The sequence below is a fragment of the Lactuca sativa genome, chromosome 7, assembly GCF_002870075.4.
Source record: "Lactuca sativa cultivar Salinas chromosome 7, Lsat_Salinas_v11, whole genome shotgun sequence".
Classification (NCBI taxonomy): Eukaryota; Viridiplantae; Streptophyta; class Magnoliopsida; order Asterales; family Asteraceae; genus Lactuca; species Lactuca sativa.
In genome coordinates, this window is record NC_056629.2 from 174,693,173 (window position 1) to 174,765,261 (window position 72,089).

General features: G+C 37.3%; 1 protein-coding gene across 1 annotated transcript; it reads right to left on the reverse strand.

Moving 5' to 3' along the window:
- Positions 1-4,521: 4,521 nt before the first annotated feature.
- LOC111902863 (exopolygalacturonase) lies at positions 4,522-54,109 on the reverse strand. Its single transcript, XM_052765339.1, has 4 exons — positions 53,842-54,109; positions 5,741-6,055; positions 5,137-5,646; positions 4,522-5,037 (listed from the first exon to the last, which is right to left on the reverse strand). The coding sequence occupies exons 1-4, from the start codon at positions 53,974-53,976 to the stop codon at positions 4,786-4,788; spliced, it is 1,212 nt and encodes a 403-aa protein (XP_052621299.1). The 5' UTR covers positions 53,977-54,109; the 3' UTR covers positions 4,522-4,785.
- Between the last annotated feature and the right edge of the window lie 17,980 nt (positions 54,110-72,089).

Consider the following 72,089-nt stretch of genomic DNA (forward strand, 5'->3'; position numbering starts at 1 on the left):
GTCCTCGAAGCGTAAATCCATCTTGATGTTGTGAATCCAATCATTCTAATTGGATCCATCAAAAGTGATTTTTGAGCACATGCTCAAGAGCGAGAAGTGGTTGGAGTTGTTGTTGGAGGAACCAAAAGCTTTGTTGGAAGTTGACATGTACAAAAGAAGAAAGACAAGTTTTGATTAGATAATAAAATCCTTAATATGACACCCAAATGAAATATTAAGGCTAGGAACCAACTAAATAATTCACAATTCAGAAGAAGGATGCCGTAATCTAATTGCAAATTATTTAAGGATAGGTAAATGACGATTTACTAATTTCACCACGAAAAATGAAATTTAAACAAATTAGGTTTTAAATGAAATTCCTAGATCTTTTGAGATTCATTGAACTATTTAATGACATGTTTAATCTCGATTATGCCTTTTCCATTTGTTATTGGGATACCGAGGATCACAAAATAGGTGTGAATAACCATGCAAATTAGCTTGGTACTCTTGATGTCATTTATTCCCTAAATAATGTGTCGGTTAACCACATACCCTCTATCAATCAATGATAATGTACTAGACACTCATTTCCACCTTTTATTAGTCCATATTAGTATGCCGGTTAAGCAGACACGCTCCACTAACGACTTTTATAAAGTGTAATGCGCAATTTCATGGATTAGCATCAAATTCACATTTTCCTAAAGTAACTGAGATTGGGAATTTGATAAAAACGTTAAGTTACTTTATTTATTCAGTTATACTTATTAATGATAATTTAGTGTCCTATCAAACTAGTTTGGCTAACGACCCTCCACCAACCAAGGAAGCGGTGGGTGAGAGTGGACACACATTCAGCTATCATTTTATACGTAGATTCCTTATACCCTCTTATAGATTGGCTTCGTGAATGAGGCATATTAGGGGTTCGAATGACTTGTTTTATACATGTAGTATATATTTAAACTTTTAATATTACATATAGTATAAGAGTGTATTTTAAACATTTCAAAAATACTAGTGTTTTTAAATTCATTTAAAATTTCAAAATTAAATACAATTTTAATTTAAATTTTAAAAATTTAAAAACTTTGATTTAAAATTATCCTTTAATTAAACCTTTAGTTAAATTATTAAATCAACTAAGGGTTATCCATTAAATTAAACAAATTAATTTAACCTAATCTCTTACCTCCTAGATTTCAAAAATGAGGAGAGATAATTAAAAGATTCTATGATTATCTAGTTAACAATTTAAAGATAATTACCAAGTATAACTACCCTATCCAAAAACCATAGATTTCGAATTCCATGACATGGAGTGGAAGGCAAGGCTTTTAACCTTGCCTAATTTTCGAAAACCCAATGGTTAGGAACTCGAGATCTCGAAAATATGGAGGCCAAAGGAAAGGGTTTAAAAAACCCTTAGCAATTTCGGGAAAAAGGGTTATGAAACCCTAATTTGTGATAAATCCAAGGCCTAGGGTTTAATTGCCATAAACCCTAATTTTTTCAAGTTCGATCAATTGTATCGAATATAATTGAAAACAAAAACAATAGGATTTGATACCATTGATGGGTTTTATACATAACAAACAATCATATGTGTGCATGCAACCCTAATTGTTGGATCTATGTTTTCTCTATTAGACATACAAGCATTGAACATAAAAAACTAGAAACCCTTAGAGGAATGTATGATTATTGAAATTAACATAAAACTAGGGTTTAGATACACACCTTTATTGTTATGTAGTAATAACAATGATTTCCTTGAAGATCTTGACTTTGAGAAGAAGTGCCATAAATATAACACCTCTAATGGCTCACAAACACACCAAAGCAAGATGATGATTATGAGAGAGAGGAGAGAGGAGATAGTTGCTGAAAATTTTGGCTCTTCTAGGGTTTCTTAGGATGGCCGAAATCTAAAGGGGTGATGCTCCTTTTATAGTCAAGGTTGCTTAGTCCCAAAGCTAGGGTTTTAAGGTAGAAACCCTAATTTCCAACTTAGGGCCTAAGCAGCCCATGGATCTCCCTTCCTTAGGCAATGGACGAAAATCCGTAAAGCCTGCCTAAGATTTTCAGCCAACCCTTCTTAGGTTGATCCAAGAGCCCAAACCACAACTATTAATTAATTGCAAAACAGCCCCTGAACTTTTAATTAATCCCTTTAATCCCAAAATTAATTCCAAATTAATTTCTGATTAAATATTAATTAAACAACATGATTTCTAATTAATATATTTGTTTCATAACATATTAATAAATGATTTTATATACGGCTTTATTATTCTAAATATTAAATTCAACATCTTCCTCAATAAATCATACTGTCTAGCTGTTAGTGTGAAGGCAACCCAAAAGGACTATGCTACTATCAATTCAGGAACATACCAATTATAGTTATGGGCTTAGACACCTAATCCAACACTTTCATATGGTAACTCATTATATTTCGCAACAGTCATCCAGTGAACCCAATCCTTCCACCTATTGTTATCCTCGTGGAATTCTCTTGCTAGCACCGAATTGCCAAAACCTAAAGCTATGTTCATGCCACCTAAGTCTTTGATATCCTCGTTCATTAGCGTAGTAGATGGAAGCGAAAATGATGTGTAAGCTCAACAAGTTTTCAAACTGTTCAAAAAAACCTCAATTATGTTTTGTATGTTCAAGAAAAGCCAACGAACTTAACCTTTTGTCTAACAAAGCCCAACTAACTTACACTTTTGTTCAACTCTCATTATGGTCAACTGACTAATGAAAGTCATCGAATGATATGGCTTATGAAGTGGAATTAAATATCAGAAAAATGAATTGTAAGGCCTACGAAGTTTTGAAAATGTTCAAAAGAACTTCAATTATGTTTTGTTTGTTCAAAACCGTAGAATTGGGGTCTTTTGAATGGTTGTGAAACTCCGTTGGTCTTACAAGTCATTTCCTAATATTTAATTCCAAGTCATATGCCATGTCATTCGTTGACTTTCATTAGCCGTATGATCTTAAAGTTGAACAAAAGTATAAGTTACTTGGGATTTTTTAGACAAAATGTTATGTTCATTAGGTTTTCTTGAACAAAGAAAATATAATTGAGTTTTTTTGAACGGTTTGGAAACATCGTTGGACTTATAAGTCTTTTCCATGGTCGGAAGGTTCCTAATATGGTCAACGCTCTAGGGTTCACCAGTCAAGGTTCTTTTAAAAATTCAGTCCTTCATATATGTTCTGGGATTTAGGGGTATAGTGAGGATGTCGGATGTCGGGGTCCCTCTAAGTTCACCCAATACTTGAGCGAAAGAATGTTGATCTCTCTTTCCTTCACTAACATGGTTAGTCGATCTTTTGTTTGAGTTTGGGGGCGGTGGGGGCGGTATGATCCTTTGTTGATGAACAGATTGGTTTATGGTTCGATTTGGTTTCCTTTTGTGTAATGTCAGGTTGATATGCAGTGCGACATCTCTGGTACCCTGCACTCTATCTTCCAAAGATTTTTCATCTTCTACTCCCCCGTATCTCTTACGAAGGCAAAGTTGATCTTCCTGGAGTCTTTGTTCCATCCAAAATATACATCTGCTTCCTGTCCAAAATTTTGAAAAGATTTTCCATAGTTCAGACTTATTGGTTCCTCCTAGAAATCTAGCCACATATAAAGTAGTTAGCCCGTTGTTCCCTTGGTGGGTCACCTTTGTTTTCTTCCGTTGGACTTCAGTCCAATCCCTAGAGTTTGGGAGCATTTTTCTCTCTCTATTCTTTAGTCCTTTAGCCTTTTTAGCTGTCCATTTTTCTTGTAGTGATTTTAAGTGGATTCTTTCAAGTTTAATTCTACTTGAATTGATTGGCTCAAAAACGCCCCAATTGACTCATTAAGGATTTTTTTTCGATGTTGGTAAGTTGTTTATATCCTTTGTTTTGTTGTGTTTCTAGCACCCCTTCTATTCCATTGAATATAGAAGTACTTAGTTTTTTTAATGAATTAAGGAACTAAAACTTCATATCTGGATTGAATGGCTCTTTAATCTCTTACTTGGGTTGAGCCCTTAATGTTCGGGGTACTCCTATATTATTCAACAATATTTGGAGATCTAGAAAAGTAGAACTCGTTTCAAGATTTGAAGTTTCTCAACTATCACTTCCATTGGTCTTTTCTCTACAACAAATTGTAAATAAATAGTCAATACAAAAAACGTTTTATTGTTAATCAAAGAAAACAAAGAACTCTAAAACATTTATCATATAGCAATTATTCGCATTAGCAAAAGTCGAATTAAAACGTAAAAATGAATGGTATAACTAAGAACGTGAACCAAATGACAATTAGCATTATAAAACCAAAATTGAAACACAAATTATGATAAATATATATCCGAAAAAGCTAAACCAATTAAGATTTGATTTAATCTATTAAACCCAAATCCAAATCAAACCAGAAACCAATTAAGTTGAATCAAATTAAATAAACCAAATCTTATTTGGTTCCGACCTTTTATTCGGTTTCACTTTTTTCTTTCTACACCCTAGCATATACTCTAAAACAAGAAACATCAATTAAAATCCTCTATAAATAAAAGTAACTTTTATGGATGAAGTTTTCAAGAATTTGCAAATCCCATTTAACAATCATTTAATAACCAATGAATAGCTAGTAATATAGAATACGAAAAATCCAGCAGATGTAATGTTACATCTATGTAGAAATGTCGTCGGAATTGTGTGAAAAAATTTCATTTACTTATTTCCACAGAGAATTCCACAACCATTACCCGCCCATATATATGCTTTGCCGGTCGATGGAGAAAATCATATTATTTTTAACCCTGGACAAGCCGAAGGGACAACTTTACCGACTACTTTGGGTTTAATGTTAGCACACTCAGAGGTGGCAGGTCCTCCTTTAGGTCCTTTTAATGTCAAATTAATATCAGCCACATTTACGTCCTTGCATGGTACACCTGCGCTGCAAACAAACTTCAATGCCACTTTAGTTGCTGATGTTCCCCTAATATTCCTATAGCTCACATTCGATATCTGCACCTTTGATGGAGTTCCATTCTAGTACTCGTAAACAAAAAAAAAAACTATATTAAATTTTCTACTTTGTACTAATTCATTTAAGTTCAAACACTAAATTATCTAATTTATGCATGATACCTTGCAGTTATTCATAGGGCAAAATTGTTGATCGATGAATATGGGAAATGACACATTGTCCATGATGATATCTTCATAATGCAAGTCACTAACACTTCCTGGGAAAGATGTAGGCCAAGTCTTTATCCTGAGTCCATTTTCTGTGCCTTTCATGGTGACATTCTTGATCCAGATTCCTTGTACAGGTTCTTCCTTTTCGCGTCTTCCCAAACTCCCAATACCTATGCCATCTCCAGGTCCACACATAATATTGTTAATATGGATGTTCTTGGATCCTTGACCAATAGAAATGCAATCGTCGTTCGTTCTCATTACTGAGTTTGTGATGTTGACACCACTTAAGCGCCCGATTTGAATTCCATCTGTGTTGACACTGTTTGCTGGTGATAAAATGGTGATATTATCAAGTCTTGTATTGTCACATGAAGTTATATACATGTGAAAGAATTTGCTATCGGTAGATGTTATGTGTTGCAACATTGAATTTGTGACATTATTGAATTGAAGATTCTGAGAAAAGGGAGAGGAGAATATTGGTTAAAGATGGCATATGATAATATTGAAATGATTAACCAAGTTTTTAGTTAGAAAAGAAAACACATACGACTGGAAGTGGGCAAGGTCCTGGCCCCCCGTCGGGGCATAAATTTTGCTTCCAAGTTTGTTCGCCTTGGCCGTTGTACGTACCACCGATCATAGTCAACTTATTAACATTCCTTATGGAGATCCAATACGCGGTTGTGAACTTTTTAAGCTCGGGTGGGGCCTTGATGATGGCTCCGGTGGCTTTGATCTCAATTGGACCCTTGCATGGGCCAATGAGATCAATAGGAGGAAATACCATATAGGTCCCTGGTGGAATCAACATCGAGCTTGGTGGTGCCATTCCACAGGCTTCTTTCCAAGCACTCATTATCGCCTACAATATAAACAAACAATTTAAGGTCAACTTGTCACAATCTTTGGTAAAGTTATATTAAGCACATAGTGTAGATGAATCATTTCTTCACCTTATTGGAACTATCTTATCTATTTAAAAGTGATATAACAAAGTCATTATAACATAAATCACTAGTTAACTATGGGTTTAATTTTATATTCCCAATAAAGTATAATTGATGAGATCAACCGCGGATTTAGGATTTATAATGGTTGGGTGCACAAAAATATATTTAATAAGAAAAATGGGTCGGGTCAAATGGTTCACGACATATTAGCCATATTTAATCACTTGTTATCAAATTGCAAGTTTTAGATAAAGGTACAAAAATCGTTTTATTTGAGTTGGGGCAATGGCCAAATAAAACCAAAGTTAGGGATGATTATCGAAATTTCCAAAAACGGACTAAAGTTGCAACTATGAGTAGAATATAAAGACCATATTTGTAATTTACTCTATTCTTTATTGTTTTGTTTGCTGTCCATTTCGCACGCTTCAATTTTTTTTTTTTTTTTTTTTTTTCCAAATAATCAAGTAGACATAGCCTAAATTGTTTGGGCCTAACCAATTAATTTTTTTTTTAATATATTTAGTTTCATATGTATCACATGCAAAAAATATCCCAACCCTTGGGGGCACCTGCCACCCCTCACCATTACCTGCATCCGCCCCAGAAGAGATACGCGAGTTGTTTGAACTCATGATAAATATTTTTTTTTTCTTTATGACATCTCATCTGCAAAGAATTTGTTTTTGTGAAGAACCCAATTTATATTTCTTGCTAGTGTTATCATGTATCATGATGGAGATTTCATTCCTAATGTGGCTACTTGAGATATCATTAGGGATAGGATAGCAAAAGTCTTAGACAAAACTAATGTGGAGCTCAACACCTTGTGGGTAGAATGCCCTTCCACCTCAACATGTTGTGAAAATTAATCATTCTTGGCATTGCATTGTCAAAAAGAGAAACCCATTTTCCATTTATATGTGGTTGTATTAAATCCTACTTTTTCACTCTCTTCTTCATATCTTCTATTAGACTTATGTAAATTTTGTGTTTACTGTATAATCATATATTATTTGAGGGGTTGTAAATGTAATTCTTTTCCCTATATATAGAGTTACTTGTGTCATTGTTGGCATTGAGTTTTACATTCACTCATGGTATCATAGAGCCATTAAATCCCATCCCTTTCCCTCCCATAACCTCCTTTTTTTCCTCTTCTCCTTCCCTTAACCCCCACCCATCGGATTTCGTCCATTTTTTCACCACCCCTCCATGGCAGCCGACTCCTCCTCTTTTTCAATGAACACAATCCTCCATCTAATCACCATTCGGTTGTCCTCCTCAAATTATCTTTTATGGCGAAATCAAATGATTCCTCTCTTGAACTATCAACAACTTTACGACCATGTTGATGGCTCCAATCCGTGCCTATCGTCGTCTATTCTGGTAGACAATAAGCCCACTGTTAACCCCGCCTTTGCTCAGTGGGTCTCATCCAATCAAAAGGCTCTCATTCTCCTTCAAGCTTCGCTCACTGAAGAGGCTTTTTCTGAGATCGTGGGACTCTCCACCGCTCATGAGATTTGGAATGCTCTGGAGGCTGGCTACGGTAACTTCTCATTGGAGCGTGCTCAAAACCTTCGTGACCACCTTCGCCATCTTACCAAAGGCAGCGACTCCTTCTCTGACTTTCTTCGCAAATTTAAGTTGTTGTGTGATTAAATTGCTGCTATCGGCCAAGTTGTCGATGATTCTGATAAGACCTATTGGTTCTTGTGTGGCCTCGGTGCGTGATTTGAAACCATTTCCATAGCCGTTCGGACCTTCGGTGCCTCCTACTAGTTGCGTGATCTTCTGGCCAAGGCCGAAGGTCATGAATTTTTCTTGAAGGCTATACATGGCGAAGCTTCTTCACCCCCTACTGTTGCGTTTTCTGCTAGAGCAGCTTCTGCTGGGTTGGCATCTGGACGTGGTCGCAACGGTCGTGTGGCCCATGGTGGTGGTCGAGGTCGTGGTCACCGGTCACCTCACTGTCAACTTTGTAGGCAAAATGGTCATTTTGCTAACCATTGTCCCCAACTTGCCTCTTTTGACTCGTCGGGGTCTTCCAATGAAGTCCATCTCGCCAAGGCTTTCTTAGCCAAGTGCAATATTTCCACCGGCGGCACGAATTGGTTTGTTGATTCTGGGGCCTCCGATCACATGGTTTCCTCGACTGGTTCGGTCACTAATTCCGAGCCCTATGGTGGTGATGCTTCCATTAAATTTGGCAATGGTAACACTCTTAAAATTTCTTCCATTGGTTCATCAAAAATTGCTCCGAATATTCACTTACATGATGTGTTGGTGGTTCCATGCCTCACCAACAACTTATTATCTATTAGCAAACTGACTCGGGACAATCTTGTGGATGTTCTTTTTTACAAATCTGTATTTTTTATTCAGGATCGAACAACGAGGAAAGCTCTAGCACAAGGAAAATGTGATCGCGGCCTTTACGTGTCGGACACCACTCCTAAAACTTATGCGTTTGTTGTCTGGGCCAAGCCGCGTGCTTCATTTGAACTTTGGCATTGCTGTTTGGGACATGTGTCATTTGACACAATTTTTATGTTAAATAAACTTGGACTATTAATGGTTTCTAGTGTTTTGCCGAAACCAGTTTTGTGTGCTTCTTGTGAACTTGCTAAGTCTCGAAGGTTGTCGTTTTCTATTAATAATAAGCGTGCTTTACATGTATTGGATTTGGTGCACTATGATCTTTGGGGATCCTCGCCAGTTGCCTCGGTTGATGGATTTCGATATTATGTGTCATTTGTGGATGACTACTCTCGTTTCACTTAGCTTTATCCTATGCAGGCTAAATCAGACTTTTTTGACGTTTTTTTTATCCTTTATTAAATTTATGGAAAACCAGTTTTCCACCAAACTTAAGGTTCTCCAAAGTGATGGTGGATCGGAGTTTCTGAATAATTGGGTCAAAAGTTTGCTAAATTCGCATGGCATATTTCATCGGGTGTCGTGTCCCTACACCCCGCAACAAAATGGTTGGGCCGAGCGTAAGCACCGTCACATCATTGAAACTGGGCTTGCTATGATGTTTCATGGTCATGTTCCCGCTAAATTTTGAGTCCATGATTTTAGCTATGCGGTTTATATTATTAATCGCTTATCTTCAAAGGTTCTTGCCTCCAAATTGCCGTTCGAGTTACTACTAGAGCAAGTTCCGTCATATGATAATTTTCGCCCATTTGGGTGCTGGTTCTATCCTTATCTACTTGATTATTCGGCACATAAGCTATCTTCGCGAGCATTCTGTGTGTTTCTTGGTTATCACTTAGAATACAAGGGCTATCTTTGTCTTGACCCATGCACAACTCGTGTTTACATTACACGTCATGCTCGTTTTGTCGAGATGTGTTTTCCCTTTGACGGTGCCACTTCGCAGGTCTCGTTGGATGATTTGCCTTTACATTCATTTTTTGAAGATACCTCTCAATCTATGCCTGTCTCCAGGGCCTGTTCAAAACCTCCTGCCTTATCTCGTTGTCAGTCGCATCCCTTCTCCTGTGGTGTATGTGCTGAACCCAGCTCTTGCCCCGCTCCGGTGACCACTCCTGCAACTGACACTCCGACTGCTGCACCTGCTGACCCTATACCCTTTGATTCTGACGCCTCATCCGATCCCGTTGGCTCGGCCGCTGGATCGGATAGTGATGATGATCCACCCACATCACCGAGCCATGCACCTAGTGTTTCGATCCCTACGCCCCTTAATCCATCTCCCGCCGGTCACCCCATGATTACTAGGGCAAAAGCAAGGATTTTTAAGCCCCGTCATCAGGCTGATTTGGCGCATACGTCGAACCATGGGTTGTACTCTGCATTGTTTGCCTCGAATGATCCATCTACTCGTCATGATGCTCTTCGATATCCTAAGTGGGTGGCCGCCATGCGCTCTGAAATGCATGCTCTCTCTCATAATGCTACTTGGTCTTTGGTTCCATGTCCCCTCAACACTAATGTTGTTGGGTGTCATTGGCGTTTTCCCACCAAGTACCTTGCTGATGGCTCTATTGATCGGCACAAAGCTCGACTTGTTGCTCAGGGATTCAGTCAAGTTCCTGGGCTGGATTGTTCTAATACATTTAGCCCGGTGGTGAAAGCGTCCATCATTCGCATCGTCATGACTCTTGCGGTTAGTAACAAATGGAAGCTACATCAGTTAGATGTCAATAATGCCTTCTTACATGGAAATCTTACGGACATTGTGTATATGAAGCAACCGCCTGGTTTTATTGATCCTCGCTACCCCGATCACATTTGCAAACTCCATAAGGCCATCTATGGTCACAAATAGGCCCCTCGGGCGTGGTTTCATTGGCTAAATTCTTTTTTTGTGGCTAATGGATTTGTTTGTAGTCGCGTTGATCCCTCATTGTTTATTTTCAAACGAGGTGCCTGCGTCTTGTACCTGCTTGTTTTTGTTGATGATCTCATCCTTACTAGCTTGGATTCGTCAGTCATTCATTCGTTTATTCACAAGCTCTACGCAGAATTCAAGATCAAGGATCTAGGGCAACTCAACTACTTCCTCAGTCTTGAGGCCAAGCATCTCCCCTCTGGGCTTTTTCATAGTCAATCGAAATATGCTCACTCCATTGTTGATCGTGTTGGACTTCTTGATTCTAAGCCGGTCTCAACGCCCCTTGCGGCCAACACCTCGTTTTTTGCTTTTGGGGCGCTTTATGGGGATCCCACTCATTATCGATCTCTTGTTGGGGCGCTTCAGTATTTGACCATCACTCAACCGAATATCTCCTATGCAGTTAATCAAGTCAGTCAGTTCTTGCAAGCTTCAGCGGTTCATCACTACCAGGCCATCAAACGTCTTATTCGATAACTCAAAGGCACTCTTTCCTTTGTACTCACGTTTTCCAGGCCCCAACTCACGAACCTGGTGGGGTATTCTGATGTTCTCCATTGTCATGACACCACTCCATTTCTTTTCCTTACAATGGTAAATACAAATATAGATTATGTGTAGCTTAGGTGATCATGACAAGCATGGAACCACTCCTTGTGGCCTTATGGACCACAAGACAATAAATAAAAGACTCTAAACATTTATATTATCTATATATATAAAATGTCAAATAACTTATAAATGTAATCAATAAGGATTTATGTAAATGGTTAATAAATATTATTAAACCCTTTTATCATATTGGTTTAAGATAAGGTCTATTTCACATAATGTGCACGCACCCCAAATAAGAAAAATGTATCGCTACTCCTATGAATACCTCTAAAAATTTTAAAAATAATAGACTTCTTTTCCATTTTGTATCTCCATCGCCATTTGTCTAGCAACAATAGATTCGAGGTGTGCAACCTACCAATTCCAAGGCCGGCTGGATTAATGGGTGACAAAATGTTTTTCGAAGCCAACCAAAAGATTTTTGTGGGATTGAGTGATGTACGCTAATGAAAATTTATTTCAATATCTTCAAAATACTTGATGTCCATTAAAGTAACACACCAACATAATAATAAGGTTCAAAGTGTCGTTGAGTTTTTCCATAAAAATTGGAGAACAGGGGCTCTAAAAGTAGGGATGAGCATAGGCGGATACCCGCTTCATTTGGCGAGAACCGGAACCGAAACCGATGGTTCCTAGAAAATTAGAACTGGAACCGGAACCGTTCTAAGCAGTTCTTAACTTTTTGGAACCAATTTTGAAACCGGCGGTTTCGGTTCCAAGAGTGGGTAACCCGGTTAGATCAATTTTATTAACGTTTGTCAATAAAATTGCAATTAAGTTTGATCCAAATGGAATCAATTCGGACCAAAGACGGAAAAAATCAACCCAATAAATTCTAAACCAGTCTAAATAACATACACATATTCACACCAAATACTAATACACACACACACACACACACACACACATATATATATATATATATATATATATATATATATATATATATATATATATATATCGATTCCGACGGGTACCCAGCGGGTAGCGGTTCCTAAAAAATGAGAATCAGAACCGGAACCACAACCGCTTAAGGCGGTTCCTGTTCCAGAACCAGCAGTTCCGAGGCGGTTCTGGTTCTGAAAACGGGTACCCAGTTTCGATGCTCATCCCTATCTAAAAGGCCTAAATACTTAAAGCAAAACTTAATACCTAAGATAAATTTAAGAAATTTAAGAATCATTTCCTTGATGCTAATCGATTCAAGATAGAAAGAAACAAACACACTAATAAGGATCCAAGGGGGGTCGATCTTTGTTCTAGAAATCAAAATAAAAAATTCCAATTTGCTTTAAGGGGGATTCAAGATACAAAAACATAAATACAAGAAACTGAATTAGGTTTGTCTTTTGCTTGATGATGCCGATGTCTTGTGGAGTTCAATCAAAAGAATCAAATTAACCATGATCCCGCTCTTATCCGGTGAGAAATTCAGAAATTGCAAGTGACTATTGGAATTTTCAACTAGAAATTTTCATGATCCGTAACTTTGTAGATGGACAACATCCTTACAGGTGAAAGAATAAAATGTTGAAAGTATGTTTTCCCTCTTCTCTCTCCTCAAATTGCATTCCCCCTTAGCATATTTTGTTCATAATTTATCCGAAAATGTAACAACCATTGATCATAAATCTATAATCAGCCATAGATTGTTGGTCCTCTATGTGATTGTCGACCTTGATAATCAAATTTTGTTTAAGACAGAAGAGGAGAAGAAAGATAAATGAGAAGAAGAAGGCCTTGTAGAAGCTCATCCCCAATTTAAATAAGGTCACTGTCCATGTCACTGCTAGAGAACCAGAGAGCCGGTAGCTTGAACCTTGGAAACCAATCTGACAACATGATGACAAACCAACAATCAACAATGAACCTGATGCTTAGACTTCCAGTTCAATGTGTTGGAAAAAACCAACAACCTTCAATACTTGACTTTTCCTGATCGATAAATCACAAATCTTCGTTTGGAACAAGATGGAAGCGAAGAACTAAAGATGATCGACAAATCACAAATCTTAGTTTGGAACAAGATGGAAACAAAGAACTAAGGAGGTAGTTGTTGGAAATAGGTGTCTAATGTCATAACAAAATTGGATAACTTCGAGAACAATAACAAAGTCCTTTTTATGTTACCCTCAAGAGCTAAGATAGCTAGAAATAAAGTTGAGAGAGTAAGATAACTAGTTTATTAATTTCTCATAGCTTTAAAAATTAATTAGAAACTTGTTAAAATTAATTTAGAATTAATTTGGAATTAATTTGAATTAATTAGAATTAATCAAGAATTGATTAAAGGTGCAGCGACTTAATGTTAATTGTTCAATAGTTGAGCAAGAGGAATATTATGGAACCCTTTATGGGGATGGACGGTTTTGGGAGCTCTAGAAGAGTTCTAGAATCGATCCTAATGGTTTAAAAAGATAAGGATTTGAATATGGATAAACAATAATTATTTAATTGGTTCAAATAAGCTTTAGCTACAAGTTACCTCAACTATAAATATACCCTTTGGCTTTCATAATTATCATTGCTAATTCCCCACACCCTTAGATAATCCAATTTTTTGAAGTAGTCTCTCCGCTTTCCATGATTTGTAGAGTTTTAGTCTTTTTGGCGTGAGTCCTTAGGGACATTCGATTTTGGGTGCTAGTCCTTCCAAGTGATTGAAAAAGAGTTCGAGATCTTTAATGAATCACAAGTACATATGATTATACCTAAAAGGTTAGTAAACCTATCTCTCTTGTTAGTTTAATTCTATAGTTTCGAAAGTAGGTTGCAATGATAGTAAAATATAGATCTATGGTACATGTATATTTACGATTATATTTAAATGCTTATCTAGCCTAAATCTAGTGTAAAATCATAGAAAACCCTTCAGTGGTATCAAAGCGATTAGATTTTAATTATACACTATTTGAAAAAAAATCTGAGAAAAACACAAGAAGGTTGTTGGTCACAGGGCGCGGTGTGCTTTCTGCTAATTAGTAGATTTCAAAACTTTTGCCATAATTTCGAATTTTATGGTTTATCTTTAGTTTTAAATATTATTTTAATCTGTTAAAATTGGATAATTAAACTAAAAAGAGAAATATGCCTAAGTAATTTGAAATTATAGATAATGATTTTAAATTAATTAATTAAAATTTAATTAAAGATAATTTGTTTAAATCATATTATTTTAAATTGTTTAAAATATACCTTTCATCTAATTATAAAAATTTATAAAAAATATGTAAATACCAAAGACATTTTTATATGTAATACAATTACTATATGTAAATAATAATACAACATGTGTCCTCGCATGTTTAATTAAATATCGTTAGTCAAATCAAGAGTAGGCCTCGTTTATGAGACCATGCTATACGTGAGATATATAAGGAAACGATCTATAAAATGACCGTTGAATGAGTATCCTCTTCACTCGCCACTTCTTTGTATGGTTTATAGCCGTTAGTTGAAAGGGTTTGATAGGACGACGTCTCGTTAAAAGTATAGCATATAAAGTCCTAAAAACAAAGTTCACTTTCTTAGTTATATTAGAAAATGTGAAAAGCTTCTAACCCATGAATAACACACATTATTGCTTATTGTCTACTTATTGAGCGTGTGTGGTTAATCGACACATAAATGTTAGACATAAAAAGAAGTGATGTGGTACTTATGGTTATGGATTGTTGGCGAAGTGTATATGGTTAATCAACAAGTCAATTTTGAGAGCCATGACATAATCAAGGATGACACGGTTTTGCATGGTTGGTTCACCATCTTATTGAGAGACCACGTTATTACTGACACAAATAGAGGATGTGAAAATATGATATTAATATTTCATTGAGTAGTTTTAATGAATCTCAAAAGATCTAGACATTTAATCATGATTCAAATTGGTAAAGAGCATTACCTGCCTAAATAACTTAACGGTGTGTTTATGACATCTGTTACACATCGCAAAGCCAAATATGGATCCTAGCCTTTGTAAATAATAATTTGGATTAAAATTTTATTTAAAGGATCAATAATACAAACAAGAATGGAATTAAAATTGGATGTTGTCTATATGGTAATCAGGATGATCAAATTCGTATTTTGGGAATAATTCTCATTTATGAATAGAAAGATCATGTCTTTCTTAAAGCTCTTCCTAAGGTTTCTCTGCCCATTACATTCCAAAACTATTAAGAATAGTTATTAAATAAACATATTGAAGTGAAATGGAATTTCATTTAGTTAGGAGTTCTCTATGGTTATCAACTAAGCTAACCATGTACATATAACCAGTTCACTCTGTTTTTGATATGAAAAACTTAGAAATACCTATTAAGGAGTTGAATGGATGTGGAGACCCTTTGTGACTGACATAGCTAATCATAGAAACACGCACTTTAAATAATCTCATATTTCCTATTATAAGTAGAAGTTTCAAGAAGAAGAAAGTCGTCGTACGTAAAAGGTGATTAATGTTGAAATACCTAATTTGTCCCCAACACACCAAGGAAAATAGGATGGCTTATTTTGAGACTTGTTCTGATAAACTATCATTTCCGAAATAAAAAAAAGGATTTTAAAAGCATTCTAGCCTAATATGTCCGATGGATAAGATTGAAACATAGAAATGATAATTTGATCATAGATTACAAGCCCATGCTACTATCCTTAGGATCAAACGACAACTCGTGAACATTTAGTTTATTTTCAAATATGATAATTCGTAATATTATTGGAACATTACTTCTAATACTTAAGTATTTTTAACCAGTGTTCTAAAAGGCGCGCAATGGCGCACGCCAAGGCGTGACTCCATCGTACGAAAAGCCCCATGGCATTCCTGTTTGGCATGGTGCATTATGCATGTTATGGCATGAGTTTTTTGGGTTGAGGCACATTTTTTTTGCTCTTTCTTATGCCTTTTCTGATCAGACACACAAGTATTGTGTTTTTTTTTTTTTTACTTTTTGTTATTAGTTATTAATATAACACTTCTAAAAAGTGGCAATATTTGACATAAAGCCATATTTATATGGTAAAATAATTATAAATAATACAGAATACCCATCTGATATCATGCTTCGAAAAAAAATGGCTCAACATGGCTCATAAGCCTTGAGGCTTGGCCTTATCGACACGCTACACCTCACGCCTTTTAGAACCTTAATTTTAACTACAGATATTGTGCTGACATTCATATGAAAGTGTAGTGACTGTAAAGGAGTAAAGATGATTAAAACTAGGAGAAGTAAAATATATCATGAATATCGGGCACCTGCAACTATTCATTGGATCAAAAGACATCACTCATAAATGTTTCATATATGGTCTTATGGTTTAAAACTGTTTATACAAATTTTATGAGATCATTCTGACTCGTTTAAATGTAGAACATTTAATATGCTCTGTATTTAAAAGAAAAGTCATGAAATATATGAAACTGATATGTAAGGAGCAATTCAAAACATTGATTCAAATATTTGAACATGATGTAATATTGTGGAATCATTTTCTTGAATAAGAATTACATTGTCAAAGATCTAGTTAGATAGGACTTTGGTATTCGTTTGCCCATAAGTCTTACGATAAATGAAAGTCTTATTTATCAAGAAAAATGATAAAAGATCTATGTGATAGTGTGAATATCTTTTGGAATTAGTTTTAACTAACAACCCATTTAGACTATCAAAAAGATGTACTTACTCGAATACATCCAAAAGTTTGGATAAAATGCATTTGTCGAATTGTTGTCTTGAAAATGTAAACATAAAATGCATTAACAAGTATCATGTTGGATGGATATCATTAGATTATTAATCTTATGATAAATGCAGATCTTGTTTGTCTAGATAGATGAAATTTGCGTCATTGGGTGATGAATGTCTATGTTGGAATTAGTTTGGACTAATTGGCCATTTGGATAAACTACAATACATAGTAAAATTGACTTCGTGTGAAAATGTTTCTCTGAATAAACATTAAGATTGGAACCTTCTAGGTATTCATAGTTTTTTATAAAACAAGGTTGTCAATTAACTGGACAAAAGGATAAGATACTCAGATCCAATAAGATTTGTGAGCATCTTAGTTAAAAACCATATCGATAATCTAAAGAATTATGAAAAGTTTTCCATAAGTTGTCTCTACCCAAAATAATGTCACGGTGAGTGTTGTTGGAGAAGAGAAATAAAACATCGTTTGAGTTGTTGCTTGATGGGTCGTATTGTGCTTAACAGAATAGTTCATGGATTGTACCATGAATAGTGTTTCAAAAGTCCTTGGTATTATACCAACCAAGTAGGTTTTGAAACACTCTCTTAGATGTGGAGTAAGGGTTCATCCCTCACTAAGTACATTTAGAGTTCTATGATTATGAGGTTCATGCTCTTCATGAAGTGCTCGACAATCTAATACTTGGATTAAAGATGTGTTATGTCATTGGACATCCCAACAAGCACTTTGGATAATTTTTAACACAAATTCTAATAATAAAATGTTTATTACTCGAAGAGTACTCTTCCAAGAGAGGGAGATGATATCCAAAAGAGTTAGTGGGAGTCACATTGATCTTGATAAGATTCGAGAGGTAACTAACAAAGAACCTAAAGTTGGTCCTGACATTCAATTCGATATTGTAGAGGTATTCTGGAAATGACATACTTCCAACTCTTCCTAATAGACTTTATAGAGAACATCATATACCTAATCATAAAGATTGAGATAATATGAGTTTACTTGAAGACAATAATCAGAGCATGCCAGTTATCGAAAGCTATAGCATACCCTATAATGCTACAAAATTGGAGAAGAACATGGATAGCAAGATTTAACCAATGAAAATTTGAAAAGTTTATTGACTAAACAATTCACATTAAAATTGTAAGTGTTAGTGAATCTTCAAGAAAAATGACAAACATGGAAGAGAATAACACATAGTCAAACCAAGATAGGTTGTGAAGAATGTGTAAGCTTATGCTGGTCATTACTTCAATGACAAAATTCAAGGATTTTGAATTCCAAGAAAGAAATATGGATCATAAGGTATGATGAAGAAAGTTGGAGTTAGTGGGATTCTTGTTTTAATGAGAAAATTTAAGGAGTTTGAATTTTAAGATATGAAAATAAGTCATATACATTTATGTTAATGATACTGGGAGCAATTAGGATTCTTTTTTCCATTGAGAAAGTTCCAAGAGTTTGAATTTTAGGAAAGCGATGATAATCTAAGCTAGTGGGTAAAACAAGGATCTTTGTTTCAATTAAAAAATTCAAAGAGTTTTGAATTTTGGAGAAACAAAGATGAGCCATGTGTATGCCAATGTTAGTGGGAGAAAAAGTAGACATACTGAATATACTGATCTATGGAAATAGATCTAGGTAATTCATTAGGATAAGCTAAAGTCCATGAAGTCTAAAAGTAATTCAAAATAGTGCAAAATGTGTCGCAAGACATTGAGCTAATGTCCTAGTTCTAGTATTAAGCTAGACAAAATTATTTGTGTCCTACATGATTTTGTTTATTTAATGGATCATGTGAGACATGACATATACAAGATCTGATTATTCGAAAGCCTCTCGAGCATGACATGTCAGATAAGATCAATTTATTGAAAATAAATGAATCAAAATCAAGTTCATTCCTTAGTGTCCTAAAAGAAAAAAAGGATATGTTGATGGTATGGAAGAGATCATTGTAAAAGTTACATTGAGTTCAATATTAATAAAGATGATTAAGTTTATAGTCAGAATTCATATCTTTTACTGAATGGTTATTTTCTTTGAGAATAATAAGTAATATAGCATAATAGATTTAACAATAAACTTAGAGTATATTGTAATTAGTTAAATTGAAAAGGAAGATATGTGACTGAAAGAGATTCATTAGCGGCACCTTTGTTGAAGTTCAATCAATGATGATCCTTATGAAAAATTCTTGCTATTCAAAGGGTGAATTTACCTCGAGTGTGGATCCCAATGTCATGCAAGCACACAAAGTGTATACTCGGTAAGTACTATCGTGTTTGATAGTTGTTCAAATGTGAAAACATCATAGTCAATAGAGTCATACCGATAGATATCTTGTTGATCCATTCGCTAAGGTAACAAGTCTGACAGTAAAACTTTTCCACGAGGCATTTTATTTGCAAATGATTTGATTTATACCCACTTTGAATAGTTTATTTTAAATTTGGTAACCTAAGTAGTATAAAGTCTTAATTTGATATGACAGTTATTAAGTAGTGGTCTTAATATATGATGGGGATAAGTCATTTCAATTAGTTTAGCATTGTGCTCTCCATTTTCATGTTTAGAACCCACTTCTGGAATATTAATTTATTCAAAACTCCATATAAGCTCATAGTTTGGGAATGGGTATAGGAATTAAGACTGTTATGGGGTTGGTGGATTGTCCATTGATATTAGACATATAATGGGTATAGGAATTAAGACTGTTATGGGTTTGGTGGATTGTCCATTGATATTAGACATATAATGGAGATTGTGTTTACACTCATAAGTATTTGAAATGGTGATTTTAAGTACTAGAACAACCCACGCTCATATTCAATCACTAGTAATTTTAAGATGATAATATATTTTATTCTTAAAATGGAAATACATTGAGTTCTTTTCATACAAGTTGGTTATGCATTGGTCTTGCTCTAACACTATCCGTAACTAGTGGTCATAACGAGTAAGTCCATGTATGATTTGACAAGTACACAAAAACTACGTAGTCAAAGTTTATCTTTTCCTTCTACCTTAACATGAGAATTGATATCCATGGGCCCCTTGATGATTTTGCATTGATATCTAATGTGCCTAGCCAGGTCTGGACTAAATTGATGAGTACAATTAGTAGTCTGATTTGATCATAATAAATCAAAAATTAAGAACAATAATATTGTATTGTTAGTTTGATTCATAATCCATGAATCAGTTCACAATGATATAATGTAGGAAAAGAGGAATCATTGATCCCTTATCTAAGGGTTGATACTTGATAAGATCTGAGTTCAATAGTTGCTATGGAAGGCACGCTTTGTTGGTTATTGGAAGATTATTTTACCAATATTAGTTAATTAATTGTCTAAGCAGGAGACTGTTGGAAATAGGTGTCGACTTTCATAACCAACTTGGTATAACTTTGGGAATAATAACATAGTCCTTTTTGGGTTGTTCTCAAGAGTTAAAATAGCTAGAAATAAATTTGAGAGAGTAAGATAAATAGTTTATTAATTTATCATAACTTGATAAATTAATTAGAGACTTGTTAAAATTTATTTGAAATTAACTGGAATTAATTAGATTAATCAAAATTTGATTAAAGCTGCAGGGACTTAATGTTAATTCTTCAATACTTGAGCAAGAGGCACATTTGTGAACCCCTTAAAGGGATGGACGGTTTTGGGAGCTATAAGGGTTCTAGAACCCGTCTTAATAGCAGATAAGGATAAGGATTTTAATCTGAATTAAATTTGATTATTTAACTTATTTAAATCAACATTATTTGCAAGTTACCTCAGCTATAAATAGACCCTTTGGCCTTAATTCCTAATTCTCCATACACTTAGCTAGAGAAATCAGATTTCTCAAAGTGCTCTCTCTTCTCTCCTTGATTTATAAAGCTTTATACTTTTGGGTGTGATCCATTAGAGGTAATATACTTTGGGTGCTAGTGCTTCCAAATGATAGCAAAAAGTTAGAGATATTCAAGGAATCACAAGTATATACAATTATACATGAAAGGCTAGTATACATACGAAAGTATGTTTCCATCATAGTAGATCTAGATTCATGTACCCTTAGGATTATATTTAATGCTTCCATTACCTAACTCTAGTTTAAAGATGCGTAGAAAACCCTTCAGTTTCCTATGTTAATGAACAAAAATGGAATATGGGAGAATTTGGGTTTTAATTTGGGGGTGAGGTGGGGTGTTTGGGGTTTAATAACCTATTTATTTTTTTATAAAACTTAAATGAATTAAAAAGGATAAAAGAAATTAAAAGGGTAAAAACGTCATTTTATATGGCTTAAGGGCCAACCATATAATTTTTAGAGACCACAAGGACGATGTGGTTCAAAATAATTAATAGGGATTAAATTTGTAACCTTTCTAAATCACGAGGACCAGCTATGTAAAATTTTCTATTCAAAAGGTAGGTATCATGAATAAAGGACAAATAGATTAATGTTCTCTATATGACCATAAGGCATATTTAAACAACTAAAAATGACATACGAAATGATTTAACTCCTTGTACTCTTATTTAAAGAAAGTGAAATAAGTCGATATCTTTAGGGAAAAAGGAAGAGAAAGGGAAGGGTTAACTATAGTTACTTGAAAGTTTCATAATCAAATTCACACAAGTCATGAACAGTGAAAAAGGATGTCACTAGAATGGTAAAAAAACATACATAATGTAAATGAATTCCAGGTAGTTCTTAAGTGAATTACATTAGTGTGAATTATCTTTGTTTATCACCACAAAGGAAGATTCATGATGAAATCATAGATTAACCAGTATGATTTAAACAACAAATTTAGCCTATTCAACAAGCTTCTCAACATTTTTTCATCCATTTATAGAAGACAATACTAAACAAACCATTGGAAGAGGCATCTACTTCTAATGAGAATATGATTGAGAAACACTTATAAGGTAGTTATTATGAGGCATATAACTGGCCTTAATGGAAGTAGGAGATCTGTCTCTTACTAAGTCGACATATTTTTAGTCAATTTCTTTCCTGCAAATTTGACCCTTCATCACATTTTTAGTCAAGCTCTACCTATCCTAATTAGGATTACTCACTTTCCACTTATAATTTCCAACTAGAAAGTCAAGTCCATCAACCCTAAAAAATCAGGCTTAAGAGCTTTAACCAGTGGGATGAGTCTACACTTATTATGAGTTAGGTAGTTGCTATTAGTCATCTAAATATTCTCATATCACACAGTTGGTTGAATATAAGATAAATTCTCAATCAAATACAAACATATTGTTAAAATAAAATTCCCAAGAATTTGTTGCAGTCTAGACAATTGAAGTGTAAATGGCATACATATATTTACCTCATATTAACTACGAGATAGTAGAGAGGCCGAGTTTTTATTTGTTTAATCACATACTAGAAAGAAAAACAATTTTTAAATCCTATAAAGCAATTAACCATCAATTTCTTTTAATTCATCCTAGGTTGCATGACATTGCCAACACTAGTAGTCACATAAGCTCTTTTAGACCATAACACATGCATGTTTATGGTTGTATCCTACCATGATAGGGTTGGTGCTTACACTAGCAATACTCTCAAGATAAGGTTATTCATATGTCACTATTATTTAATTTTAGATTTTGGTATTAGATTCCAAACTAGCATAGGTGCTCTTTACATATGTTGAGCTAGTAAGCCCAAAAGGAAGAAGTTCTAGCTACTACCACTATATGGACTTCTTTTTTGTTAACGTCAAGCTGAGGTACCTCTCCAGTTAATCAAAAATTTTACTAGTGATTCCTGAATCAATGAATTCATTTGAAGTTTGTGCCGCAACCTCTTTTTGTTTGACCAACGAAAATACTTTCATTATACTTGCCTCTTCTTGATTGCTAACCCCCACCTATCTAGAGGTACACACCCCTTTATGAACATATACAAAGGGATAAAGAGAGAAATATATATAGAACTATCACAACTGGCCTTTTTGGCTAGGAAATTTCATTCTTAAGTAAGCAAGGACTCTTTTGAGACTTGTGCTAACTCACCTAAGTGTTCAATAAGAGTTCCTAAGGAGCCATATAGTGTTAGAATGCAAATCTCTCCAAGTATAAAGAATCTCTCCCAAATCTCTCCATGTATAGTGAAGCTCTCCTAAATCTCCCTAAATATGTGAAATCTCTCCCAAATCTCTCTAAGTATGCAAAATCTCTCCAAGAATAGTGAATATCTCCCAAATCGCTCCAAGAATAGCGAATCTCTCCCAAATCTCTCTATGTATGTGAAATCTCTCCAAGAATAATGAATCTCTCCCAAATCTCTCTAAGTATGCGAAATCTCTCCAAGAATAGTGAATCTCTCCCAAATCTCTCCAAGTATGTGAAATCTCTCCCAAATCTCAAATCTCCCTAAGTACCTTCCTCAGTCGAAAACACCTCAAAACCGGAAGAGGAAACCCCCAAAAGGACCCTCTTGGTCTGGAACCCTCTTGGTCCGGACTCCTCTTTGTCCTGAACCTCTTGGTCCGGAACCCTCTTAGTCCGGAACCCTCTTTGTCTGGAATGCCTCTTAAGGAACCAAGAGGACTCACCACTTCGGAAACCTCTCATCCGGACCACCCATTCCGAAATCTCGCAGCTCAGGAAGCCTCTTGCCTCGCCTCGCTTCGGAAGTTGTAGCCAGCTTCGCACCTCGGTCTGGACTATTGGCTTGCATGCGACTTCGGATCCGAGAAAATCACTCCGGACCTCGCCTGTGGACTCCGGAATCAGGAGAAGAGCTTCGGAACTCACCCAACAGCTTCGAAAATAATAGGGGTCTAAGGGGTTTGGTGTAATTCCTATCCTAAACCCCTTAGACCCCTATTTTATGAAATTCCTATCCTAAACCCCTTAGACTCAAGAAAATGACAAAGGGATTAACCTTGTGATTGATGAAATTCCTCATTTCCTATGCAAATCACAATATTCCAAGCTTTACCCATCAAATACCCATGCATGGACCACCATCTACCCATGTACCAAAGATTCCTCCCTTTTCCTTATACTCCAAAGCAACGACACTGAGAGAGTTTAGACTCCACTTTCTCTCTCACTTTTCCCCATTTTCTCTCAAAAACTCATCTTGAAGCAAGAACAAAGGATCTTGCTGAAAGGAAATTTCTCAACTTTTCCTGAGAAAATTTAAGGCAAATTCCTCCACTCATCTAATATTTTATTATATTTCAAGATGAATCCATATTATTTTATTCATAATAATATGTGATGATCATCCTTAGGAAAATATCCCTCCCATGGAAGTTCCTTATCTCAGCAAGAGTTTAAGCTTGAGATCTTCACTCCATAACTCCAAACAACTGCTCAACTAACACAAGGTGAGCTTCATACCCCACCTTTTTCAATGTTTTAATGTTTTTGGGGGAGAGTACAAGTCAAATCTTCCCGAGATTCTTAAATTATTTCATATATATGTATGTTTGTATGTGTGTGTGAAATATTATTAAATTATTATTTAGTAATATACACATGAACGAATGATTTCTAAATTTCCTAAATAACAGATGATACTTTGTACAAAAGAGCCTCCCAACTATTGGGTGTGTCCAACTTAACCCCTTTATCTATGCTTTCATGTCTAAAGACAAAAGTTATAAAAAGAGACCTTACTAAGTGGACACCATTTCTAGTCATTTCCGAAAATAGGAACTTTGTGACTATTTTGCAAACTATCAGGGAGTATTTTATAAATATTCAACATAAAAGTTTGCGTCAAGAATATATACAAGTAGAGCCTTTATGACAGAAATATTTGCATGTCATAAGATGTTGTCATAAAACCTCCGAGAACACAAGTAATGTTCTATATGTCATAAAACAGAAAATGTGTGTCATAACCGGCAGTTATAAATTTATATAAATTATAACTTGACACTTTTTCTCTTGACTAAAACAACTCATTTTTCAAAAAACGAAAAGGAAAGAACACGAGCACCCAGTTAACGAGCACAATCAACGATATGAAACGAGAACGATATTTCTATTCAATAAGTACGAGTTTCTTTATTTATCTAACAAATAATGGATCTTAACAATTGTCAAAAGATTGTTAATATTCTAGTCAGACAAATCTCAACAGTACCTAAATATAAAAATATTAGTGTACGTCTAAGTCCTGTAAGGAGTTATAGCCAGAGTCTGTTGGAGGGAGAGCGGGAAATAGTGTGTAGATCTATACGGGGTTGACAGCCCGAACCTTCGTTTTTCGGTACAGCTAGACAGGCCATTCTAGGATGACAAATGTCTTTTCCAAACCGAGGGCGCTTGAGAAACGCCAAAACAGGCACTCTGTCATGATTAGTATGGTTATAACGACCCACTAGAATATGTTATATTAACTAGAAATTTATGTAAGGAAAACCTCATAAATAAATTTTTGCACGTTGTGTTGGCCGTCCTACATGTGATAGGTGATGGTCCGCATTTGTTGTGTTGACTGTCTTTCTTCATCGTGTAGATGTCCACAATAGCCATGTGGATTCTTTCTCCTAACAAGTATAGAGTCGTAATACTTCTATTTTACAAATTAAAAAGCATAGGACTCTATAGAAAATAAATTTCTACGATTTCGATAACGATAAACTAGAACTTACGAATATTTTATAGCAGAAAATATAGGATTTTCTGGAGAAAACGATTCTTTCACGATTTCGATAATGATAAACCAGAACTTACGATTATTTTGTAGCAGAAAATATCGAATTTTCTGGGGAAAACGATTCTTTTACGATTTCGATAACGATAAACTAGAACGCACACACTCAATTTTACTCGATAAGAGGAACATGATTTTTCAACCATATATCCTTTTTGAAAATAAGGGATTTGTCTTGAGACAATTGATTGTTACTATTCAAACGAATTATTCTCGGACACAGCTCGCTTTTGCAAATCACACTACTTTTCAAAACCACTCCTTATAAGGATGAACAAAAGTAATGTCATGCACACATATAACCATGATTTTCAAGGCAAGACTCCAAACGATTTCATACAAAATATCTGATTTTCTAAAAGTACAACGAGAATGACTCTAAACAAGTGTAAACGATTTTGTACAAAAATGCTTATGAACTCACCAAGTTTTTAGTTGATGCTTTTCAAAACGACTTGTATTCTCAGGGATCTAGTAAGCAGGAAACAAGGGACACTGATGCAAGATCATTTAGCTGTAGTTGAAGTTTTCTACTTATGTAACTTTTGTGTAACTCAAAGAACAAATACAATATGTAAACAATGTAAGTTTGTTATCTCAATGTATGATGTTTGGATTGCTTCATTTCAATTATATTCAATTGTTATGATACTGCGCAATGAAATCACCCGCCTCCGGACGTTTCCGCTGTCTGGTCCAGGGGTGTGACAGATTGGTATCAGAGCATTGTTTATAGTGAACTGGTATATCTAGCCATACGAGATATACAACTATAAATACAATAGGACTAAAACAAACTCTGTCTAAAAGTATACTTTAAGAAGATAAGTATTTATAAAAGTATACACAATTACTAACCTAGTCTCATAACGAGAAGAGACCAAAAGTAACTAAAGGTTGAACACTACTGTCAAACCTGGGCAATTATGTAATCATATCTGGGATCAATATAGCCTGATCAACTATATTTATTTGAGATATGACCAACATGTGCTTGGGAGTGATGGTGGTGTTGCAACAAACCTAAAACCTAACAACTATGCGCACAAGAGAATACTAGAATTCGAACATGAAGTTTAAAATACTACAGGAGTATTTTAGGATACTATAAACCCCTCGTACCTAAATTATCCCCATATATCTCGAGTCGCGACTCTTGCACAAACGACATAATTGAAATTCCTCACCCACACTTCTACAACCCTATCACGATGATTTGTGGATAGGACAAGGAGAGACCAAAAGAAGCCCAAGAGGAAAATCCATAAATGGATCCTAAGGGATACCTAGAGATGAATTGTGAAAGGGAGAATCCTGACTAAGAAACCAGCAAGGATGAAAACGCCAAGGAAACCCTCGATGAGCTTTACCCGATTGGGAGCAGACCAAAGACCCTTTCACCTTTCTCTTCCCAGATACCTAAATATCCTATGTAGGTACTCCTGGAATAGACATAACTAGAACAAAACAATACCCATGCAAAAATGAGTTGAGCAATTGACTCCTACCCGGTTCAGGGCGCATCTCCACAAAAGACAATCCGATCCACAATTGACGCGCACCGAACTCCGATAACTAACACCCTCACGAATCAGATGCCCATTTGGGTCACGAGTAACCCGAATTGACTCCCAGTTTCCAACCCTCCGTCATGGAGTAATGGAGACCATATGCAAAACCCGGTGTGCAACTGTGGAAATCCGATCCCCTAAAAGTAACAAGAACACCATTCCAAATGCCTTACGAAACCCACCAGTAGGACCAGAGAACTATGTAGACCATATACACTCCTTAAAATAGAAAATGGTCATTTGGAGACCACAACTCATAGCAATCAAGGCTAGGACAGCCTTAGCAGCGTAAGGAACAAAAAAAGGGCACCCTTAATATAAGTGAAATGACCAAGCACTTTGTGCGCCAAAAGAGGATCGCCACACTACTCGCCTTAGGTTCATAATGCCCATAGTCGCAACCAGTAATAGTGAACCAAGAGGAGTACATCCTCCAAAAATCCATACAACCAAACTTGTTACCATATTGCTAGCTATGTGCTATGACGACGGACTTTACGTCAGACAATGCATGTTCCCACCCTCCACCATAACTGCATCATGGGGATGTAGGTTGAACCGATTAACACCAGTACATTAGGATTATACGAGTAAACTCACTTGGAACTAACTACGAGTACTCACAAGCTCACTTTTCATGTGCAACAGAGTTACGTCTTCTCATGAAGGTAACTAGCACCCTGACCATGCCGGTCCTACGAATAAACTCCACCACTTCCCAAGCCACTGTAGCATTCGCTGTAGCAGTCGTCATGGCATACTCCAATACTAATGACACAAACGAAGTTGGAAGCAGTGTCGGTAACTTCAACCGTAACAACAACCAAGGAAACCAATGAAAAACAACTCACCCATGCACTCGAAAACCTAAACCTAAAAGCAAGAAACAAAAGTTCGGGAACCAAAAAGGAGGTAGTTCGACTCAGAGTTTTACTAAAAGGCAACAAGTGGGACCAGTCCCTACCCCTACTAACCCTACTCCTCCCCCATGGAGACAATCATACCTTGGGAACAATCCACCCTGCAACAAGTGCAATTACCATCATTGGGGAGCCTACCAGACATTTTATTGCAAAAGGTTGCAACAAGATGGGGTACATCTCCCGCTATTTTAAGGCCCCGGCCCCATGCGTCACCCCAACCCTCAACGCAGAAGTAAGCCCAGTTTGCCACAAGTGCGGCGCAATAGGACATCTCAAGATAGATTGTCCAATAGAGATGACTAACAAAGCAGTCAATGACTAGAATGGAGTTGATGACAAGAAACCCTACCGAGATTTCTGGTACGTTTCGAACGATCAACTTTATGTAATGAATTTTCAAAGAAAGGTCTTGAAAATTGAAAACATAATCGAAAACTATTTCCCCATTCGAGCGAATCTGTAAATTGCGGAGAAGCTAGAGAATCCTTACTAATGGACCATGAATGGTTCCATATGAACATTGGTATTGTATATAGTTAGGATTCTATAAACTAAGAACGTGTGATCCTGCAGCATTTTCCTGATCCTGGCCTGAATGTTGATTAGGACAGAACCTGTGACATCCCCAATTTCACGGCCAGAAAAGACCGATTTGTTTATGCTTGGTTTAATAAATCAGAGTAATCGTTTAAAGAAAACGGATGTGGAATTTGTTCCCAAAACAAAATGTGATAAGAATTTATCAAAGCATTTGTTTAAAGAAATGTATTTTCATTAAATAACAAAATATATGGATGTCATGTTCCGATACAGACCAAAAGCATAAACAGTATAAAATAGACCTTACAATATTTATTTATAATACTGATCTATAATCCAAAATCTCTTGTCAAGTCCACCAACTTATACTCTTGCGCCATTACCTGTAATGCAAAGAAAACTAAGTGGGTCAGGCTTGGGAGCCTGGTGAGCATATGGGGTTTTCAACCCACAATAATATATTTATTATATTTAGACATCAAACAATCAACCCAATTACCCATCCTCATTATCTCCATTTATCTTAAGGATCTACCCTAAGAATCATCTATCCTTCATTCTTAAGGATTGACCTGAGGTATAGGCACGAAGTCACATCGTTGCCAGGGTTTACTCAATAGGCGCTAACTCCATAGTCACCAAGGTTTATACAATAGGCGCTAACTCTATAGTCACCAAGGCTTATACAATAGGCGCTAACTCCATAGTCACCAAGGCTTATACAATAGGCGCTAACTCCATAGTCACCAAGTTTTATACAATAGGCACTAACTCCATAGTAACCAAGGCTTATACAATAGGCGCTAACTCCATAGTCACCAAGGTTTATACAATAGGCGCTAACTCCATAGTCACCAAGGTTTATACAGTAGGCGCTAACTCCATAGTCACCAAGGCTTATACAATAGGCGCTAACTCCATAGTCACCAAGGTTTATACAATAGAAGCTAACTCCATAGTCACCGAGGTTTACTTAACAGTAGGCGCTAACTCCATAGTCACCAAGGTTTATACAATAGGCGCTAACTCCATAGTCACCAAGGTTTACTTAACAGTAGGCACTAACTCCATAGTCACCAAGGTTTACTTAACAATAGGCACTAACTCCATAGTCACCAAGGTTTATACAATAGGCGCTAACTCCATAGTCACCAACAATCCCATCTACCCATGTTCTACCCAACATTTTTGTAGATATAAATATACACTTTTATACATAGTTTAAAACCTGTATAGCATGTTCATCCAATACACATTCCAAATAATAGATGAGACACATACACATAACACATATCTCATAAAGAATAACTATTATCTATGAGTTAGAAGAAAGTAACTACACACTCACACAAAACATATACTTAATACATTCAAACAATACTTGTATTAAAAACGTGTTTGTGAAAGGGACTATACACTCACTTGATCAGAAGATGATCAGACAGCACTACAACTTGCAGAAGTAGTATTCTTCGGTAGATCTGGAAGATCTTCACAAAAACCGGGCTCCTCGCGGGCAGAGCTTCGGCTCGGGAATTGCACTTCTCAGAATCTTCGAGCTTCAGGACTCGCTTCGGGTCTCGGGATGATACCGGGGCTTCAGGGGTACTTCTTTACATGTAAATCGAGGTAATATGGGTGAGAGATGAGAGAATGAGCAACCAAATTCGGCTGGCCCTTTAAATCTATTCATAGGGCAAAATTGGCCCTTGCCATGTCGTGGCACCTTTTTCCACGTCGTGGGCTTCGTCGTCACTGCATGCGTCATTGCAAGTTGCATCTGGAGGACTCCCGGAGGTGTCAAAAGACTGGCCACGTCGTGGTATCTAACAGTTTTGGGGTTTCACGCCCCGAACTTCAGAAATTCATAACTTTTGCATACGAACTCCGTTTTCGACGTTCTTTATATCGACGCGAAGGTGAGATTATGCTCTACAACTCTCGTTTAGATTCCATTGGCTATATTTGACTTTATTTTTAATATATTATAATTATATTACTTATATATTATTTTTAGTAGACCGGGACAGGAAAACTCCGTTATAAACTCATAACTCCTTCGTTTGATGTCCGTTTTCGTCCGTCTTTCCGTCGTTGCACTACTATCAATGAGATGTTCAATTCTCATTTAGATTGTTTTGGATAAATATCTCTCAAATGTAAATTCACTATTTACGTTGGGCTGTGTCGTGCCGGTTCTGTCGCGAAACTTCGACAGGTCAAAACTTCTTCGTTATAACTCGGATTTCGACGTTCTTTATATATTCGGAAACCTCGTAACATAAACTACATCTTAGTTAAGATTACTCCTTCTAAATAACCTTTCCCAAAAAAGTCATTTTTGACGCTTATCGTCTCTAAATTGACTAGCCCTAATCTACGGGCGTTACAGAACCCCAAGTCAATTACCTTTTACAATCCTAAGTAGGTGCGGTTAGGTCACATCCATCTACAGTGGAAGGACCTGGCAGAATTCATATTACGTGTTGGGTCAAAAATATGGTTTATACTTTACTTTTCTAGAAAAATATATTTTTGTGTCTTGGAATGTAAACAGCTTAGTCTTTACGGTCTGTGTTTACGGGCGTAAACAGGTTTACGACTGTAAACCCTTTTACGGCCCATGTTCTCCGGCCCATGTTCCCCTTGTATATATATAGGTGTTAGGGTGAGGAGTAGAGATTGATGAACATTAGAGAGTGTACAGTAGAGAGAAGAACAAGTGTATGTTGTGTGTGAATCTTGTATCCGGAACTTCATTCTAATCAATACAATCAAGATTCATCATATTCTTCTTCTCCTTCTCTTCTATTTGATCTGAAATCATCCATTTGATTGTGATTCCGCACCATCAAACGGATCTGATTGATACACATGCAGATTAGCGACTTACAATTGGTATTAGAGCTTGGTTGTATCAGTCAATTTTGTCAGATTTGGAGCATAATTTGATCTTATTTTCGAAATATTCTTGCGTTTTTCGATAGATCTCTGAAAAATAAGGGGGGTTTGTTCTTCGTGTTTTTCATAAAAAAAGGTTTTTGATCGAGTTTTGGAGCTTCAAAGTCGAAAAATCGGTGTTTTTGGTCGAAACCTGCGAGGGAGTGGCGGAGTTTGCGGCCGGCGGCTAGGGTTTCGGTGTTCACGGCCCGGAGGTTGCGGCCCAATGTTCACTGTCCGAGCTTGCGGCCTCGGAGTTTATGGCCGGTCCAAGTTTGCGGTCTTCGATTTACGGCCTCACGTCGCAGCAGCCTCGCATCAGTGCTTCGCATTAAAAAATATCCACGCGAATTTGAGGTTGCTGGGGATCAAACCCAGGACCTCAAAGTCTTCAACCAAGCGCCTAACCATCTCGGCTAGCCAAACCCTTGTGATTTCCTTTGGAAATTTTAAACTTAACCACTCCCTGCCGCTTCCAAGTTTCGCAAATTTCACACTTTCAGCCCAATATTCAATTTCTTTTAATTTTAAATTCCTTTTTCATCCAAAATTAAAAAAATAAAGTAAAAATAAAAATAATAATAAATAATAATAATAATAATAATAATAATAATTTTTTTTATTTTTGACTTTTATTTTTGATTTTTTATTTAAAATTTTGACTTTGACTTTCAAGTTTGATCTTTGACTTTAAACTTTGACTTTTTCGTTTAACTTTTAAATTTTCAAATTTAGCTTTTCAGTTTGACTTTTAAGTTTCACTTTTGAGTTTAACTTTTTAAACTTGACTTTTAAGTTTGATTTTGGCTTCTAGTTGTGCTTTTTAATTGATTTTAAGGTCTATGAGGGAGTTGAAAACATGAAAGATAGTCGTCAGGATATGTTAAGACAAAATTTCAACATTTTCTATTATATCCCTGGAGAAACCCTCGAAACTCAGTTGCATCGATTTAGTACACTTACTACTCAGATGAATATAGCTGGGATCTTCTTGTCTAAGTTTGAGATAAACAAAAAGCTACTGAATTCACTTCCAAAATCGTGGGATATGAACATGGCTATCATCAAGAACACAAAAGATCTCAATCATCTTAGTCTTGCTGATGTAATTGAAGAACTTGATGCTTTGAAGTGTAGAAAAAAAATGAGTTCTGAAAACATTCCGGTCACTGAAGTTACATGTAATCCAGCTTGTGAAACTACGATTGAATTTCTTCGGGAACCAATTGATTTATTAAAAAGAGAAGTTGAGGACCTGAGATATGAAGGATATCAACTCAGGAAAGGAGAAAAACCCCTGAAGGTTGAATTAGAAGCAAAAACCAAAGACTTTAGGAAGCTTCAGGAAGAGTATAGCAACAAGTGTGAAAATTATGACTATATTATGAGACAACTTGCTGTTGTAACTGAAGAACTTGACACATTGAAAATTAAGTGTGGAAAAACAGATGTCAGTTTCAAAAATTATACTGCATCAAGTCAGACAGTCGAGTCCTTATTTGAAACCCAATTAAAATTTAAAGATAATCAAAACAAGGGTCTAGGGTATGATAGTGTTCCTCCACCTTTCAATCATAACTACACATCCATCTCTATGACTCAGGAAGAAATTGCCAGGGAGGCACATCTTCAATATGGCAAACCAGCTGGATTTGTGTCAGGAGGTATTCAGGTTGAAGATTCTAATGGTTCTACTTTATGTGCAGGTAAAGTAGCAGAAGATGAGAACAAGGAAAACACTACTGAACAAACCAATGACTCCTTGAACTCAGAATCTGTTGCTTCGAATTTTGTTACTCCTAACAAACCCGTTGTTGAGAAATATAGGCCACCAATTCCAGCGCAACAGAGTACTTGTTACAATTGTGCTTGTGGGAACAATAAGAGACAAGGCAAGGATACGCCACCAGGGGCAGGAAGAAACAACTTCACAATGACGAAAAAGACTTGTTTTCACTGTGGAACACCTGGACACATCCCCAAAAATTGTCCTAATTGCGCATACGTTCCCTACTATGCACAAGGCTGGCAGAACGCGCCAAGAGGGAGATTTTTCAAAGGAAACCCCTCAAGGTTATGTTCAGACAATTCCGACTGGAATGCCATGAAGGCCAAGAATTCAAATCCCATGGCCAAGCATCCAACTCCTAAGAACAAGAAGGGAATGCTGGCCCAGAAGTCTAGTTCAAGAGATGCTCCAGTGAAGCCAAGACCGGTTAGGTCAAAGTTATCTCGGCAGCCGGCTTTAAGTTCCAAGTCAAGGGCCGAGGCACCCATCGGATCGAACAAGAAATGGGTTAAACCCGAATATAGATGGGTACCAAAGGTGAAAACTCCCAAATCATCTAATGACTCTAATATTTCATTGTCTTCTGTTTGTGACAAGCAGGATATGTCATGGGAGAGGGTATCGTGCGTTGATGACAAAGGTCGACCCAGTTTCAAAATGGACTGGGTTCCAAAGACCAACTGATCCCGCTCTGTGTCGGAGCAGCTATGGAGGCATATCATCAGATTTCAGTTTGTTGATAGTGACTGTTCCAGGCACATGATAGGAGGCATCTCTTAACTGTGCAACATTTTGACCTTTGCTTGAGAGTATGTGTCCTTTGTGGGAAGGGAAGAAAGGAGGGGATCACTCATGGGCTTATTGCTTAACGATGTGAAGAATTTTTGGATCTGTTATGAGATTATGCGTGCTGTTCTCAAACCTTCTGGGTGCAGATTCAATCACTGACTTACAGTTTGAATTTTCTTCTCTATACTCCTGAGTTTTTCTTAAGTTGATTCGCTTTAAAGACTAATTTTTGTTTTAAGATAGTTTAAATTTGCACATTTACTTTCGTTTCTCTCCTATGCACAAATTTAGGGGGAGAAATAAAAATATAAAAAAAAAAAACAAAACGAAAATTAGAAAATATTAAAAAATCCAAAAACATTAGAAAATCAGAAAATCAAAATATGGTGTTAATGGAATGTGCTTGCAGGAGATGTTTTGGGAAGTGAAATTAGCAACTGATAGCGGGCAATCTGAATTTATGTAACGTACCTAAGTTGAATTGTCTACGCTCTGTGCTCGATGCGCTAGTAGGCATGAAAAATTTTAAATGGACTTGACTAAGGAGAGTTGAACTTAATGAATTTAAGGACTTGACAAACTTTGACCTAGTTAGATCCGTTTAGCCTGACATCACGACGCTCGGATAGGTTGAGCAGAGAGATATACATGGGAATCTACTGGTCACACTAAAGAACCTGTATCTAGAACTGTGGATTCACTTTTCCTCGATGTGCGGATTCTATCCTTAATTCCGGTTAGATGGGGTGACTGGGGAATTCCGATAAATTAGGTCTGTAGAAGGTTATTTTCTTTATTTCTTTATGTTAGACATATGTTGCCTCCTTTGCTTGATAGAGAGATCCGACATGGACTGTAAGATATGCAACTCTATCTCTCCGCATCTTCTCTCTATGCAATTCTTTCCATCTGTTAGCCATATATTGTCTCCTTTGCATGACTCAAAATCCGACCTGGTACACAGTATATGCAACGTTCTCTTCTCAATCCCTCTAAAACTTCAGTTAGTCATATGTTTCATCCTTTGCGTGATTGGAAGAGATCCGACCTGGATGTACAACATATGCATTCTAAATCTACCTCTCTCTTAATAATTGTCTGCTCACCCGGTGTAAGGAGTATTTTGGAAGTCCTTGACGGCTGGGGCATGCCAGGAAGCGGGAAACACGTTCTAGTACAATTAAAACAGAACATATACAGATTGTCTGTAGATCTCGTTGCTCAATTTAGGTGGACAACAATATCCCTGGTCGTAGTTAGTTAAATGGTCATAAGAAAATTTTATTTAAGAATTAGGGCCAATCATGATAATAAAATTATAATCATCTATATGTATGTGTATCATGTCATTGGTAAATTGTCCAAAATATTGTTACAAATTTTTTGTGTTTAAGTGGACCACAATACTGGCAATCGATCAGACGAAGATGTGAAGATAAGGGTACCGACAAGTGGAATAAGGCTGTCCAAAAACTTTGATCCCAAATCACTCTTAAAGTTAGCTATTATTTTTGTTTTTGTTAAGTTTGTTCATAGTGTCCTTCTAATTTAAATATTAGGGGAGAATTAAAAAAAATTAAAGAATTAAAAAAAACAAACAAAAATCAGAAAATAAAAAATAAAAAATAGTGTTATTTATGTTTTATTTTTGTTCAGAAAATATGAAAAAAAAAACCAAAAATATTGTGTGCTAAATTTTCTTTTAGTTTTGTTTTGTCTTGAAAAGTGATTTTAGGTATAGATAAGACTCATGGAGTTTGTGTTGAATATTTCTGAGCCAAGGCTTCTGTAACGCCTGTGTTTCCGGGCTTGCCGTTTTTAGCAATATAATAGTCTAGGTTAACCTTTGTAACCCGTTTTGAAATAATAAGATTGTATTATTTGAGTATTATGTGTTTTGTGCTTAATTGCTTAATTATGTGGTTTGATTAATTAAGAATAAAAATAAGCGTCAAAATTTAAGTGTAAAATAAACTTAATATCTTTGATCTATGTTGTAGTAGTTGAAACGAGGTTTCCGAATATATATAGAACGCCCAAATCTGACTTCGTATGAGGAAGTTATGATTTATCGAAGTTCCGGCTTAGCGGTATACAGCCTGAAATACTCGAATTGAGATCGAGCGGTTGTTAGCCGAAGCAATCTAAATGAGAATCAAAGATCTCATTGTTGGTATCAAAGCGATAAAAAGTTAGGCGAGAACGGACGTCAAACGAAGAAGTTATGAATTTATAACGAAAGTTTCTGTCGCGGCCTATTAAAAATAATTAATAAAAAATAAAGTCAAAATTAGCCGACGGAGTCTAAACGAAAGTTGTAGAGCGTAGTCTCACCTTCGCGTGGATATAAAGAACGTCGAAAACGGAGTTCGTATGAAGAAGATATGAATTTCCGAAGTTTATTTAATATTTTGTATTTAAATTTAATTGGAAATTCGGAAGCATTATCCGAAGGAGTCACCGATCTGATCTGAGGTACGCCCCGCGTACTCCGAGGGATGTCGACACTCGCACTCGAGCACTTCGGATACGTAAGCAATGACGTTTTGGGCAGTACGCCCCGCGTAACGCAGTACGCCCCGCGTACTCCGAGGTTCCAGCCTCTATATAAAGGATCCGAAGACAGCCTCATTTCTTGTTCAATTTCTTCTCTTCTCTCTAGTCTTTTGCATCGTTTTTCGTGCCGAAGCTACCCCGAAGTCCCGGTATCATACTCTAGCCCCGAGGCAAGTCCCGAGATCCCGAAGATCCCGAGAAGTGCGGTTCCCGAGTCGAAGCTCTGCCCTGCGAGAAGTTCGATTTTCGAGGAGATCTTCCAGATCTGCTGTGGATTACTACTTCTATAAGCCGTAGTGCTGTCGGATCGTCTTCTGATCAAGTGAGTGTGTAGTTATTTCTTCTAATACAATAATACGAAGTATTTTATATAAAAATACGTGCTATGTGTATATATTTGGTTGTGTTATGTGTGAATGAGTATTCACTCTCTTCTATCTTATAGATCTGCTTATTTCTTTATGAGATATGTGTTATGTGTGTGTGCCTCATCTGTTATGTGACATATGTGTTGATTAAAGCATGCTATACAGGTTTTCTTTAAACTACGTATGAAAATATATATTTTTATCTACTAATATGTTGGGTAGAACATGGGTAGATAGTTGGTGTGTAATAAACAGATGAGAGGCCTCGATGTTGTTGTTGTTGTTGATCTAGTTATTCAGCGGAGTATGGATAACGACCACGGACTCTTTCTAGACAGTCCAGTGGAACGCTAGCAGGTTCATAACCTGTAGGTGTTGTGAACGATGTGTTCACCGGTGTACTCTATCCCCCTCATGGTTGCCTTTAGGATATCTATTGTTGAGGAAACCCCTTCGCAGTGATGTCCGTCCCGATGAAAATCCTAGATTAGGTCCCTTGAGATAGTTGTTTTAGGGACGTAAAGTGAGGATAACGGGAATGGGTAATCGGGATAGTGATTGGTTGGTGAAATTAAATATAACTTATTTATTGTGGGTTGAAAACCCTATATGCTCACCAGGCTCCCAAGCCTGACCCACTCAGTTTTATTTGTATTACAGGAAGTGGCACAAGGGCGTAAGATGGATGGATCATCTTGTTGTTTTGTTTACAAGTCTGTATATGTATATATTTGTTGAATGACTTGTAATGTTTATCGTTTATGCTTTATGGCCTGTATCAGAACATGACATCCCGAGTTTTGATTATATAATGAAATGCATCTCTTGATGAAATGCTTTGATAAATATTATTTTATCATGTTTTGTTTTGGGAACAAATTCCGCAACTCTTTCAAATCAAAAGGATTTACTCTGAAAATATTTAAAAGCATAAATGAAAATCGGTCTTTTCTGGCCGAGATTTTGGGGATGTCATAGTTGGTATCAGAGCATTAGTTTAAGCGAACTAGGAATTTGTAGGATTTCTAGACTTAAACTTAGAATGCTAAATGGAATGATGAGATGTGTGTCTGTTGGATTTTAGACACGAGCACTAGTTTATTTTAGGAAAGTTGCCTAAAATGCTTTATGTGCTAAATGTTATATGTTGCCATATATGATATTATTTGTTCGGATCTACGGTTTGTTGCCAACCGGATCTGAAGGTTTATGTGTTTAGGATTCTAAGCGTATGTATACGATATTAGAACTAGCATGTAATCGTTTGGAGTAATAAGGTGAAATTATTCGGTGTAGATCAAAAAAAATGGTGAGAACAAGGAGTGGCGTTGGAAACGCGGATGAAAACAGGAATCAACCGCCAGTGATTGAGCAGATACCTGTTGTAGCAGCAGCACCAGAACCAATAACAATGGCTGCGGTGCAAGCCATGATTCGGGCTATGCTTGCCGAACAAAGGGAGGAGATGCGACAAATGTTGCATAATAATAGGGATGAACCTATCATACCTATTGAGGAACCGGAATTGATTCCCGAGCAATCGGAGGAAGGGAACAATAGTCGCATGGTGAGTCAAGTTGGGACTCAAGAGGAACGAAGGAACGATCCGGAAAGGAGAAACAACAAGGATGGGCGTATGTACAAGAATTTCTTGGGCGCCAAACCGCCAAGTCTTTCTGGGAGCCCAAAGCTTGTTGAGATAATGGATTGGATCTCCGAAATGGAGATGGTATTTGAAAGTTGCGACTGTAGCAACAAACAGAAGACCGTCTTTGCGGTTAGACAACTGAAGACTGGGGTCTTGAGTTGGTGGAAGTTGTTGGCAGATACTATGCCACGAGGAGAGGCCCTGAAAATGTCATGGGAGGAGTTCTTGGAACAGTTAAGGGTGCAGTATTGTTCGGAGATAGATCTGATTGATCTGAACAATGAGTTCCAAAACTTGAAGAAAGGGAAGATGAGCATAGATGACTATGCTACTGCATTTACTGAGAAGATGAAGTTGTTTCCGTACCTAGTGCCAACGGAACTCTCCAAGATTGAGAGGTTTGCTAACGGACTGCCTGCTGACTTTGGTCCGACAGTCAAAATGGCAACCACTCTGAAAACGGCTGTTCGTGCAGCTAAGAATGTGGAGGCCCAGCAGAAGGAAAAGGGTCTGGAAAGAATAGATGTTGGAGAAAAGAGGAGGTTCGATGGAACTTCAGGGTCCAACAAGAAAAACAAGTTCTCGAAGTCTGGTTCGAGGGGAGGTGGAGGTGAAGCGAAATGGTGCGACAAATGTAAGAAGAAGCATCATGGAAGATGTGAGGTGGCGAACACATGCTACAAGTGTGGAAAGCCAGGGCACTATGCCAATGAGTGTACCCTCACAAAGAAAGTTTGCTATGGTTGTGGTGAGGAGGGTCATATGTCGAGAGACTGCCCGAAGAAGAAGGAGGCAGCTAGACCCAACATTCCGCCAAAGCCAAAGGCGAGAGCATTCCAGATGACACTGGAAGCTGCTAAAGATGAAGCTGATGTCGCTTCAGGTACCTTTCTCGTTAACGAATTGCCTGCCCAAATTTTATTTGATTCTGGAGCCAACTACTCCTTTATATCGCATGAATTTGGTAGAAAGCTAGCTTTGCCTGTTGTTAGACTAGATAATGCTTTATTAGTCGAAGTTGCTAGTGGCAAGTTTGTACCTGTTAGCTATCGCATGAAAAACATCTTAATTGATCTGAATGGGAATAAGTTCCACGAGGAATTATTGCCTATCGAACTTAATGGTTTCGACATCGTATTGGGAATGGATTGGCTTAGCGCCAACGACGCCGAAATTTTATGCAAGAAGAAAATAGTCAAAGTAAACCCGCCTGGGAAAGATTCGTTTATGGTGTATGGAGATAAACGCAGAGTGAATTCTGGAATCATTTCATTGATGAAAGCCAGAAAATGTTTGACCAAGGGGTGTACATCGTTTTTAGCATTCGTGATTGATGCTAAGAAGGAAAAGAAGGTGATGCAGAATATTCCAGTTGTGTGTGATTATCCGGAAGTATTTCCCGAAGATCTTCCTGGATTACCGCCTGATCGACAAGTGGAATTCCGTATTGACTTGTTGCCAGGAACAACGCCAATTGCGAAAGCACCTTATCGATTAGCACCAACGGAGATGAAGGAGCTAGTGATGCAACTTCAGGAGTTATTGGACAACGGTTTCATTAGACCTAGTTCATCACCCTGGGGAGCTCCGGTGTTATTTGTAAAGAAGAAAGATGGAAGTATGAGAATGTGCATCGATTACAGAGAGCTGAACAAAGCAACAATAAAGAATAGATATCCGTTGCCAAGGATTGATGACCTGTTCGATCAATTGCAAGGTTCGAGTTATTTCTCGAAGATCGATCTTAGGTCAGGATATCATCAGCTAAAAGTAAGAGAGCAAGATATCGAGAAGACTGCATTCAGAACAAGATATGGACACTACGAGTTCTTGGTTATGTCGTTTGGACTAACCAATGCTCCAGCAGCGTTCATGGATTTGATGAATAGGGTTTGTAACCCGTTCCTTGATAAATCCGTGATAGTGTTCATAGACGACATTCTGATTTACTCGAAAAGCCAGGAGGAGCATGGCAGACACTTGCGAGAAGTGTTGGAAGTTCTGAAGAAGGAGAAGCTGTATGCTAAGTTCTCCAAATGTGATTTTTGGATTCGTGAAGTCCAATTCTTGGGTCACGTGGTCAACCAAGAAGGGATAATGGTTGATCCAGCAAAGATCGAAGCTGTGACGAAGTGGGAACAACCGAAAAGTCCCACGGAGATTCGAAGCTTTTTAGGATTAGCCGGATATTACCGAAGGTTTATCCAAGGCTTTTCTTCGATCGCTAGTCCATTGTCAGCTTTGACCCACAAAGGAGCTACTTATGCTTGGGGTGAGAAGCATAAGGAAGCATTTGAGAAGCTAAAGGAGAAGCTATGCGAGGCACCGATACTTTCTCTACCCGATGGAGTTGAAGACTTCGCTGTCTATAGCGATGCGTCTGGGGTTGGATTGGGTTGTGTTTTGACCCAAAGAGAAAAGGTGATAGCATATGCGTCTCGACAGCTGAAAGAGCATGAAAAGAACTACCCGACTCATGATTTAGAGTTGGCAGCGGTAGTTTTCGCTCTGAAAATATGGAGGCATTACCTCTGTGGCACAAAGTGCAAACTTTTCACTGATCATAAGAGTCTCCAATACCTCTTTAATCAGAAAGAATTGAATATGAGGCAACGACGCTGGCTAGAATTACTTAAAGACTATGACTGCGAGATACTTTACCACCCCGGTAAAGCTAATGTTGTTGCTGATGCTCTCAGTCGGAAAGTCAATCCCGAAAGGAAAAGGCCAAGAGCGTTGAGAATTGAAGTTGTCTCAACTATTTTGGAAAGTATAAAGAAAGCTCAGAGCGAAGCTTCTGAGAAGAATGATAGAAAGGAGGAACGTTTGGGCAAAACGTTGGTGTTCGGTGTAAACAGTCATGGACTAAAGGTGTTCCAAGATCGGATTTGGATACCTAAGACAGGAGGAGTCAGAGATCTTCTGATGGAAGAAGCTCACAAGACCATGTACTCGATTCATCCGGGTAGCACTAAAATGTATAGGGACCTGAAACCCTACTACTGGTGGCCGACGATGAAGCTTGATGTTGCAAAGTATGTGGCCGAGTGTGTGACTTGTGCGAGAGTCAAGACACAACATCAGAAACCGTACGGGAGTTTAGAACCTTTGCCTGTGCCGATGGGTAAGTGGGAAGACATTGCTATGGATTTTGTCACTAAACTGCCCAGAACAAAGAATGGTCACGACATGATTTGGGTGGTCGTTGATCGATTCACTAAGAGTGCGCATTTCATAGCGGCCAGGGAGAAATGGTCTATGGAGAAGCTTGCGAATTCTTACGTGAAGGAAATTGTGAGGCTTCACGGTGTTCCGTCAACGATTGTGTCGGATCGTGATAGCCGTTTCACATCGAGGTTTTGGAAAAGTCTACAAGAGGAATTGGGTACCAAGTTGTGTTTAAGTACAGCTTACCATCCGCAGACTGATGGTCAGAGCGAACGAACGATACAAACACTTGAAGATATGCTGAGAGCATGTACTCTAGAATTCCTAGGTAATTGGGATGAACATTTACCGTTGGTAGAATTTTCCTATAATAATAGTTTCCACTCGAGCATTAAGATGGCACCTTACCAAGCTTTGTATGGACAGAAGTGTCGTACGCCGTCTTGTTGGCTTGAGGCTGGGGAAAAGCAGTTTATGGGACCGGAGTTGGTTCATCAAACTGCTGAAAAGTTGAAAATAATTAGGGAAAGAATGTTAGCAGCTCAGGATCGTCAAAAGAGCTATGCTGACAAGAAGCGAAGACCGATGACTTTTGAAGTTGGAGATTTGGTTTTGCTTAAAGTCTCGCCGTGGAAGGGACTTATAAGATTTGGTAAAAGGGGAAAGTTGAGTCCAAGGTTTATTGGACCGTTTAAAGTTCTTCAGAGGATTGGGAACCAAGCTTACAAGCTTGAATTACCCGAAGAACTGAATGGAATTCACAACACTTTTCATGTGTGTTATTTGAGGAAGTTCACGGGAGAAGTTCCCGACATAATTCCAATTTCTGAATTGAGAATTGATGAGAACAAAAGGTTGATTGAAGAACCAGAGGCAATTGTTGACCGAAAGACTAAGAAATTGCGACGCAAGATGGTTGGGTTAGTGCTTGTCCGATGGAAACACACGAATGGGCCGAATCTCACCTGGGAGACGGAGAGTGACATGATGAGTCGCTATCCGCATTTGTTTGTTGATGTGTGATTCCGGGGACGGAATCATTCTAAGGTGGAGAGAATTGTAACGCCTGTGTTTCCGGGCTTGCCATTTTTAGCAATATAATAGTCTAGGTTAACCTTTGTAACCCGTTTTGAAATAATAAGATTGTATTATTTGAGTATTATGTGTTTTGTGCTTAATTGCTTAATTATGTGGTTTGATTAATTAAGAATAAAAATAAGCGTCAAAATTTAAGTGTAAAATAAACTTAATATCTTTGATCTATGTTGTAGTAGTTGAAACGAGGTTTCCGAATATATATAGAACGCCCAAATCTGACTTCGTATGAGGAAGTTATGATTTATCGAAGTTCCGGCTTAGCGGTATACAGCCTGAAATACTCGAATTGAGATCGAGCGGTTGTTAGCCGAAGCAATCTAAATGAGAATCAAAGATCTCATTGTTGGTATCAAAGCGATAAAAAGTTAGGCGAGAACGGACGTCAAACGAAGAAGTTATGAATTTATAACGAAAGTTTCTGTCGCGGCCTATTAAAAATAATTAATAAAAAATAAAGTCAAAATTAGCCGACGGAGTCTAAACGAAAGTTGTAGAGCGTAGTCTCACCTTCGCGTGGATATAAAGAACGTCGAAAACGGAGTTCGTATGAAGAAGACATGAATTTCCGAAGTTTATTTAATATTTTGTATTTAAATTTAATTGGAAATTCGGAAGCATTATCCGAAGGAGTCACCGATCTGATCTGAGGTACGCCCCGCGTACTCGAGTACGCCCTGCGTACTCCGAGGGATGTCGACACTCGCACTCGAGCACTTCGGATACGTAAGCAATGACGTTTTGGGCAGTACGCCCCGCGTAACGCAGTACGCCCCACGTACTCCGAGGTTCCAGCCTCTATATAAAGGATCCGAAGACAGCCTCATTTCTTGTTCAATTTCTTCTCTTCTCTCTAGTCTTTTGCATCGTTTTTCGTGCTGAAGCTACCCCGAAGTCCCGGTATCATACTCTAGCCCCGAGGCAAGTCCCGAGATCCCGAAGATCCCGAGAAGTGCGGTTCCCGAGTCGAAGCTCTGCCCGCGAGAAGTTCGATTTTCGAGGAGATCTTCCAGATCTGCTGTGGATTACTACTTCTATAAGCCGTAGTGCTGTCGGATCGTCTTCTGATCAAGTGAGTGTGTAGTTATTTCTTCTAATACAATAATACGAAGTATTTTATATAAAAATACGTGCTATGTGTATATATTTGGTTGTGTTATGTGTGAATGAGTATTCACTCTCTTCTATCTTATAGATCTGCTTATTTCTTTATGAGATATGTGTTATGTGTGTGTGCCTCATCTGTTATGTGACATATGTGTTGATTAAAGCATGCTATACAGGTTTTCTTTAAACTACGTATGAAAATATATATTTTTATCTACTAATATGTTGGGTAGAACATGGGTAGATAGTTGGTGTGTAATAAACAGATGAGAGGCCTCGATGTTGTTGTTGTTGTTGATCTAGTTATTCAGCGGAGTATGGATAACGACCACGGACTCTTTCTAGACAGTCCAGTGGAACGCTAGCAGGTTCATAACCTGTAGGTGTTGTGAACGATGTGTTCACCGGTGTACTCTATCCCCCTCATGGTTGCCTTTAGGATATCTATTGTTGAGGAAACCCCTTCGCAGTGATGTCCGTCCCGATGAAAATCCTAGATTAGGTCCCTTGAGATAGTTGTTTTAGGGACGTAAAGTGAGGATAACGGGAATGGGTAATCGGGATAGTGATTGGTTGGTGAAATTAAATATAACTTATTTATTGTGGGTTGAAAACCCTATATGCTCACCAGGCTCCCAAGCCTGACCCACTCAGTTTTATTTGTATTACAGGAAGTGGCACAAGGGCGTAAGATGGATGGATCATCTTGTTGTTTTGTTTACAAGTCTGTATATGTATATATTTGTTGAATGACTTGTAATGTTTATCGTTTATGCTTTATGGCCTGTATCAGAACATGACATCCCGAGTTTTGATTATATAATGAAATGCATCTCTTGATGAAATGCTTTGATAAATATTATTTTATCATGTTTTGTTTTGGGAACAAATTCCGCAACTCTTTCAAATCAAAAGGATTTACTCTGAAAATATTTAAAAGCATAAATGAAAATCGGTCTTTTCTGGCCGAGATTTTGGGGATGTCATAGCTTCATCCCCGAGCATAAAAGAATTCTCATTCGAAGGAGCAAGAAATGAAGATTATTCTTTCAACATTCAATCTTTCAACCCCATAAGCAAGGTGAAGCTGAAATCGAAGATTATGTGACAGGTTGCATTGAAGCCTCCTCAATCAGTCTGCTGCTATCTTAAACCTGCTGAAGTGATCCAGAAGATTTGTTCTCTCTGATGTTCTCTCTGAAGATTCTCAAGCTGAAAGCGCCATCTTTCAAAAATCAGTACAAGAAGCCTCCTCACCCAATGTGCGTTCAGAGTCAAATCTTGAAGAAAAGCTCAAGTGCTCAAGATGAAGTGATTCATTGAAGATTCATCAAGTACATCTTGAAGTTGTGAAGAATTTGAAGATAAATGCTGAAGACAATCTCCCAATGAAGATTAACAAGAAAAGCTAGCTACTTTTTAGGGGGAGCTTGTTGGGTCAATTAAGAAAAGAAAGTTATAAACCAAGGGGGAGATTGTTGGGTCAAAAATATGGTTTATACTTTAGTTTTCCAGAAAAATATATTTTTGTGTCTTGGAACGTAAATAGCTTAGTGTTTACGGCCATTTGAGTGTTTACGGTCTGTGTTTATGGCCGTAAACAGGTTTACGACCGTAAACCCATTTACGTCCCATGTTCTCCAGCCCATGTTCCCCTTGTATATATATAGCTGTTAGGGTGAGGAGTATAGATTGATGAACATTAGAGAGTGTACGGTAGAGAGAAGAACAAGTGTGTGTTATGTGTGAATCTTGTATCCGGAACTTCATTCTAATCAATACAATCAAGATTCATCATATTCTTCTTCTCCTTCTCTTCTATTTGATCTGGCATCATCCGTTTGATTAGGATTCTGCACCATCAAACGGATCTGATTGATACACAGGCAGATTAGGGACTTACATTACGAATTCCATTGCCTTATAACAGCACCCTCGTGTCGCCAAAAACACCTAACTAGTAGAAACGAGATAGACCCAATGGTAACAACGAAAACGAAACTGGCAATGATAAGAACACGAACACTAGAACACCTAACAAGTAGAAACGAGATAGACCCAATGGTAACAATGAAAACGAATCTGGTAACGTTAAGAACACAAACACTAGAACTCCTAACAAGCAGAAATGAGATAGACCCAATGGTAACAACGAAAACAAAACTAGTAATGACAGGAGCTTGAATATAAAACACCTTGTCATTCCTAACAACCAATACTCCTCAAATTGATGTAACAACAAGGAGTCCGACGTCATCAGTTGACACGGATAGGCTTGATTCTCACCTTACAACCTCGAGCTTTGCGAATAGACTTTTGTCTTGTGCAATCGAATAACAAAACTTGTTCAGTCGGTAATGACGAGATCCCTATCAACCAGACGCCTAAGTTCTGGCGTAAGGACTACCACGCCCTTCCCTAGCCTCAGCAAAGATTAAAAATCAAGGAGCAAAGAGCATAAAAAAGGGAATCCAAAAAGCTTCCAACATTCCTCCATAGATTCCTAAATTCTCTTAGAAAACCTCAACCATGTGCTAAGAAGAGGTACAATCACCTCGACTCCTAGAATCACTTCAATGACCTAACACCCGATGCCACTTAGCACAGTCACAAGAATGAATAGTGTCTGATCATAAGATCAACATATTATATAAAGGAAACATTAGACCCAGTCCCTAAACGCAGGGGCACCTGTCTAACTCATAAGGGGAGAAAAACGAAATCATCATAGGCACCACCAGCTACGATTAAGCCAAACAAAACACATCCTCAAGGATCGATACTCCCTACCCCGAATCGGAGACACGATTAATCAACAGCAAGGAAGGGCCAAGGCCGACCTACCATTAGTTGGAAAGACCCTAAGGAGAAAACTCCCAAGATAATCTAAGACTCATAAGGTCAACTATATCACGCAAAATCAACCTTGGTGACCATAGTACCAACTCTTAAGGCCCAGAAAACTCTACTTCTAGGACACCAGGATCCCGATCCCTAGAAGACCATTAAAAAGGCCTCGCCAAGAAAGGGCCTGATAACTCATAGTCTCTGATTAACATAAGGAACTAGTTTTGGACATTTCCCCTTCCATGTGCTCAGCGCTTATTAGTGTCAGACCACCAAAACTATAGAAATTCCACCTGTCGAGGTCAAGGTAAAACTGAACCCACAACTCGAAGAGAAGCATGTGTAGTACACATTGACAAATTTGAATGCCCACTTGCTTCTAATCGAGTATTCATATGACAACAACTACTACTCTAGCATAGGAGTTGTACCCTTCGAAGCCATGTGTGGCCAGAGGTGTAGATCATCCTCTATTAGGCTGATATGGGAGATACCCAGCCGACAAGATGACAAATGCCCAATAGCACACTCATTAGACCCGAGATTATTCGATAAACCACGAAAAAAGATAGTTCAAACCCGAACATGACCCCAACTATAGTAACGCCAATGAAAGAGCTATGTTGATAACATCTTAAAACCTTGAAGTCCCAAGTAGGGAATCAGGGTATTAATTTAAGAACTCCCCTCGGGGAAGAGTAACTCGAATCAAAATGGAAAAGTGAACTAAACTCCCGATGCACCAGACCCTTCGAGATCCTCGCACAGATCGGCCGATAGCCTACCAACTCTAATTACCCTCCGAGTTTAGTAACGCACACCCTAGAGTCCATGTATCGAACCTAGAAAGTGTCTATCGGACAACCCTCCCACTCCCACCGGAAAAGACTAAGGAGAATTAGAACCTCCTAATCATTGATCCGCCTATAGAGACATTGAAAAGGAAAGTTAAGAACACCAAACAAAGCCGCATCCCAATGGTGAAGGTTCTAGGGAACGGTAGGCGTGAGCCGGTATCCACCTATGAACACAAATACCAAATAACTCGAAAGTACTCTTACTTATTTCCGCTTTCATGACCCTATCTTTCGAAAGAATTTCGGGACGAAATTCCCTCTAACGGGGGGATGATGTCACAACTGGCCTTTTTGGCTAGGAAATTTCATTCTTAAGTAAGCAAGGACTCTTGTGAGACTTGTGCTAACACACCTAAGTGTTCAATATAAGTTCCTAAGGAGCCATATAGTGTTAGAATGTAAATCTCTCAAAGTATAGTGAATCTCTCCCAAATCTCTCCAAGTATAGTGAATCTCTCCCAAATCTCCCCAAGTATGTGAAATCTCTCCCAAATCTCTCTAAGTATGCGAAATCTCTTCTAGAATAGTGAATCTCTCCCAAATCTCTCCAAGAATAGTGAATCCCTCCCAAATCTCTCTAAGTATGCGGAATCTCTCCAAGAATATTGAATCTCTCCCAAATCTCTCTATGTATGTGAAATCTATACAAGAATAGTGAATCTCTCCCAAATGTCACCAAGTATGTGAAATCTCTCCCAAATCTCTCCACGGATCTTAAATCTCCGTAAGTACCTTCCTCAGTCGAAAACAGCTCAAAACTGGAAGAGGAAACCCCCAAAAGGATCCTTTTGGTCCGGAACCTCTTAGTCCGGAACCTCTTGGTCCGGACTCCTCTTGGTCTTGAACCTCTTGGTCCGGAACCCTCTTAGTCCGGAATGCCTCTTAAGGAACCAAGAGGACTCACCACTTCGGAAACCTGTCATCCGGACCACCCATTCCGAAATCTCGCAGCTCAGGAAGCCTCTTGCCTCGCCTCGCTTCGGAAGCTATAGTCGGCTTCGAACCGAGAAGGTCACTCCGGATCTCGCCTGTGGACTCCGAAATCAGGAGAAGAGCTTCGGAACTCACTCAGCAGCTTCAGAAATGACCCAAATGACTCCAAAAATTAGAAGCTGAATCCGGAACTTCTCCTAAGCCCTTCGGACCTTCGCATGAGCATGATCCCACTTCGGATTTTCATTATTTTCAGACTTTTTCACCATTTTAAGGCATTTTGAAGTCGGAAATTACACCAAACTTGTATTTTTCCTATCCTAAACCCCTTAGACCCCTATTTTATGCTAAAATTAATTATTTTAAGCATATTCTTCATAAAAATAAATGTTTGGGATTGAGGAAAACCTTATCCTAACTCAAGAAAAAGACAAAGGGATTGACCTTGTGATTTGATGTAATTCCTCATTTCCCATGCAAATCACGGTATTCCAAGCTTTACCCATCAAATACCCATGCATGGACCACCAGATACCCATGTACCAAAGATTCCTCCCTTTTCCTTATACTCCAAAGCAACGACATTGAGAGAGTTTAGACTCCACTTTCTCTCTCACTTTTCCCCATTTTCTCTCAAAAACTCATCTTGAAGCAAGAATAAAGGATCTTGCTGAAAGGAAATTTCTCAACTTCTTCCTGAGAAAATTTAAGGAAAATTCCTCCACTCATCTAATATTTTATTGTATTTCGAGATGAATCCATATTATTTTATTCATAATAACATGTGATGATCATCCTTAGGAAAACATCCATCCCAGGGAAGTTCCTCATCTCAGCAATAGTTTAAGTTTGAGATCTTCACTCCAGAACTGCAAACAACTCCTCAACTAACTCAAGGTGAGCTTCATACCCCACCTTTTTCAATGTTTTAATGTTTTTGGGGGAGAGTACAAGTCAAATCTTGCCTAGATTCTTAAATGATTGCATATATACGTATGTTTGTATGTGTGTGTGAAATATTATTAAATTATTATTTAGTAATATACTCATGAACGAATGATTTCTAAATTTCCTAAAGAACAGATGATACTTTGTACAAAAGAGCCTCCCAACTATTGGGTGTGTCCAACTTAACCCCTTTATCTATGCTTTCATGTCTAAAGACAAAAGTTATAAAAAGAGACCTTACTAAGTGGACACCATTTCTAGTGATTTTCGAAAATAGGAACTTTTTGACTATTTTGCAAACTATCAGGGAGTGTTTTATAAATATTCAACATGAAAGTTTGCGTCAAGAAAATATAAAAGTAGAGCCTTTATGACAGAAATATTTGCATGTCATAAGCTGATGTCATAAAACCTCCGAGAACACAAGCAATGTTTTATATGTCATAAAACATAAAATGTGTGTCATAATCGGCAGTTATAAATTTATATAAATTATAACTTGACACTTTTTCTCTTGACTAAAACGACTCATTTTTCAATAAACAAAAAGGAACGAACACGAGCACCCAGTTAACGAGCACAATCAACGATATGAAACGAGAACGATATTTCTATTCAATAAGTACGAGTTTCATTATTTATCTAACAAATAATGGATCTCTAACGATTGTCAAAAGATTGTTAATATTCTACTCAGACAAATCTCAACAGTGCCTAAATATAAAAATATTATTGTACGTCTAAGTCCTGTAAGGAGTTATAGCCAAAGTCTCTTGGAGGGAGAGCGGGATATTGTGTGTAGATCTATACGGGGTTGACACCCCGTACCTGCGCTGTTCGCTACAGCTAGACAGGCCAGTCTAGGATGACAAATGTCTTTTCCAAACCGAGGGCGCCAGAGAAATGCCAAAACAGGCACTCCGTCATGATTAGTATGGTTATAACGACTCACTAGAATATGTTATATTAACTAGAAATATACGTAAGGAAACCCTCATAAATAAATTTTGGCACGTTGTGTTGACCATCCTACATGTGATAGGTGATGGTCCGCATTTGTTGTGTTGACTGTCTTTCTTCATCGTGTAGAATATCCACAATAGCCATGTGGATTCTTTCTCCTAACAAGTATAGAGTCGTAATACTGCTATTTTACAAATTAAAAAGCGTAGGACTCTATAGAAAAAAAAATTCTACGATTTCGATAACGACAAAATAGAACTTACGAATATTTTATAGCAGAAAATATAGCATTTTCTGGAGAAAACGATTCTTTTACGATTTCGATAATGATAAACCAAAACTTACGATTATTTTGTAGCAGAAAATATAGGATTTTCTGGGGAAAACGATTCTTTTACGATTTCGATAACGATAAACTAGAACGCACACACTCAATTTTACTCGATAAGAGGAGCATGATTTTTCAACCATATTTCCTTTTTGAAAATAAGGGATTTGTCTTAAGACGGTTGATTGTTACTATTTAAAAGAACTATTCTCAGACTTTTCAAAATCACTCCGTATAAGGATGAACAAAAGTAATGTTATGCACACATATAACCATGATTTTCAAGGCAAGACTCCAAACGATTTCATAGAAAATATCTGATTTTCTAAAAGTACAACGAGAACGATTCTAAACAAGTGAAAAAGATTTTTTACAAAAACGCTTATGAACTCACCAACTTTTTAGTTGACGCTTTTCAAAACGACTTGTATTCTCATGGATCTAGTAAGCAAGAAACAAGGGACGCTGATGCAAGATCATTTAGCTGTAGTTGAAGTTTTCTACTTATGTAACTTTTGTGTAACTCGAAGAACAAATACAATATGTAAACAATGTAAGTTTGTTATCTGAATGTATGATGTTTGGATTGGTCCGTTTCACTTATATTCAATTGTTATGATACTGCAGCATGATGTCACCCGGCTCCAGACGTTTCCGCCGTCAGGTCCAGGGGTGTGACAAGAACTACCAAATTTAGTGACTTTAATTTGTTCTTATCATTTTGTGGGGGTAGGTTGGTGAGTCACCCAAAAAAAGCATTATGAGAGGTCACTTCAATTAAAAATATTGAGTTGTTTTCCATAGCCAAGTTTCTTTAATTTAGAGATCAATGCCTAACTCAGTCCAGAAGATATATTGACGGGGTCAAACAGAGTGGAGACGTCATATTGACTATTTGATTGAGACTACGACATGAATGGAATTTCCCTGTTGATATATCCATAAATATCTACCATTTTAAGATATTCTTACGTGTTGAGTTGTGAGCTATATTGATCGATTAAAATTGGAATTTACTGGACTTTCAGCTACACTTCTTTCGCTTAATACATTAGAAAGGGCAAGAGAGGCCTTGATGTTTATTTGAATTTGTGCCACAATTTTCATGTTTATTCACTTCTAAACATTTTATGTGTTTCTGTCAAGTTTTACCATATTTTTCTCTAATAGCTCTGTTAAATCTTTTGAATCAATAAGTCTTCGTCGTTGTTTTCCATATATTATAATTTGTGGGCATAAGTCGGACCATCATATATGAACATGTAGATTCCATGAAAAACGGATGCTAACAAAAAGTTGGGGAAGAATTAGAAAAAAATTAAGCACATGCTAGGATCCGGAAGGGTCGAAGATTGTAAGATAGAATGAGCATTTGGACTGACCGGAACAAACCGAACTGGAAACGACACTGGACGGGACGGGATTTTCACTCTACAAAGCAATTCTCAATTCTTCCTCTCTCATTCAATCAGTTCCTGGTACATTTCACGATGCTTTTCGAACCACGCTCAAGAAAAAGTGTAAGAATGAACATTTATGTGGAACCAAAACCGAAGTTGAACTGAAACCAAATTTCATTATACACGATAGTTCCTGATTCTTCCTTTCTCATTCAATCGTTTAATCCGGTTCTCGGTCCGTTTTGGGGTGGCTTTGGAACTAGGCTCGTGCCTACTGTTGGATACCTCTAAGGGTCAAAAAAACATTTCATGAAAAATGATACGTCCATCTGTAACTTTCCAAAACTACAAAGACCAAACCATAAATTTTTTAAAATACCAGGACCCAATATGGAAATTTCAGAAGTTTAGGGATCAAAACAGAAGCTTTTAAGCTACATGTACCAAACTATACATTTTCAAATGGACCAATGTATAAGTAATAATCACAAATGACCAATATCGAAGATTTCACAGAGCAATATGGAGTTTTCAAAACGAATAGGATCATTATACAACGTTTTAGAACTACAGGAACTATCTCCAACTTTCTAAAATGTAGTCAACTTGCCGATGTAGATGATAACGTTGTAGATATCGTGCTCGTCTTCTTCGGATAGCTACTGGCTGGACCGGAGTTTGCCGCCAGCTTTGAACGTTAAAGAGAAACTTTTACTAATCTTTTTAGGACCTTCTAATAGCATAAAATTTTCAAAAATATACATTCAGATTCCTTATAACCAAACCTCTTTTATGGTCTTTCAAGAAAAGAATTTCGAGACAAAGGATAATGACTTATAAGCCCAACAAAGTTTCCAAACTATTCAAAAAACCTCAATTATGTTTTGTGTGTTCAAGAAAAGCCAACAAACTTAATCTTTGTCTAAAAAGGCCCAACTAACTTACGCTTTTGTTCAACTCTTATTACGGTCAACCGACTAATGATCTTTGTTGGTCTTACAAGTCATTTCCCTGATATTTAATATCACGTCATAAGCCATGTCTTTCGTTGACTTTCATTAGCCGGTTAACCATAATAAGAGTTGAACAAAAGCGTTGGTTAGGTTTTTTTAGACAAAATGTTAAGTTCGTTGGTTTTCTTGGACATACAAAACATAATTGGTCTTTTTTGAAGGGTTTGGAAACTTTTTTGGGCCTATAAATCATTTTCCCTTCGGACAAAACAAATTTCGGCCAAAATCGGAGAAAGTTTAATAAAATGGACCGAAATTGGGAAACTAAACAAACCCACTAAAGAACACTTGCACTTTAAGTGTTTCTCTCTAAAGATTAAATTGCCCAGAGTTATCATTATAAAGATTTACAGTGTTGACTCCGTTTTCTTATTGTTCTTTACTATTGAATATGATCAAGGACTAAAGTGTGGGTGATATTATCTAACACAAGTTTGAAGTAAGACGATTTGCAGATCTATATATACAAATAAGAAACGTATAAAGTTAATTGATGTATATCATTATTACCTTGCCATCATCGGTTTTGGCATCGCCCTTAGCACCTTTGGTTTTAATGTTGACAACAGCAGCATGGCTTCTTGCAATGTATGCTATAAGAAACAAGCAACATATTGCTTGTCGGATCGAGTTTTCTGTATGCATTTTATTGAAGCTCTTGTTATTTGCTTTGTGGGCTTTATTTTTCGGCTGTCCTCTAAAGAAGTAATGACAGATGTCAAGGGAGACAATTTATATATAGGAGATACGATTACCTAAGTTGTAGAGAACAAGTTCATTTACGGAATTTATATACCTAAGTTGTAGGTAACAAGATCATTTACGGAATTTATATAGATATGATTACCTAAGTTGTTGGTAACAAGTTCATTTACGGGACTAACTTTTCATTATTTTTACCAAACATTTTTGGCAAGCATTTCATATCGTATTATTAGATCATTTTTCACCAAATTTTAGAAAACTAGTCTCAATGACAAGCTGGATCGGGTTTTAAATAATAATTAATGAAAACTTAAAACCAATGTTTTAAAAACTGGTTTGAACCGGTCGGTCAAACCGGTTGGACCGGAAACTGGGAAGGAAACGGTTCAACTATCACCGATTATACGTTGATTTCTTAACCGGGTTGAACCGGCCGGTTTTTAGAAAAACCCGGTTGAACCGGTCAAAATAAACCGATTAAACCGAATAAAAATACATGGTTATGTTATAAAGTTTATTTTGTTTTCTCTAAATAAAAACATATGATAATGTTTTAAAGTTTTTTGATGTGTTTGTATTCATCTAAAATTATATTTTGTTCTGATATTATACTTTATTTATTTTTTTTTGACGTATATGAATTGATATAAAACACTAAAGTTATGTTTATTTGTAATTTTAATGTATTTGGATGGATCCACAACTTATTTTTATATGTATTTTTAATTTTTAAACTTGTAAACGTCAAATTCATGATTGATATATGTATCTAAGTATAGGAAAAAAGATGAAAATTATAGAAAACGGTTAACTCATCGGTCGAACCGGGAAACGGTCACCATACCGATTAAACTAAAAAAGTGGTTTTTAAAATATTGCTTAAATATGAGTTACGATTCTAAGAAGTACTAAATGATAAACCACGTAAAGTAAAGCACCAAAAAAGCATCTCCATAAATGGGTTGGATGGCTATCCTCTAAAATCTTGTTTTTCATGTTAGCAAGTTAAACAAAACCACCTTTAAAATAATATATATATATATATATATATATATATATATATATATATATATATATATATATATATATATATATATATATATATATATATATATATATATATATATCCGGTAAGAAATTTTTTTTCGATTTATTTTTTTGGCGAACAAAACAAATGAATCATTAGATGAATCAATAATAACATGATTCATAAAAAAAATTCCGAAAAAACATTTCGATGATTTATTTTTGCGATGATTTTGTTGATATTAACTAAAATTGTCATAAAAGTGATTTTTTTTTCTTGATTTACCTAAAAATGAATCATGAAAGTGTTCTTTTTTAATTTTTTTTCTTATGAATCATCTTACTTTTGAATCATCTAATGATTCATTTCATTTTTTTCTTAAGAAAATATGTATATAAAAAATTTCTTACCTTCCTACCAAAATTTCCTTCTTATTTGATCTTGACTCTCTCTCTCTCTCTCTCTCTCTCTCTATATATATATATATATATATATATATATATATATATATATATATATACACACACACACACACACACAGAGCTAGGTTCAAATGTTTCTAGCAACTATTGTGTGCATGTATGCACCAATCAGAATTAAGCAAAAACAAATTCAATAATAAATCATAAAGGGTATAATGGTAATCTTGGCGACACTTAATTATGGTAAATATTTAAAACATTTAATACTAGGGGAATTTGTTTGTTAACCCTACAAAAACATCGATCCTTCATCACCATACACTCATCATATTCCTTGTTTCCTCTAGGAGGAAACCCTACCCCTTTCTTATATGTACAATTCTGAAATTTAAAGACACCTGAGGATGCAGATACTAAGAGCAACAGACAACCACTTTCAATCTCTCGTCTTTATCAAGGAGAGAACAAGAAGGAAGAGTTACGGTGCTCTACACTTCAGACTCGATTTGGTAAGAAGACAAAAGGATTATTAGTTTCTTTACCAAATTGAGTTTGAAGTGTAGAGCATTGTATCTAATCCTTCTTGTTGCTCTTACGATGCAAGTGTCTTTAAATTTCAGAAACGTACACATAAGAAAGGGGTAGGGTTTCCTCCTAGAGGAAACAAGGAATATGATGAGTGTGTGGTGATGAAGGATCAATGTTTTTGTAGGGTAACAAACAAATTCCCATAGTATTAAATGTTTTAAATATTTACCATAATTAAGTGTAGCCAAGATTACCATTATACCCTTTTATGATTTATTAGTGAATTTGTTTTTGCTTAATTCTGATTGATGCATACATGCGCACAATAGATGCTAGAAACATTTGAACTTAGCTCTCTCTCTCTCTCTCTCTATATATATATATATATATATATATATATATATATATATATATATATATATATATATATATCAGTGTTGCAGAAATCGGCCTAATCGGCAATTAATCGCTAATCGGACCTCAACCGATGAGATTTATTGCTAATCGGTCACTATAATCGGGTTTGGTCAATACAGGTCAAAGTCAGAATTAATCGGACCTAATCGGGCCTAATCGGACCTAATCGGACTTAATTGGACCTAATCGGGTTTGATTTCGTTACAATTTTCTGAACTCTTTTCGTTTATCGTTTTTGTATTCACAGATCATAAATCAACTTATCTAGTTTGCTCAGTGTCCCGGTGGCCCTTCTCCTCCACATATGTGGGTACCTGAAGGTTATCTGACTTCTCTGTTCCCCTATACGAACAATTGTATTTTGGAGCAAGAAAACATCGCCACCTACCAAGTATTCGATGATATGAATAGGTCGCTTATTCTATTTTCTTATTGTAACATCCCCATTTTCACGGCCAGAAAAAACTGATTTTGTTTATGCTTTATAAATCAGAGTATATCTTTTAATAAAATGGTTGAGGAATTTATTCCCAGTAAAGCATGATAAATACGTTTTCAAAGTATTTCCAAAGAAAAGTATTTTTATTCATTTTAAAACATTTGGGATGTCATTGTCAATACAGAAACATAAGCATAAACAGAACTTATATTCATTATCACTAGTGATTTATATCTCCATAATTTATCAGTGTAATGTGACTTCATATCAACACCTGTGATATAAATAAACTGAGTGGGTCAGGTTGGGAAACCTGGTGAGCACATAGGTTTTTCAACCCACAAGAATATAATTATGATGTTTAAACAATCAAGCAATCAACCCAATTACCCATCCCCGTTATCTTCTTTATTCTGAAGGATCTACCCTATGAATCAACTATTTCTCGTTCATTCATTCCTAAGGATCATCCTACGGAATCGGCACGAAGTCCATCGTTGCCATGGTTTACACAACGGGCACTAACTCCACATAGTCTCCAGGATTTAAGCATCAAGTCTGCATAATCGCCAAGGTTTAGGAACCAAGTCTACAAGGTCGCTAAGGTTTAGAGTACACCGGGCGAACACTTCGTTCACAACACCTACAGGTTGCGAGCCTGCTAGTGTTCCACTGGACTGTCTAGAATAGTCTGTGGTTGTTATCCATACTCTGCTGAATGACGGGGCCATCATTTGGGGAAAGGCTTCTCACATCGTCTACCTCTCACCCTCACCTCGTGGTCTATAACCCCTCTCAACTCATAATCCAAATCATATTCCATCTATTACATCTACCCATATTTTACCCCAACATTATCGTAGATATATAATACATATACAGTTTAAATCATTTAAAACACGTATAAAATCTTTCACCCAACATAGACGACAAGTATTCAGACAATATGCACACATAGAACATAATTTATATTAAAATACTTCATATCTATGTGTAAGATGAAAGGGAATATGCACTAACTTGATAAGGTGGTGACTCGGCACTCGGACAACACTTCGTTATCTCAAAACAATTGTTCTCGACAAAACCTAGTATCATTACCACTAGGGTTTAGTCTAACGTTAAGCATGACTAATTATTAGTCTAGCTATTATTATTATGATATAAGCGTTAAACAACACTCTATATAACTCATAATAATAGCACAAATAATTATTTTAAGGACCTAATAACTTTACTATAATTATTTAAAAGCTATATTAAAAATTGCGTAGGCGTAACTCACTTAAAGCGGGTTTTAAAAAAACCGGGCTTTGCTTGGAGCAGCGTTTCGAAACCGAAAGGCCCTTTTTCTCGGGACTCTGAGAGCCCCGGGGCTTCCCTCGGGTGCTAGGAGTTTTATCCAGGGTTTAGGGGTGGTTTGTGGAGCTAGACAGAGAAAGAAACTAGAGAGAGAAAGAGAATTGGTGTGATTTGCTCGGCAGCCCTCGCACGTATTCATAGCCGTGAGCCTTGGACGTACGTTGGGCGTAGTCCTTGGCTAAGCGGGGTGTAGTGTTCGGATAGGGCCTAGCTCGGATCCAGCTGTCTCGCACTCCAGAAGAGGATAAGTACCGAAGGCACGCTGGGCGTACCAACCTCGTACGCGGGGCGTAGGGCAAAGTGAGGCGACGTGGCGTGACCCGAAGGGTGCTCTGCGGTCAGAGATGGACGGCTGCGATGAGGCCACATCATCCATCTTGCATCAAACTTCATGATTTCGATTCCAAACTTCAAAAAATTGTATCTTACTCATACAAGCTCCGTTTTTGACGTTCTTTATATCCACGCGAAGGCGGGAATGTACTCTACAACTTTCGTTTGGACTCCGTCTGCTAATTTTGAATTTATTTTAAATTTTATATTTTTAACAGGCCGGGACAGGATTGGTCCGTTAAAAATCCATAACTTGTTTATCCGACGTCCGTTTTCGTCTATCTTTTTATCGTCACACTGCTAAGCCGAAACTTCGAAAAATCATAACTTCCTCATACAAAGTCTGATTTGGGCGCTCTTTTTATGGACGCTCTCGGTTTAACGTATTCTATGACTTTCGTTTAGATCGCTAAGGCTGAATTTCGCTCTATCGTAAATTCACTATTTACGTTTCCCGGTGTCGTGCCGGTTCCGTCACGAAACTTCGACGGGCCATAACTTCATCGTTATAAATCGGATTTTGGCATTCTTTATATGTACAGAACCCTTGAGTCATATTCTACAACTTGGTTAAGATTATTTATTCTAAATAATCTTTTTTCGAAAATTCGTTTTCGACCCCTATTATCTCTTAATTGACTAGTCCGGATCTACGGGCGTTACAATTATCTCCCCTTAGGATGATTACGTCCCAGAATCATCAACGAAACAGGGCTCATATAATGACTCCATACATCATATCTTCATCCTAGGTAGTAATTATAACTTCTATATTCCTTTGAGTTTATTTCTTAGACTTATTGACTGCAAGCAGTACTTGATCGTGCATCTGCTCTCTATCTCAGGTTAGACTCCAAATTATGACCTATCATCATGTAATTCTCGCTGAGACTCAGGTATCTTAGAGTCAAATTCCAGAATGGAATACACCTTCCTTCATGTTCTAATGTGTTATAATCACATCTCAACATGTAGCACTTTTAGCTATCAACTCCTTTAACAACGAGCGCGATACTTCTATTGATCTTTTCGATTATCTTTCACTTCAATCTTCTAGCTTAAGTCAGATGCTACGTCGAACTTGGTTCTCTGAACCTTGTAACATACTCATCGTAGATGGACTCAATTCAATATGACCACTAGGGTCGGAAAAACAACAATCTTCTTAGTCAGTACTGAAACGATGGTAACGACATATTTCAATAAAACGGTATCAATTACTAGCTTCTTGGTAACCTTGTGACTTTCTCTGATCCAAGCGTGAGTCCTGTGCTTCCGGTAGTATATGCATCTACTACATTTCACACCTACTCATTCTCGTCCCAAGTATTGTCTCATAGTTTTCCAAGTCACCATACAAGGTAACCACATAACAGTTTAACACATCAAATAACAAAACGAAGGCTTTATTATTTCTTGAAACTATTACATAGGTGTTCAAGTTCACCCTAGACTATGCCTCTAATACGCTACACCATATGATTCTATCCCGTTGGTTACTTCATAACTTGATCCTCGGGTATGAATTCCTATCCTTGATTCCTCGCATGGTTTTCTCCTTCGTCAAGGATCATGTGGAATGCCCTTGGCCTTGGTGGCGTGTTTGGCCTTGCTGCCTTGTTTTTCTTTGGGCAGTCCCTAGAAATATGCCCTTCTTTATTACATCCATAACATACCTTCTTGTTGCACGCACACTTACTGGCGTAATGCCCTGTCTTTCCACATTTCTAGCAAGTCACATCCTCGCTACATTTCCCGAAGTGCTTCTTTTTACACTTGGCTTCACCTCCTCCTCCTTCTTCAGTCTTTGAGAATTTCCTTTCTTTGTTGGATTTTGAAGATCCTTCATGCTTCCTTTTTTCTCCTGCATTGTCTTTTTCTAGACCCCTTTCTCTTATCTGGGTCTCTACATTCTTAGCTGCTCTAACAGTTGTTTTCAAAGTAGTTGCCATTTTGACCATTGGGCCGAAGTCTTTGGGCAGTCCGTTAGCAAACCTATCAATCATGGAGATTTCAGTAGGAACCAAGTAGGGAAATAGCTTCATCCTCTCGGTGAATGTGGTGGCATACTCATCAACACTCATCTTCCCTTTCTTTAGGTTCTGAAACTCGTTGTTTAGGTCTATCAGATCTATCTCTGAGAAGTACTGCATTTTCAACTGTTCCAAGAACTCTTCCCAATACATCCTTAGGGCTTCTCCTCGTGGCATCTTAGCTGCCAATAACTTCCACCAGCTCAAGACTCCAGTTTTTAGTTGTCTTACTACGAAGACAGTCTTCTGTTTCTCACTACAGTTGCATCTCTCAAACACCATCTCGGAGATCCAATCCATAATCTCAACCGGCTTCCGGTGAAAGACCCTAACTTTCGTATTTATAAAAGACCCAAACTTTCATAGTCGACAATATAGTTACTCCAAAACATGCTACTTGCATATTCATAAAAACAATATTTTACATTGATAAAGAGGTTACAAACTACTGGATACAAACCGACTATTTTAAAGTGTTATATATTACATAACTTCCCAGGATTCTATAGTTTTATACATATGGGAGTGCAATATACAATAGTTTCAAACTATTCAAAAGCTTCTATCGATACAATAGTTTGAAACTATTCAAAAATCTTCTACCAGTATATAAGTATACTGGATGCTTATCTCCTACAATTTGTTAAACATTGAGAAGGTAAGCGGTGACGCTTAGTGAGTTCAATAATAGATACAATATAATGTTATGCCATATATATATATATATACACTTTAATATGGCAGAAGCAAAGAGGAACCAGGAACAACAAGGGCATATGTGAATCATGTGACAAACATTCCATATTAATCATTGATTTGATTTAAAGATATACAATCAATGAGACATAACCATTTCCATGCTTGATATACATCAAGAAAGCTTTGGCCCAAATCGCACAAAAACATACAACTTTGGATTTAACATTTTGGTAGATTTCAGGCTTATAGCCCTGTCTAACCTTCTGCCAATACCATAGAATAGAAATCATTCTCTTACGGAGACATAATCTACATGGCCAGAGGCAACATACCAGTACCAACGTGAATCTAAGTCCTTTCACTGATCACATGGTCAAAGGTATTGCTTTGCTATTAAATATAGCGAATAAAAATAACACCGGAAAATAACCCGGAATAATAACACTGAAAAGTATGTAGCACATATAACACATAACATACAATTATTTCGATATATTAAACTCACCGTGAAATAACCGGGGGCTAAAATATTAATTTGGGCAGCACTTCGGCTATAAATATGACTTTCGTCGTTGAAAACCGGGCTCTGCGAAGGTAGAGCTACAAAACCGAAAATATAAATTTTCGGGCTTCTAGGGAGTCTCGGGGCGTGTTTCGGGCTTTGGAATCAGTACCGGGGCTTCGGGAGAAGTGTAAGTAGAAGAAATATAAATTTAGGGGTAAAAAGTGGCAAATTTCTAACATTTACCCGGGAGGTCTCGCACCCCTTATATAGGGCCGACGTTCGGATCTGAAGCAAGGGGAAGAGGGCAGGTGGCTGCGAGGCTCGGACCAGATGGCAGCTTCGGCCAGGCTCGGATGCGAGGAGTCATCGGCTTCAAGCGCGTCGGCGGCTGGGTCTTCGGTTCGGACGCGGGGTGGAGGCTGATGTGAGGCGCGTCGGATAGCCATTGGACCACACCCTTGGTCGTATCAGCATGCGACACGCGAGTCCGGAACGAGGCAGGCATGCAAGGATCACGTGACCAGCTCCAATCCATGCGAATTTCCTCGAAAATTGTGCCAAAATCTTCTAAAATTCATAACTTTCACATACGGGCTCCGTTTTTTACGTTCTTTATATTCACGCGTAGGTAAAATTACGCTCTACAACTTTCGTTTATACTTCGTCGGCTAATTTTGATTTAATTTTTATATTATTATTTTGAACAGACCAGGACAGGAAAATTCGTTAAAAAATCATAACTTCTTCATCCGACCTCCGTTTTCGTTAGAATTTTTACCGTTGTACTACCAATGACGAAACCTTCAATTCTCATTTAGGTTGTGTCGGCTAAAAATCACTCGATCTAAAATTTGAGTTTTTAGTTGTCTACTGCTAAGCTGAAACTTCGAAAAATCATAACTTCCTCATACGAAGTCAGATTTGGCGTTTTTTTTATCGATCTTCTCGGTTTAACGAATATTACGACTTTCATTTACATTACTAAGGCTAAAAAGTAGTTTATCAAAAACTCACTTTTTACGTCATTCGGCGCCGTGTCAATTTTGTCGCGAATCTTCGATTGGTCATAACTTCTTCGTTATAACTCGGATTTCAATGAGGTTTTCGCCTAAATGTTTTTAACGAGATTATCTATAACTTTCAATAATAAAATTTTACTTATTCTAATATTTATATTTTCGTTAAATTTCACTATTTGACATTTGATTGGAATCTCATAAGACTTCCAATACTTTCTGAATGATTCTAAGCATAGTTTTACTTCAATTCTAGTAAAAACTATCTGTTAGAACTTAACATTCAAATTCACATAATATTTCATAATATTATTTACTTAAAACACGATATCAAAACGTGTATGTGTGACATCTCCAAAATCTCGGCCAGAAAAGACCGATTTTCATTTATGCTTTTAAAATAATTTCAGAGTAAATCCTTTTGATTTGAAAGAGTTGCGGAATTTGTTCCCAAAAACAAAGTATGATAAAATAATATTTACCAAATCATTTCATAAAGAGATGTATTTTCATTATATAATCAAAACTCGGGATGTCATGTTCCGATACAGACCATAAAGCATAAACGATAACATTACAAGTCGTTCAACAAATATATATACATATAAACTGAGTAGGTCAGGCTTGGGAGCCTGGTGAGCATATAGTGTTTTCAACCCACAATAAATAATTATATTTAATTTCCACCAACCAACAATAACCCAATTACTCATTCCCGTTATTCTCACTTTACGTCCCTAAGACAACTAACATAAGGGACCTAGTCTAAGAATATTTCATCGGGGCGACAACACATGCTTCGGGGGTTCCTCAGCAATATAAGTCAAATAAGGCAACCATGAGGGGGATGAAGTACAGCGAATGAACACCCAAGTTCATTAACACCTACAAGTGGCGAACCTGCTAGCGTTCTACAGGACTGTCCAGAAAAGTCTGTGGTCATCATCTAAACTCCGTTAGATGACTGAATCAAAAACAACATCGAGGCATCTCATCTATTTATCACACGTCAACTATCTACCCATGTTCTATCCAACATATTAGTAGATAAAAATATATATTTTTATACATAGTTTAAGACCTGTATAGCATTCTCATTCAATACATATTCCAAACAACAGATGAGACACATACACATAACACGTATTTCATAGAGAATAAATCAGATCCATGAGATAGAAGAAAAATGAATATACATTCACACATATAACAACAAAATATACACATAACACGTATTTTATAGAAAATACTTCATAATTATGCATTAGAAGAAAGTAACCACACACTCACTTGATCAGAAGATGATCGGACAGCACTACGGCTTGTAGAAGTAGTATATTCTTCGGCAGATCTGGAAGATCTTCACAAAAACCGGACTCCTCGCGGGCAGAGCTTCGGCTCGACAATTGCACTTCTCGGGATCTTTGGGACCTCGGGACTTTCTTCGGGGCTCGGGAATGATACCGAGGCTTCGGGACAATTCTTGCACGAAAAACGATGCAAAAACGCGAGAGAAAGGGAAGAAATGAGCAAAGAACTCGGCTGCCCTCGACACCCTTTTATAGGGGGCTGGAAACCCAATTACGCTGGGCGTAATTCTAAATTACGCTGGGTGTAATGGGGATAAGAACGCTGACTCCCCCCCTTCCGGATAATATCGAATTTATATTTAAATTAAATATCGAAAATATTTAATAAACATCAAAAATTCATCTCTTCCTCATACAAAATCCGTTTTCGATGTTCTTTATATCCCCACGTAGGTGAGACTACGCTCTACAACTTTCGTTTAGACTCCGTTGGCTAATTTTGAATTTATTTTTATTATTTATTTTTAGTAGGCCGGGACAAGAAAACTCCGTTATAAAATCATAACTTCTTCATCCGACGTCCGTTTTCGCCTATCTTTTTTTATCGTTTTACTACAATTAATGAGATCTTCGATTCTCATTTAGATTGTTTCGGATACAAAACCGCTCGGTCTCAAATCGAGTATTCGGGCTTCATACCGCTAAGTCGAAACTTCGAAAAATCATAACTTCCTCATACGAAGTCAGATTTGGGCGTTCTTTTTATGCACGCTCTCGGTTTAACGAACTCTACGACTTTCGTTTAGATCACTAAGGCTAAATATCGCTCTAACGTAAATTTCACTTTTTACGTCATTCAACGTTGCCGGTTCTGCCGCGAAACTTCGACAGGTCATAACTTCTTCGTTATAACTCGGACTTCGGCATTCTTTATATCTTCGGAATCCTTGTTTCGACCACTACATCTTTATGCAAAGATATCGGGCTTATCTCATACTTTAATTTTGATGGTTATTTTATTCTTAATTCATTAAATTATAATAATTAGGAAAATAAACACATAATTCACATAATATGCAAATATTCCATCATTAATACTCCAAAAAGAGTTACAAGGGTTAACCTAGACTATTACATCAATGATAATGCCTAGCCTGGAAACATGGGCGTTACAGTATGTTACAAATAGCTCCTCCTTTTGAGCATTTCGTCCCCGAAATTACATCGATTAAAATAAATGGGGATATTTTGCTCTTATTTCATTCTTATTTTCCCAAGTCTAATTTAGGCCTTGATGGTGTTTCCATTTGACAAGCACCAACTCCACTTCTTTATTACATAGATTAGTTGTTCTTTCATTCACAATCTCTTCCGGCTCTTCTACATGTCTTAACTTATTATCCAATTTCACATCGGATAATGGAATTGTCTCATCATTATGATGGGTTTGAGCCATATGAACATCCCTATGTGCACATGCAACCCTAATGCTTGGATCTAGGTTTCTCTAATTGATCATACATTGAATCCAATACTTCTAATGGCTAATATACAATAACAACAATATGAAATCAGAGATTAGAAGTTTACCTTGAATCACTTGCTTGATCTTCTTGTCCTTGAGGCTTTAGAGTCACAATTGTCACTCCTCTAATGGCTTACAAACACCAACTAGCAAGAAGATGATTTAGGAGAGAGGAGAGGGGAGGAAGAATTCGGCCAGGGTTTCCTTAGAGACAAGTGTGTCGAATTCCCTCAACCCATAGGGTCTATTTATACTAGTAAGGCTCCTAGGGTTTCACCCTTAAACCCTAATTGGACAACTTAAGCCCTAAGCAATCCAAATCCTTTCCATGATAAGCCTTGGACGATTTTATGGCTATCCTTAGCCCTAGAAATCGTCCACCCCTTATCCATAAAGGATATATAGCCCAAAGTCCAACTATCAAACAATTGACAGTTTATACCCCTTTATTTAATTAATCTCTTTAACTCACCAAATTAATTCCAAATTAATTTATGACTTATATTAATCAAATAATAATATTATTATTGCTTATATTATTCTTATAATATATTAATAATATTCCTTCTCTCATTATAAATCATCCTGTCAAGTTGCTATGGTGAAGGCAACCCAAAAGGACCATGTTCAACCGGGTCAAATACTTGCCTAATATAGTTATAGCCTTAAACACTATTCCAACAGTCTACCACATGGATAAGTCTAGTAACTATACAAGCATATTCCGATTAGCAATTGTGGCTCTCAAAGACGCTGTCAAACTCTGATCTAATCAATCTTGTCCTTCAGATAAGGGATCGTACAGTCCTCTGTTTAGATATCATGCTGATAATGCTATGGAACAATTTGTCTAGCATTTGGTTTCTCGATCTCCAATTTATTTGACATAGAACTTAATCGAACACATCAATTTAGTTCTGACCGGGCCCGGCACATAAGTCAAATCAAATCATCGAGCGGCCGAGATATCGCTTTTACCCTCTTGAGATAAAAGTAACAAATAAACTTCGACTTATATGCATTTACTTATTCATTAATCAACTATACACAACAATGCGTTTTATAACATCAAGTTACTAATGCGGTTTCGTATTATCAATGTACAAACAATTAACAAATAACAAACCATATATCTTGGTTTTAAGACCATATGATATTATCTTCTTGCGTTCACCCTTTCTATCACATTCCATAAGGTGATTCCAGCAAGCGCGGGTTTGTTCCAATGCTCAAAACTAGTCCATAAGCACTCATGAACGTTGCAGCAACCTTTTGCTATGTCTAATACCATTTAGACAATCTACACACCAATTCATGACTATCTTCATTCATACCTACTTCCAACATATGAATGATTGTGGATAATTTGAATAATTCGATTATTCTTAATAAACTCAATTATTCTGGAAGTCCAAACATGCAAAAATGAAACAATAGTTAAACAATTAACACAAGACAGTAACATTACTTATAAATAATACTCTTTTATTTAATCATCAATGTTAATTACATTTATCTATTACACGTTTCTACTACTATCTAATCTATATTAATATCATCCTTCAGCCCAATACTCCTAGCATGCTGCAAGTGCTTAACCCTACTCAATCCCTTCGTAAGCGGATCTGCCGGGTTATCTTCTGATGATATCCTCTTCACTACGAGTTGTCCTTCTTCTACACGATGTCTAATAAAGTGATATTTTCTGTCGATATGTCAAGATCTACCATGATCCCTCGGTTCCTTGGTCAAGGCAACCGCTCCTTCATTATCACAGAAAATCTCCATGGGCTCCTTTATGGCGGGTACAACTCCAAGATCACTGATGAAGTTCTTTAACCATATTGCCTCCTTTGACGCTTCGCTTGCTGCAATGTACTCTGATTCGCACGTTGAATTAGCTACGGTTTCCTGCTTGGAACTTTTCCAAGTCACTACTCCTCCATTCAGGGTAAAGACCCAGCCCGACTATGAACGGTAGTCGTCCCTATCGGTCTGGAAGATGGCGTCACTATACCCTCGCACCTTCAAGTCATCACTCCCTCCGAGGACCAAGAACCATTCCTTCGTCCTCCGAAGGTACTTAAGGATATTCTTAACCGCAATCCAATGGGCTCTACCAGGATTCCCTTGATATCTGCTAACCATGCTCAAAGCAAAGGCTACATCAGGGCGAGTACAAGTAATAGCATACATGATTGAGCCAACTGCGGAAGCGTATGGTACTCGGCTCATTTATGCTATTTCAGCTTTGGTACTCGGACTTTGAGTCTTACTCAACTTGGCATTACTTTGTATCGGTAATTCTCCCTTCTTCGAGTTTTCCATACTAAAACGTTTCAGTACTTTATCCAAGTAAGTGTTCAGACTAAGTCCTATTAGTCTCTTACTTCTTTCTCTCACTATCCTTATTCCCAAAATATAGGAAGCCTCTCCGAGGTCCTTCATAGCGAAGCACTTCCCAAGCCAGGACTTAACCTCCTGCAGAGTTGGGACGTCGTTTCCTATGAGTAGTATGTCGTCGACATACAGAACGAGGAAGCTTACTGTACTCCCACTGGCTTTGACATATACACACGATTCATCTTCGCTTCGTACAAATCCAAACTCTTTGAATTTCTCATCGAAGCAAAGATTCCATCTGCGAGACGCTTGCTTAAGTCCATAAATGGACTTCTCAAGCTTAAACACTCTATTTGGATGCTTTAGATCGACAAAACCTTCTGACTAAGCCATGTAAACATCCTCAGCCAACTTCCCATTAAGGAAAGCGGTTTTGACATCCATTTGCCAAATCTCATAATCATGAAATGCGGCAATAGATAGCATCACTCTAATAGACTTAATCTTCGCAACTGGTGAGAAGGTCTCATCATAATCAGCTCCAGGAGTTTGAGTAAATCCCTTCGCAACCAATCGTGCCTTATATGTGTGTACGTTTCCATCCATGTCGGTCTTCTTCTTTAAGATCCATTTGCACCCGACGGTCTTACGTCCAGGCACATTATCAACCAAATTCCAAACTTGGTTGTCATACATGGACTGGATCTCGCTGTCCATCGCCTCTTTCCATTTTACAGACTCCGGGCCTGCCATGGCTTCCTTATAGCTATTAGGTTAATCTAAATTTATTAGTGTACCATTACTAATATATTTGTCCCCTTCGGTAGTAATATGAAAACCATAAAACTGGGGTTGAGCTCTAACTCTTTCGGAACGTCTAAGAGGTAAGGACTCGTCAATCGGTTCAACTGGAGTTTCCTCCTCGGGTTGAGTGGCAGCGGTAGAGGTTCCATCATCTATCGACTCTTGAATCTCTTCAAGCTCGATTTGCCTCCCACTGTCTTCTTGGCTTATGAGTTCTCGCTCTCGGAAAACTCCTCTCCTCGCAACAAAGAAAACATTGTCCTTCGGTCTATAGAAGAGATATCCAAAGGATTTCTGCGGGTAGCCGATGAAAATACATCGCTCACTACGAGGTTCGAGCTTGACATGAGTATCTCGTCTTACGAAAGCCTCGCAACCCCAAACCTTGATATGTGCCAACGAGGGAGCTTTCCCTGTCCACTTCTCGTGAGGTGTTTTGGCAACCTTCTTAGTAGGGACTCGGTTAAGGATATGGGCGGCAGTCTCTAAGTCATACCCCCAAAAAGAGATAGGTAGTGAAGCACGACTCATCATAGAGTGAACCATGTCTAACAAGGTTCGATTACGCCTTTCTGCCACACCATTCCACTACGGTGTCCTAGGTGGCGTCAATTGTGAAACTATTCCACACTCCTTGAGATAATCGTGGAATTCAAGACTTAGGTACTCTCCTCCTCGATCGGATCGAAGCATCTTGATTTTCCTGCCCAATTGATTCTCCACTTCATTTTTGAATTCTTTGAACTTTTCAAAGGTTTCCGACTTTTGCTTGATTAAGTAGATATACCCATATCTACTATAGTCATCGGTAAAAGTCACATAGAAGTAGTTTCCATCCTTCGTGGTTGATCTAAACGGTCCACATACATCGGTATGTATTAGGTCCAATAGACCTTCACCCCTTTCACACGTACTTATGAAGGGTGACTTAGTCATCTTTCCAAGCAAACAAGACTCGCATGTGTCATCTTCCCTAAGGTCGAATGACTCCAACACTCCATCCTTATGGAGTTGGGCTATGCGCTTCTTGTTGACATGTCCAAGACGACAATGCCACAAGGATGCTCTATCCATACTATTGGAAGAATCAATGCATAAAGCATCATTTCCTAAGTTATCTACAATCATAATAGTTTTATAAATTCCATTACATGGTATAACTTCAAAATATAAGACACCATTTAGATAAGCAAGAATAGAACCATTCTCATTATTAAAAGAAAATCTAAAACCTTGTCTAAACAAACCATGAAATGAAATGATATTTCTAGCCCATTCTGGCGAATAGCAACAATTGTTCAAATCTAAAGACAAACCATTCCTAAGCACTAAAGAATACACTCCAATCTTGGTCACAGGAGACGATCTTCTGTTCCCCATGATTAGATTTATTCTTCCATGCTCCACATCCCTATTTCTTCTTAGTCCCAGCAAATCGGAACAAATATGGTAACCACAACCGGTATCAAGGACCCAAGAATTAGCATGAGATGAATCATTAGATTTAATTGTATAAATACTTGCGAAAGATGGCTTGATCTTTCCATCCCTTATGGCTTTCAGGTAGTCTGGGAAGCTTCTCTTCCAATGCCCTATTTTATGGCAATGATGGCACTCTGCCTCCTTAGGGTTAGGACAGGGTTTAGCAGGATCAACTTTGGTCCCACTAGAAGAGGAACCATCTCGGGATTTTCCCTTGCGGTGGCTCTTAGACGGAGCCTTCCTCTTCTTTCCTCTTCCTTGCCCAATGGCCAAAACAGGGGCAATGGGTTGATTGGGAGTGGGTGCAACAGACTTGTCCTTTAGGTTGCTTTCAGCAACCCTAAGGAGACCTTGGAGCTTGCTTAGGGTGACCTCTTCCTTGTTCATGTGGTAGGTTATTCTAAATTGATTGTAACACGGAGGCAAAGAGTGAAGCACCATGTCGATCGCCAAGTCTTCCTTAAAGTCAACATTCAACTTGCGAAGACGATCGACACACCTTTGCATCTTTTGCAGGTGCACGGTAAGAGATTCTCCATGACCCATTTTAGCGGAAATCATGTTAGTGAAAATCTCGTAACGCTCTTGCCTCGCGTTCTGGTGGTATCTCTCAAACAAGTCTTGGTGCATTTCATACGGATACATGTCCTCATAGGACTTTTGGAATTCGGCATTCATGGTGGCTATCATGATGCAATGTACCTTCGTTGCATCACGCTCGTGAGTTTCAAAAGCGGTCATTTCAGCCGGAGTAGCGATTTCTGGGTTGATTTTCTCGAGCTTCTCATCTAGGACATACTCCTTGTCCTCATAGCGAGCAATTGTGCGAATGTATCTTATCCATTCGCTAAAATTCGTCCCATCGAAAGTAACCTTTTGACAAAGGCTCATCAACGTGAATAAACTAGCAGCAGCGTTGTTTGCGTTCGACATCTACAAATAGAAAGGACAAAGATAGATTAGAATATGAATCCCTAATTATCACCCAATAAGAAAAAATTAGGGCTAGGATCCAACAACAATATTTACATATTAGAAAAAGGGATGTCGTAATCTAACATGCAAACAATTGAAGGTAAGTGAATGACAATTCACTAATTCTCCACCACGTAACTTTAAGTTCTAAATGTATTGAGAATTCCTAGGTTTGGATGATATTCATTGAAAACTTTTCAATGGCATGTTTAAATCTCGATATGCCCCTCTCGTTTGTGACTGGGATACCGAGGATCACAAAGTGGGTGTGAATTACCATGCAAATTTACATGGTGCCTTCATTGTAACGATCACCTATTCGATGTGCCGGTAAATCACACACGCTCCATCGAACAATGATAAACAATGAATCACCCTTTGCCACCTTTGCTTAGAACCAATTAGTGTGCCGGTAAACCACACACGCTCCACTAACTTCTTAGCAAGGGTGCAAAGTGTAATTTCATTGGATTGCATCAATTCACTTTTCCTAAAGTAACTAAGATTGGGAAATTTTGAAAACATGTAGTTACTTTGTATTTCATATTATACTTTTAATGAAGAGATGAGGTTGCCCTATCCTACCCATTCGGCTAATGACCATCCACCGATCAAACAAGCGGTGGGTGTGAGTGTACACCCATTAAGCGCCATTTTATAGGCAACAACCTTATACCCACCTTATAGACCGGCTTCGTGAATGAGGCCTACTAACGGTAAGACTAGCATTTTAATTATATATATATATATATATATATATATATATATATATATATATATATATATATATATATATATATATTAATCTAGTAATATTATATTAGTATAGGGTT

Bases quoted from the DNA above. Each gene is read 5' to 3' on its own strand.
- LOC111902863 (XM_052765339.1), bottom strand. From the start codon at position 53,976: ATGCATACAGAAAACTCGATCCGACAAGCAATATGTTGCTTGTTTCTT. The intron at 6,056-53,841 runs GTAATAATGATA...TTTATATTGTAG, and splicing joins CCAAAACCGATGATGGCAAG to GCGATAATGAGTGCTTGGAA. The intron at 5,647-5,740 runs GTATGTGTTTTC...CCCTTTTCTCAG, and splicing joins GACCTTGCCCACTTCCAGTC to AATCTTCAATTCAATAATGT.